This window comes from Dermacentor andersoni, chromosome 2 (assembly GCF_023375885.2).
Source record: "Dermacentor andersoni chromosome 2, qqDerAnde1_hic_scaffold, whole genome shotgun sequence".
NCBI lineage: Eukaryota > Metazoa > Arthropoda > Arachnida > Ixodida > Ixodidae > Dermacentor > Dermacentor andersoni.
In genome coordinates, this window is record NC_092815.1 from 178067862 (window position 1) to 178139950 (window position 72089).

Sequence of the window (72089 nt, forward strand, 5' to 3'; positions counted from 1 at the left end):
ATGTGTGTTTGAATTTCTCGTGCTAGAAATGTCTGACTCTTCGAATAATCGTGATCAAGGAGAAGTATTATGTGCCACAGATGATTTTCAAAAATTTCGGAAGACTTAAACATGACAGCCACGTGTATTTCCGGTCTCACCACATGCACTTTGGCCCTCTGTAATACGAACAATTAAATGCGTGACCGACAATGGAATCGAACGTCTGCATTCGTGCACAGAAACACAATGCTCTAACAACTAGGCCACGATTGCACATGCATGCGTTGCAGGTCATGTGCGTCATCTGCGAGTTTCTCGCTTTCTTTCCTCGTCACAGCTCGTGCTTAGAGACGCCGTCTCCGAAATGGGGCCACAATCCCCAGCGAGCGAGCAAGCGGGTGAGCGAAGCAACTTTACTAGGAATGCCTGCAGAACGATTAGCCTTCCCCTGTAAGACAGGCGTCACCGTGACTCGGCCATGACGTCTTCCCGGCGTGTGGCGGCTTTACACCGGCCGTGGCCGCACTACTCCCTTTGGTCGACCGCACCTGCCTTCTTTTGGGGTGGCAGCCTCCTTGCGGTTTCGCTCAATCGCTGCCTTTCAAGGGCCGCCGATATCTGCTGGACGGCCTGGGCTTGGACCTCTTGATCGTAGCACCTCGTTGCGGCCTCGAGCCGCGGCGGGATTGTTGTAATCGTTGCAGCTTCGTGCGGATTCTTGGCACAGTCCCAAAGGATGTGAGCTGCAGTGACTCTTTCCTTTCGGCACACACAACACAGGTCACTCACATAAACACAGGGACACACGCGCCTCATTATTATCGGGGTGAGTAACGACCCCGTCTGAAGTTATCGATATAGCACCGCTTCCTTCCGGGTCAAGCGTGGATGAGGGGGCGGCATAGTCCTTCTGTCTAGTCTGTACCACTTCAAAATTTCGTTGTAGGAGGTCATTCCCCAGTACTTTCGCCGTATGGCAGCTCACGCTACGTAGAAACTGCGCGACACTCTACACCCTCGAGGATCGGCACAGGTCGAACAGGTTTTAAGGTTTCATCGCTGGAGTGCAGATATCATTGTCGTTTTGCCATAAATCAAATCAAATAGTATGCAGGTACGTACAGTGACGTAACAACGCGCGTTTCTGTCGCTGACGCTCGCCGAGTACATATGCTGAACCGAAGATTCGGCATGTCGTAAGCTCGCGTCGAACGGCCCGAGTAGAAATCATGCCGTAGCCGTCACGCAATCGTCGACACCGCCGTCTCGCTGCTGGCGTCACATTCATGCTCGTGTCAGAGACACGGCTGTTTCTCTTACACAAACGCGTTGGTCCACGTGCTCGTACTTTGGGTTGGTGGTGGGTAGCCAATTACCGACAAAATGCTTTGCATGATGGGCATTTCCAGTGTCTGGCATCTGCTTCGTTTTTGAATGCTGGTGTTCCAAAGTTCCAAAAATAAACAATGGTTCAGGAGGGACGCTTTTGTGGAGTGCTCTGGACTAACTTGGACCACACGGGGTTCTCTAACGTGCACCCATAGGACGTAACGCCAGCGTTTCTGTATTCTGCCCCCATCGCAATGCGGCCGCCGCGGACAGGATCGAACCCGTGGCTTCGAACTCGGCGGTGCAACCTCACTGAGCTACCACAGTGGCTCATTCGCACGTTGCGGCAAGGAATTCGCCAAAGTTGCACGTCCTTATCACGGGCAAACGTGCAAAGAGTGGTTGGCAAAATACCCGAACAAGTGCGCATTGTGTAAAACATACCGGGATCCAAAGACACCGCGCCGAGTCTGCCGAGTGCTCAGTTACGTGACGGTGGGCTTTTGCGTACAAGCTACAGAGCGAAGACAGGAGACTTAACGTGTCACCAATTGCATATCCCGCTTGTTGGTTTAAAAGGTTCCTTGTTGTGCTGTTGTTTCTCGTGTTTTTACCAAGCGAATGCACGTCATCCATCGCCTATGTATAAAACTCAGCCCTTTTCGCCAATAAAATTCAGTTGAAAATTTGTGCTTGGGTGTTTTTCAAGCCTTCATTCTCTTGTTCGCAAAAATCTACCGTCATGGAATGTTACTAACCCGCCCAAGCCAGTCCAGTACCCTAGTAAGTCGCGTGTTGGTTGACCGATTTTTGGGGGCACGGGATGAAAAAGAGAGAGTTGATTTGCGTACGCTGACTGCGGGATATACAAATCCCTCCCAGTTTCATTGCCCCCTTTGTCTTTTCTCTCTCTCTCTCTCTCTTGCGATATTAAAAATGAAAATTTCATTGCGGCATATGTGGCGCCTGCATGCGCGGCTGGCCGCTATATGCAGCAATAAGTGCTGCCGCGACTGGCATTTGTACGTGTATTACACTATGGCTCACGTAGAGGGTAAGTAAATTAAGCGCCAGTTTCGGTCTACTTGTGAGTTACCTACAGCTTTTAAGTTTATTTATTTGTTTATTCCAAATATCTACCTCGCCCGTAGGTATTATTGCAGGGAGAAGGGGGTGAGGATACACTATTAAGTTAGTTGAGCTCTCTTAACTTTGTTATGGTTTTGATAACACAGAAAAGCGGGGTATTGTGCTATTTGTGAATATTCGTAATAAAGTATGCGTGCTAGCACTATCATATTAACGTAAATGTATCAATTCGATTAGGTTTTGTAAAACAATGTGTTACGTTTGAAACGCTGGTAACAAGCATCCACCAACATTTTCATTACACCCAATTTCAGCCATTTAAACGTATGGTACTCTGTGGAACCGATAAAAGATTTTGAAAATAGCTTCCGCGTAAACTATTTCTTTAGATAAGAATAGCACAAAACTATTATATATAGCCTTTTGTGATTATGCGTAAACATGTACCGGGTATGCATATAAGCACATTAAAAAGGGTCACTGCTTATCATAAGGGTATCTTTTTTCATTTTTTCGTTGCAGGGATCAGCAGTTGCCTTTAGCAATTGGACAAAGCAGTACGGTGATATAGTTGGGTGAGTCTGCCTTTTTCATACTCTTGGCGCATAATCGATGTTATACGGCCTCGCGTAAGACGCGCTAGTTTTCTCATCTGTTGACTGGTGGGGAGCCTCCCATATGTGGTAGACGTTGGGACAGGCTGACCGTCCTCCACGACTTGTTGAAATGCCGGGGAGCAAAAGTTGTACGAAAAAAGCACTTTCTTCTTACCCAACAGCAGATCCTTCCCCTCCGTTGAGCAGTGTGTTTTGGTGCAAAACAGTTTTTATTGCGATAGCAATTGTATGGACACTCGAAGCGCATTTCTGCCGTCGGCGTCGGCGTCGCCATGAGGTTCCGTATAAAGTCCAAGGGCGATAACAGCGTGGCCGCGCGCCCTGCGCAGTATCTGCGAGTGAAATCGTGTGAGGGGAGCCGACGATCGTGGCATAATCTCGCCCACGCGAAAGGGCCGATATCAAAGAGGAAACGCGCCGTCTTCATTCGCGTTCGAGGCTTCCAACGTGACGGGGGGGGGGGGGGGGGGCGCTGAGGGGGGGGGGGGAGGAGAGGGAGGGGGTGGCGTCCTTTCCGGCTGCGCGCGGCCGTATGATGAGAGCGATCTGCACCGGGGAAACAGTCAAGGTACGTCGCCAGCTCGTTGCTTTGGGCGTGCTCTCTGCCTTGGGAGCTCGCATTGCGTTGAAGTGATAAACACCACGAATGGCACTTCGCTCGCTCTTGCTGCCGCGTTTGCTCACGCCAGCGTTTTGACACCGAGTTTCCGCAGTCATGGAATGCACATGATGTGTTCACGCTTGCTGTGCTCGCAGACACCATGCTTATTTAGTTAGCAAACGAACGTTCACAATTGATACGACCGATAAAAGTAATACCCTTACTTCGTATGGTTGTCTGCTAATTTGCTGTCGCAATCGATGCTTCGCCTTTCGGGCGAAACGGCATGATTTTTTAAACTAAAGCAGTTCCATATTTCTTAAGTGATGTTATGTTACGTGTAATCAGGCCAAGAGATTCGTAGCAGATTCTCTTACCAGAAGCTGCTGCTCCAATAGTTGCTATTTGTAGGCGACCTGCCTACAGGTCAGTGCCTTTAGGGCTCCGATGAGGCAGTAGGTCTGCGGGTACTGACACCTTTTATGGTCATAGACTTCTGTGTATTTTAAAGCGTAACTATTTTATGCTTTATATAGCAACTGTTTTTTAGGCACATATACAGCTGTATGACGCCTACACTTCGGACTTCATTGTACCATTGAACAATATATCAGTTGCTCTGCGCTCTTTGGCCAGAACTGGCCCTCGCGCCATTAAACCCCACCTACCCATCATCGTCATGATGACACGCTCGTTGTATCAGACTGACAGTGTGTCGCAAATGTTGGCCAATACTTTCAAAAAATTCCAACGCTCAGATTCTTTAAGCATGTTCTCATATTACAGCTATGACCACTGCTTGGTCAATGTTGCGCGATGACGCCTACAAATGAAGGTGCAATGATTGCAAGAATGTCACCCACGAATCCTTATAGCAGTTTGTGAAACACTGGCAAAGGAAATAAACATATGTTGTTCTATTTATGCGGCACTCCGACGTGCTGGTCTGGCCTTCAAGATCGCAATGGCACTTATGATTACGGTATCCTCGATTCTGGCAAATCAGTTCTGCGGTAATCCATGAAGTGGAGGACGTTTTATGGAAGGAAACACTTTCATCCAACCAAAAGAAGCACTACACTGCAACCTAGAATTTTCTTCTGTACATCTTCAAGTTCCGCCATGTTGTCAAATTCTGGGATGTCGGTATTTTGAGCCAATCAGAGAGGTCGCAGCAGCCTTGTGGGCAAAAAAAGAACTGGGAATATGTTGAATGGGGCAGCATATGGCAGGCTTTGACGAAGTTCAGAATAATAGCGCTTGCACAAGTTACAAGGAAAGCTTCGCAGTTTAAGATTTTTACTGGTCCGTGGGGATGGAACGTGGGACAAAATCCTTTCAATAGCCGGCCATCTGAGCTGCGAAGCTTTCTTTATGAGAAGCCCGTACGGGTTGCCTTTTTGTCGGGGTACTCGAAAGTAAATGTCTCTTTATTACAGCGAAGCTGTTAGCCTCTCGGTCGACATTTCTCGTGACGTCGTCCGTGGGCATAAAAAAAAAGCCTCAGCAGCAGCAAAGAGACGCGAAAAGGGCATACATTCTTTAGCGTGACGCATACAGCATACAGAATAGCATTCGTTTCAATAAAGCGGAGCACAAAACAAGCATCCGAACCAATATAAGGGTTGATAAGGTGCTCCTGGTAACAATGCGAAGGACTCCCCGTAGACGTTTCCCGGTAACGATTGCTGTTGCGCAAGCTGCCACGGCGATGGCAGCTTGCGACGTGGGAGGAGACGTCACTAATATTTCGTATATAAAAGAACCAGCCTAGCAACTGATTTCACTTTAATGCAGCACCGCTATGGGTAGGCAACGCATAATCAGGACTCCCGAGGAGCAGCGTGAATATGAGGAGCGCCAGATGGAAAAGGAAATGGCAATATGACCAGTGGCGGCGTGCTGTAAAAATTCTCATTACTCCCATTACTATCCTTACTCTAAAGCAATAAAGCATTGCATACGCACCTCACCAGTTGTATTAATGGTTCTAAACAGCTTCGCTGTGTATCTACATTTGCAGGGCCGTAATGGCGAGCCAAATTATTTCATAAAAAATTTTTCACATTGCAGATTTCACCACAATTATTTCTACACCATGCGGGAATGTGAACTTTGGCAGATTAATATCAGTTTAGTATTTTACACGAACTTGCGTATAGAAGGTTGCTGAAACAGTGAAACCTTTAAAAAAAAGTCACAGGCATGCGCGGCACATGCAGTACATTCACAGCTTAAACTGGAAGAGCATCTCCATAGGAGCTCCATTACCGGCAGCATGCACTAGAGGGCCTTGGCGGCGAAGTCTCTTCGCGTTGTTCTCACGACAACGATCTGAACTGTCCGCCCGGCGTCGACGCCGAGCGGTAGTTTGTGATGCTCTCTGCAAAGCGGTCTTCTGAGCCCGACGTTGCCTGGCTGCAGGCGCGCGCGCACCTCTGAGATTCACTTCTTCAGCAGCGTTTCGTACCTTGTGAGGAATCGCAATAGCGTGTAACGAAGAGTAAACACAGGTATCCAGGCTAAGGGGCGCACATGTCACATCCCTTAGCACGTGGCACAATAAAATACTGTTGATGATGATGATGTTGATGAGGATTTATTGGCATCCCCTTTGAAATGGGAAGGAAGGAAGCAAAAAGTGGCGAAGGAAAGGCAGGGAGGTTAACCAGTTTAGCTTAACCGGTTTGCTACGCTACACATGGGAGCGGGATGGGCGGATGAAAGATGGGGAAGGGAGAGAGAGAGCACATATCACAGCACACACATCGTCCGTTAGAGTCCATCACTCTTGTGTGGTACGTGATATCACTGTCACAGCCGCTCGTCCAATCCCGTCTCTTTCAAAAACCGAAGTAGTCCCTTCGTCGCCTTCAGCTGCGATGTCTTCGGTTGGCGGCATGTGAAAATCGTTTCGAGGTACAATGGTCTAGTGTCAAGGTGCGCTAGAACGGATGCCAGGGACTGTCGCTGAACATTATATTCAGGACAGTCGCACAGAATGTGTTCCAGCGTCTCCTAGCAAAGACAGGCGTTGCAGAGAGCGTTGTCGACCATTCCAATGCGAAATGAGTAAGATTTCGTGAAAGCCACCCCTAGCCATAAGCGATAAAGCAGAGTGGTCTCTCTTTGGCGGAGTCCGGTTGGCATACAGAGATGCATCAAAGAGGGCAGGTGGTATTGACGGTTGCTCCGGTTGGTCGGGCTGTTTGGTGTGCACCATAGAGAGAGCGTGATCTCCTGTGTAAGCACTCGAAGTCTGCTAGCTGCGTCGGATCGTGAAAGTCGTATAGCCTCTTGTGTGTCTTCAAAAGCTACCCGAGCGGCATTATCGGCGTCTTCGTTACCTATGACGCCGCAGTGACTTGTCAGCCTCTGAACCGTCACGTAGTGTCCTTTCTCCTGTGATGTATGCAGTAGGCATCTAATATCGAATACGAGCTGTTCGAATGGCCCGCGACGCAGAGCTGATAGCACATATTGTAGGGCTGCCTTTGAGTCGCTGAAGATTGACCATTCTCGAGGTGGCTCCCGATTGATGAAACAAAGTGCAGCGCGAAGAGCAGCAAGTTCCGCAGATGTCGATGTTGTTGGGTGGTCAGTCCTAAAGCTGATGGTAATAGCTCTTGCTGGGACAACCACAGCACCGGACGAACACTGGATGTTTGTGGAGCCATCATTATAAATATGTACACTGTCCGCGTACCTCTCGTGCAGAAGAAGCAGAGACAGTTGTTGCAGCACAGCGACGACAGCTCAGACTTTTTCCCGATTCCTGGTACACTGAGATGGACTGTGGGGCTGATAAGACATCAAGGGGGGATCGATGGTTTAGATGCAGCGGTGAAGTCGGAGGGAAGTTTGTCGTTGTACTTGACGATAGTTTTAGAGAATGATGCTTGGTGCCTGCCTGAAGGTAGTGTTGCAAGGTGGTGATAGGGGGCACGTGCAAGATGTCTGATGTGCGTTCTCAGGGCTTCCACCGTAATGTGAGTTCGCATTGGATGGTCCCGAGCAATCGCAATAGTTGCCTCTGTTGACGTGCATCTCGGCAAACCAAGGCAAACTGTGAGTGCTTGAGCTTGTGCTGCATGCAGAACACGAATATTTGTCTTGCAGGTGTTGTTTAGTACAGGTAGACTATATCTTAAAAGAAACCGAGAAAGAGAGCTCTGTAGAGTTTCAGCATTGCGTTTACTGACATCCCCCACGTCTTTCCTGTCAAATATTTAAACAACTGGGAAGTTGCTGTCAGGCGCCGTTTCATGTAGGCCACGTGCGGGCTCCAACAGAAGTCTCGGTCAACAATTACGCCAGGAAATCTGTGGGTTCTGACATAGGAAATGGTCCGCCCATTGATTGAGATGACATAAGGCATCATCGGTTTGCGAGTAAATGCCACTAGTGCGCATTTTTCTGGTGATATGCTGAGACCTTGTTTACACAAGTAGCTCGCTGTCAAAGTTGCCGCTCTTTGAAGCCGCGCACGTATCTGAGGACGTGTGATTGCCGAAGTCCAAACACAGATGTCGTCAGCGTATATTGAAATTGTGATGGTAGTTGTCAAGTATTCAGCAAGTCCGACAAGAACGAGGTTGAATAGCGTCGGGCTGAGAGCACCGCCTTGAGAAATGCCCCGGCTGGTGTAGCGTCGCGTAGTTGGGCCATCGTCAGTTAACACGTGGAATGATCTTGCAGATAGGTAACTTGCAATCCACAAAAAGACTCGACCACCTAGGCCAACCGTCGCAAGAGCGTCGAGAATGGCCTCATGTAATACGTTATCGTATGCCCCTTTCACATCTAAGAATAAAGCTGCACATAGACGCTTACGGGACCTTTCGTGCTGGACATATGAAACAAGATCAACTACATTGTCGATGGAAGAGCGGTCACGTCGGAAACGTTTGAAATGGGGCGTTAACAAATGGTCGCCTAGTCTGCTTGAGTTAACCAGGTCCAGTCACACGCAGCATGCAACTGCTACACGCAACTTCTATATGTCGGGACACCTGGTGGAATACAACGCACTTGCAATAGAAAGTTTGCGCGTATTGAAGGTACGCGGCTCAAATGTCCCATCGGGGGACGAATGGCCCGATACGATGCTAATGTCGGTGATGATGATGATGATTCATTGGCAGTCCCTTTGGAACGATGCCATGATTCACCAAACAGTCACCTAGACTACTTGATTTAATCAGGTCTGCTATACATGTTTTTCGTTCTAGCATTTTTTGTAAAAATCTCATTAATCTTCTTTTTTCTTATAACATCTCTAGCTACCTTATGCCGCTACCTTTGCAAGTGCTACATGGTGCGGCATCTGGTGCAATAATATGCTACGGCATATTCTTGCACCAGGTGTGCACCTATTCGTGTTATGCGGCGCACGTGTCACAACGAGTGTCTCGTCGCGCGCGAGGACCCGCATATATATAGGGCATGTTTCCGCTGCAAGCTAGCAAGTCCTGGTCTTGCTTAGTGTAGAGTGGTGGGCTCTCGCGCAGTGCGCCCTGTTTTAATCCCGGCGGGAACTTGGGATTCTTTTTGTCATTCTCGGCTATATCTGCGGCGGACACCGGCGGCCGCAGACAACATCGCCAACCGAAGCGGCTATTGGAATAAGCCCATAAAGCTTGCGCTGTAAAAGAGCAGAGCATGAGGTAAGTTGTTGTTAAGTGCCAAACTTCCACAAATACTTTATTATCTTCATCAAGGTAGAGACAAGTTCTCTTCTTTTGAATATATGAAGAAAAGTCATCTTTCGGAAAGTTTCACATGGACCCGAGGGTATTCTGTTAAAGTCCACTCTCACATGACTGTGAAGTGTTGCACTGTATTTTGGTTAGTCGGTTTCACTTGTGTGGCACGAAAACGCTTCGAAGTATGCAGAGAACCTGGTGAGGCGTACGTTTGCGCATGCGATGAGGAACACAAACAAACAAACAAACAAACAAACAATAAACCGCCGGCTGCTTATACTGTGATGGCTGTGGTGTCACGACAGCTGCAAGCGCGTGCGTTACGCTACCTTTTACGCTCTCATTTGTCTAAATGACGTTTCTATCCTTCGCGATTTCTCACCCACTGCGATGCGATCGCGTAAGCTCCACCTCACCTCGAGTACTCTGTTAAATACCTCCAAAGTGGATGAAGTGTGCCTATAATGCCATGAAGAAAAGCCTGACCGATGGTGGGATTGAGCCTCTGTCCTCCAGCACAGCAGCCCATCGCACGCTTCTCTCGTGCCACAGCCACTCTTTTGAAATGTTTGGCTAGTGCGCCACGTGGCAATTTCTCGCATTCTTCCATCGTGACAGCTAGAGCGTTGAGTCACTGTGTTAGACTGGACTGCTTTAGGAATCGACCCAGATATTATAGCGTAAGTTGTTATGGGCTCATTCAAATAGCCGTTTCGATTGAGCGATAGCGCCCGCCGCGAATGATAGAAATAGCCAGTTTCCGCCATGATCGAACCCGGGTGTGCAGCGCAGGAATTAGCGGCACTTCCACTGGGCCTCGCCAGAACGTGCTAGCTTGTAGCCTAAAAATGCCCGATACATGCATCCTAGGACGCGATGAGACCGGCGATGTGAAATGCCCGCCGCGAGTAGCGTCAGTATGTGCACGCTTTGCATTGCAGTTGCATATCATTGCACCAGGTGGTCCACCATGTAGCAGTTGCACAGGTAGCGGCTCAAGGTAGATAGTCTGGACGAAAAAGAAAATTAAGATGATGCATAAAAAATCCTACAATGAAAAACAAGCATGTCATACGTAATTAAATCAAGCAGGTTAGGTAACTGTTTGTCGCCATCGCGTTTTAAAGCAGATGCCAATGAAGCATCATCATCATCATCATTAATGGCGTCGTGCGACTGGTCACGCAATGGGAGATGTGCGTCGCGTGGCGTCGATACGTGCACACTTCGCGTTACAGTTGCATATTATTACACCAGGTGGTACGTCACTTTGTAGTTTATAGGTAGCGGTACAAGGTAGATAGAGAAGGTTTGACAAAGGAAAAGAAGATTAAGGGGCTATATACAAAAATGCTGGAATGAAAAGCATGTATAGCATACCTGAATAAATCAAGTAGGCCAGGTGTCTGTTTGCCACTGCCCCGTTTCAAAGGGGATGCCAATAAATCCTCATCATCATCATTAGTACGATATCGTGCCACTTGTCACAACTTGACATACACGCCATGCGGCATCGATATCTGCAAATTTCGCATTGCAGTTGCGTTGTGTTCCACTAAGTATCCTCACATGCAGCAGTTGCATCTAGCTGTTGCAATTTTCATGTAGCCGGACTTGATCAACTCAAGCACGTTAGGTGACTATTTGTCACCGCCTGGTTTCAAAGGGGATGCAAATAAATGAGGATGATCATCATCATCAACAACGACAGCATCGTATTGTGCCACGGGTCAAGGGATGCGACATGTGCGTCGCGTAGCCTCGATAACTGTTTTTACTCTTCGGCACACGTTATGGCGCCTCCTCGAAAGGCACGAATCCGCAGGTGCCTGCTGCCGAAAATGGAGCTCCTATGGAGGCGGTCCTGCAGCTAACATTGTGACTCGGTTGTGTGTACCGCGCGGACCTGTGAGTATTTTTTTAGAGTGTCCTGCCTTTGGGGTCGGCCCGCATTTTTCGTCTTTCGGACACTCGGAAAATGTGTGAGGTCCGCCTATAATGCTATCCCATTAAAATACCACACTGCAGCAATTTTTCTTGCACTGTATTTACTATCTTTTGTTATGCTGCGAGAGCAGCAGGCTCACCCCTGCGAACCGCCATCTCCTGCTAAACTTGTTCTTTCGCAGTATGGTCAGAACGAAGCCCGCATGTGAACACAAAAAAAAAAAAAAAAACGATCGGTCAAGGCATGCGGCATACGTCCCTACCATTTTTGAGAAGATGGAAAGCTCCCGCTTTCTCAAATAATAAGTAATAGGCTACCTGTCAACATGGATGCAAATGCACTCGTCGGCTTTCGACACAAGCATGCGGATTTTCTTGTTTTGAAACGCAATTGAGAGCACGGCAATCCAGACCCAATTTTCATATTGCGTCGGCTCTCATCAGAGGCAGTGAGATAGAATCACGTAATTGAAACTTCCTTAGTGGTTTCTGAGCATGTTCTACAAGTTTTCAAGTAGGACTTATGCCCCTGAACGATAATTTTGGAAATCTCACAATTAAACGTGAATAATTAGCTGACTAATCCCACATAAAGATTGTCTCCGTAACTCAAGACAACTAACAACACTGAACTGTTGGTCTCACTCGTTTAACACGTAACACTCCTTATTTAATGTTTGATTATATTACGTGGAACACGTGGCCTAACTTTGCTTTTTCTTCTTTTACTTTTTTGACAATTTAGGTTCTTCAATGGAGCGGCGCCTTTTCTCCTGGTTAAAGATGTTGACCTGTTAAAGAAAGTTCTAATCGAAGACTTCCAGGTGTTCCCTGATCGAGGGGTTCGTAGAATTTTGGTTTCATTCATTTATTTTTGAACGGTAACATTTTGTTTTACCGCGATTACACTAAGCGCTATCAAGCTTCACTGATTGGGTGATGTTGCAAATGTGAAGGGAAAGATTGTTTGATTGGTTTTACTTGATATAAAATGAAGTGGCAGGGTAAGGTAACCTTTACTTATATTAAAGAGCCGAGATGTCGTCCTGGCGAGCACTCCTTTCAGCTGTCTACTGTAGTGAAAGGGAATGAACGAACGTGTTCCTGGTTGCAGTTTGTGGTAGCCTTACAAAAGTTGCCGGCAATCGCTTCGCGCGAGCGCTCACTATCAAACGTGACACGGTCTAAAATCCGTCACGTCGCGTGTGGTAATGTAACAGCACCCGGTAACACAAGGAAAGTTCACAGAGGGCGCAATAGATGGCGCACCATTCTCTCTACAATGATTCGCACCCCCCCCCCCCCCCCCGGCTCACGATTCATACTCTAACCCCATATACCGGAAGCACTTGAGGAGGAGCCGAAGCAGCGCTCTTCTAAATATCAATTGACCTCGCGGAAACACAGTGTCACCTAGACAACGCAACGCATGATGAGTTGCGATAGGCACAAAGGAACACGGCTCTCATTCTTATTCTGCTCACAGTATTTTTTGTTACTTGTGTTTTGATGTTTACAGTATCAGACAATACCGTGTGTCCCAGCTAACGTTAGCCTAGCTGTTCAACGAAAAAGAGAGATCTAAGAAAGACAGTGCAAGATGCAATTATAGGATCTGCGACGTTCGGTTGCCAGAGTTTTAACAACCCAACACTGTATAGCTATGGTCTTAAAATCATACTTTGCACCATGTTCTTTAAATCTGTTTTTATCGTTGAACAGCTTGGCTAACGTTAGTTGGGATACACTATACTATACACTTAAACCCTAGTGGAGGGTGTGTCACATTCATACCAGGCGGTAAGGCGGGAGATTAAAGACGGCAATAGCGAAGAGAGCGTGAGAAGGAAAGCGGAGGAGGAAGTGCAGTTGAACCATGAGACGGAAAGCAGAGGACGAGTACATGGCGAAAGCGCTTGAAGGAAAGCGTCGTACCGAGCAAGACGGGCTTTACAGCGACGATGGCTACGAGATGGCGCCTGGGTAGCATGCGCGGTCTGTATGAAAAAAAAAGCGCTGCATGAGCGGAGGTCTGTCTGCTGCGGCTACTGGGAATCGCGCCCAAGCCGCAACCACGCGCTGCCGCTTCTGATTTCCCACCCCCATCGCCCCTTCTAAAAGCAAAAAAATGAAATGCCGTGAGAGTGCGCGTTCTTGTGACGAATATGCCTCCGAAAGCACATTTACGCCAGCAAATAAGTAAAATGCGAGTAGAAATTGGACTACACTTCAGCGCGCTGGAATGAAACAAGTGTAAGATATTATTGCGGTTTCATCGAGCGATGCTCAAGAGACGAGCCGCCGCGAGAACGACGACGAAGTGGGTCTGTGCCCTTGGCGCGAGCGAGTGTCGGCCTGGTCATTAATGAAATTGCAGACTCTCTAGCCAAGGCATCGATAAGTGGCCCGATTCTTCCTTGCTGCCCTTTGACTGCTTATGTTACTGCAGCTAGATTTTGCAGGAGTATCATTATACAGTCCGTATCAGGCTCCGCAATTACTAACTCTGAGGATTACGGACATCTCCTGCACCCTTGGAACAGAGATTTTTGCCGAACACGGAAAATTGAAGTGTCCATCACGAAGCTGCGCTGCCGTATACCTGCATTGAACTTCTACCTCCACAGGTCTGGTCTGGTCCCCTCACCATTATGCTCATTCTGTGGCGAAGCGGAGACAATCGACCATTTCTTGTTGTCTTGCAGACGGTTTTCTATTATAAGAAAACGACTACTCGAAATGCCGCTTCGCTCTATTGGTCTAACTTTATCAGTGCCTGTGATCCTATCTTTTGGAGCCTCCATTGTTGGGTTCAGCCACAGAAATGTTTGCTTGGCGATCCAAAATTACCTAATTGAAACCAATCGTTTTCCATGTTAGATTGATCGTTCTCCCTCCCTACCATAGCTTTCTTTTATTTCTTATCTATTATTAATTATTATTGTAATTATTATTATTATTTTCTTATACCCGGTTTTCATCTGATTATCTATTTTTTTTTCTCCAGACACAAAACGTTTACTTTTAAGCTCACACGCCCAAATTGTTAACTCCCTTGTTTCATTATTATTTTTAGGCACTTAATTAAACCGCCCGATTCTTGGCCAATCCCCCACTGTGGGTATGTGCCACGACCACATAGGACAACAACAACAACAACAACGTCGGCCTGGTGGTCTGGCTGCAGTGTAAACAGCCTGTATGTAGCCTCTTTCATCTGTGTCTTTCCACACGTAACACTCTGGTGAAGATCAGCGATCCCCATCCTCACCACGGAACTCCGGATTGGTCGGTACATCGAGCTTGTCACCATGCCTCCCGGTGACGAGACCGCCTCTGCAACGGCTTCGGCTTGTCCGACTGCTCCAATCATCACGGTTGCCAAACATCGCGACCCTGGTGTGTTCTCTAGCCTCCGAGATGGAGGCGCCCTCTGAAACAACAATGATCGTGGACAATCACATGCGCGTTCAAGTTCAGGGAACAGAGATATCACCCAAGGAATACCACAGCGACGCCGGATGGACGCTCGCGGGGTAACGCATGTCGAGGCTGCGCCAGCGGACCCGCGCCAGCGGCAAGCCCGATGGACCCGGCGGGAGTCAAACAAGCACGAGGTCAAAATTCTACAAGAACGTCAGAGCCTCGGCCATCAAGGCAGCACGCATGCCAGCCATGCCACTAGAAGAAACCAAGATAGTTGTCAGACCCAGAGGGGGACTGGACATCGTCAAGACCGGCACCACCACCGTCGCTGCGGCCAAGATCACGAGCGAGGAAAGCGCCGCGGACACCATCTACCCCAACCCACAACAGAACATCATGGTCGTAAGTACACCGAACGAAGACAACGCGGCAAGGTACGCTAAAATCCAGGAAATATCTATTCAAGGCAAACCCTACGAGGTCAGCGCATATCGCACGGCACCTCACGACACCGTGAAGGGCGTCATCAGAGGCATCCCCATCGACGCGAGCGCCGAAGAGCTAGATAGAAAGATCGTCAACGAGAGGAACCCGCTAGCAGTGGCCTCAAAAAGGATTGGAAGCACGACCACTGCGATTGTGGTGTTCCAGGGGCCCAAGGTACCGAACTTTGTCCGATACGGAGTCACCCTGATACCGTGCCGCCTCTACAAGAAACAGATCGACGTCTGCCAGCAGTGCGACCGAGTGGGACACCGCAAGGACGTGTGCCCGACCCCCACAATCAAGACGTGCCTGGCCTGCGGACTCGCGAACCCTACAGAAGACCATCGCTGTACCCCAAAATGTCAGTTGTGCGGAGGCGAACACCCGACCGGAGACCGAACGTGCAAGGCGAAATACAAGATCCCCTACGTAGTGCGCAAGCGACAATGAGAGCGCCGACAGGCCGAACGCCAGCTGCTGTCGGAGAGCGATTTCCCGCCACTCGACAAGCCGCCAGCTGCGCGAAACTCAAGGACCCCATCGGAAAACCGCGCGCCCAAATCCAGAGACAGCAGTTGCTGCAAGAGAAGCCTCAGCAGGGAAACGTCACCATCACGTGAGCGAGTGAGCTGGGTCGACGCAGTGAAAGGAAACAACATAAGGAACGCGCAGAAAATCACCGAAACCACGAAGAAAGAAGATATTAATAAGGTCCGGGAGGCAAATGAGCTCCTAAGACAAGAAAACGCGGCGTTGCGAGCGACCATCAACAACCTCACGAAAGAGATCACCGAGATCCGTCAGTTGCTGCTATGCAACAACGAGCCTCTACAGAGACCCACGCCAAGTACAAGCAAGACCGAGGAAACGACAACGAACATCCAGGAGAAAGCCATAGAGGAACCGGCACCGAAGAAGCGAGCCATCGAGGCCACGCGCACGCAAACAGAAAACGATCGCATCGACAGCCTCGAAGCGAAATTCGAAGCGACATTCAGCAAACTCGAACAGCTAATCACGACAAACATCGTAGCAGTGACAGCACTGAAACAAACAATGGAGACCTACCAAGCCGAGAACACGAACAGATTCGCCTTCATCGAAAGGACCCTACAGCCGATGGTAAGCCACCCGACGTTTGCGCCCCTCTTCGCGCATCATCCACCCAACCAGGGAGCTCCGTACACGCCAACGCAATCATGGCCGCCAACGCAACACCAGCAGCAGCAAGTGTAACCGCGTGGCAGTGGAACTGTCGCGGCTTCGCAAGGAAGAAGGCAGTCATCCAACAGCACATCGCACATGCCGCGCGCAAACCAGACGTTATACTACTACAAGAAACACTCACCGACGCACCGTCCTTCCCCGGCTGCAGAGTGCACAAGGGACCGCCCGACGGCAGAGGCCTGTGCACCCTGGTCAGGAAGGGACTCACGTTCGTCGAACACGAGCTGCACAGCAATATCAAGATCGAGCACACGCTCACCGAAATCATCCCGGGCAAGAAGAAAAAAGGAAGCATATTTCTGCTCAACGTCTACAGCAACCCATCGCAGAGAAAACAGAGATTCAAGACATTACTGCACAGAGCCAGCACCGCAGCGGGCCGCAACACGTTGATCGCATGCGGAGACTTCAACGCGATGAACCCTGCCTGGGGCTACAACAAGTACACAGCAAAGGGCCGCGACCTGTACCAAGACGCCACGGAACTCGACTTCACCCCCATCACGGACCCGACACATCCGACGAGAATTGGTAACTCCGTGTCCCGGGACACCACTCCGGACCTCACGTTCGTCAAGAATGACATCCGGGGCGCGATCACCTGGAGCAACACGGGGACCGACCTAGGTAGCGACCACACCATCGTTGAAATCTGCATACCGGATCACAACGACACCAGCATCAGAACACACATATGGATAGACTGGGATGCATTTCGAGACGCCAGAAGCCAGAAGAGCGACGGTGACGACGAGGTGAAAGACATCGACTCGTGGACGGCCGAAATCACCAAGAGCGTACGCGACGCGACTAAAGAGATTGAAACAGGCGCGGAGATCGACAAAGTAGACAGCCGGCTTGCGCATCTCATCGAAGCCAAACAGTCGATACTCAATCGCTGGAAGAAACAACGTCTTAACCGCAGACTGAGAAAGAAGGTGGCGGAGCTGAACCGAGCGATCGAGGATCACTGCCGCGCTCTCTGCACGCAACAGAGGAACGAGATCTGCAACGCGGCAGACGGGCAGATGCACAGCGGGAAGACGTGGAACCTGCTGCGGCACCTGCTCGACGAAACCAAGACCAAGTCACACCAAAGGGACAGACCCGCCAGGCTCATGCATCAGGCGGTCTCAGCACACGGCGTCAACGAAGTCACCAGGCGCATTAACGACAAATACCTGCCGACTACACCTACCGAACAGCACGCGCCGTACAGCGGCCTGCCTAACGCGAAGCTCGATCGTGACATCGACGTCGAGGAGGTACGCGCGGCCCTGCACGACCTCAACAGCCGGTCGGCAGCCGGCCCGGACCTCGTCACGAACAAGGCTCTCAAGAACCTCGATGACGGCTCGATTGAAAAGCTCGCAAAATACTACAACAAGTGCTGGAGAGCGGGCGCGCTGCCAAAGCTGTGGAAGACAGCCAAGACCATCCTGATTCCCAAGTCGGGGAAGCCGCCGGACACGGATAACATCCGGCCCATCTCGCTCACGTCCTGCGTGGGCAAGGTGCTGGAGCACGTCCTGCTCAACAGGTGGCAAGACTACCTGGAACGAGAAGGGCTGTACCCGGCCACTTGGATCGGCTTCAGACAGCACCTCAGCACGCAGGACGCGATGCTGCAGCTCAAATACCAAATCATTGATGATGGCGGCAGCACCCGCGACAACAAAGCGATCCTAGGGCTGGACCTGCAGAGCGCCTTCGATAAGGTGAAACACTCGGCGATTCTGTCCCAAGTCTCCAAGCTCAACATGGGCGAAAGATCCTACAACTATATCAAGGACTTCCTCACGGACAGGACCGTCGAGCTACGAGCAGGAAACCTACAGACTCAAGAGAAGAAGCTCGGGAGCACCGGCACACCGCAGGGATCGGTCATTTCGCCGATGCTGTTCAACCTGGTAATGATCGGAGTGGCCAAAAAGCTCGGGCACATCGAAGACGTCAGGCACACCATCTACGCGGACGATATCACGCTATGGGTGACCGGTGGCAGCGACGCCCACATCGAGGGTGCGCTGCAAGCCGCTGTCGACGCAATAGAAGACCAGCTGGAAGGCACCGGACTGAGATGTTCGCCGAGCAAATCGGAGCTTCTCATACTCCCACCTACCAAAAACAGCAGAAGCAAGACCAGACAACGCGAAAACAAAATCAGAATCGTCACCAAATCCGGCAACGTGATCCCTGAGGTGGGCAAAATTAGGATCCTAGGCATGGTCATCGAAAAGCACGGAAGAAACGGCGAAACTATCACCCGTCTCAGGGCAAAAGCAGCCAACGCGATTCGACTCCTAAAACGAGTCACTTCACGAAAGGCTGGCATGAGAGAGGAGAGCCTACTTAGGATCGTCCAATCCTTCGTCATCAGCCACGTCGCGTACGTTGCAGCCTACCACAGATGGCTGCAACACGAACGAAACAAAATCAACGGGCTCATCAGAAGAGCGTACAAGACGGCGCTGGGCCTGTTCGAGTCCACGAGCACGAACCGCTTGTTACAACTCGGATAACACAATACGCTCGAAGAAATAGCCGAAGCGCAACGGACTTCTCAACTGGAGCGGCTGTCCATGACCAAAGCCGGGAGGAAGATACTGGACGATCTGGGAATTAGGCGCTCAAACGAGGTGGAGATGAAGCTCCCCGTCCTCGAAGAGGTCCGACGCCAGACCAGAATCGACCCCATACCGAAGAACATGAATCCCGAGTTCAACAAGGGAAGAAGAGCGGCGAGGGCCAAGGCTCTCATTGACCAGCATGCCAACGACGAACACGCGCGGTACGTGGGCGCGGCCGAATACCAACGGAACGCCTTCGCAGCGGTCGTCATAGAGGCGTCAACCGGCGCCGCGAGGACGGCAGCGAGCGTGAGAAGCGCCGGAGCGGAACAAGCGGAGGAGGTAGCCATCGCCCTGGCCATCGCCGACGCAGACTGCCACACGGTGCTGAGCGACTCAAGACAGGCGGTACGAAACTTCGCCAAAGGCCAAATCTGCAGGGAGGCTGAGAGCGTACTGCGAGCGGTCAAACTGAAGGAACGAAAAGTACGACTCAAGTGGTTCCCGGCGCACGCGGGCAACGCATCGGGACGCAGTGAGAACCATAATGAGACGGCACACGCCGCGGCGCGAGCGCTAACCAACCGCGCCCCGGCGACAGACCGTCCGACGTGGTTCGGAACCAAGGACCGCATGACAGATTACAGTGAAATCACGAAGGCCTACCGCCTGGCTCGCAGGACTCTCCCACCCCCGCACCCGAGACTGAGTCGAGCGGAGGCGGTAGTATTGAGACAGTTCCAGACCGGATCGCTACCGAGCCCGAAACTGATGAACCGTATGTACCCCGAGACATATCCGACAGATATGTGCAGAGTCTGCCGGAGGGAGACTGCAGACTACACGCACGTCTTGTGGGACTGCGTCAAATATCCAGAAGATTCAAAATCAAGAACACTCCCACCGCGGCTCGAGGCAGCCGCGAAGAGCTATGACCGAGACGATCAGCTCTGGGCCGTCCAGCAGGTCCTCGAGGCGCTCGAAAGGCAGGGACCCAGCGAGCCGGCAACGGCGAGCGGAGACCCGCGCCGAGTAACGGCGACTTCGAGGATGACGTAGGCCCTCGTCGGGGCGCGCGCGCGCCCAACTGCAGGCATAAATAAAGTCGTCTCCAATCCAATCCAATCTGGCCTGGAGGGAGAGTACGTTGACGAATGGATAAAGCTCTATGAACACGCCAGTGCTAATAACAGGTGGGACCCAACGATCATGCTCGCCAATGTCATCTTTTATCTCGGCGGCACCCCACGCGTGTGGCACCAAACGCATGACGACGAGGTAAACAGTTGGGACAGTTTCAAAGAAAAGCTCAGGAAACTGTTCGGCGACGCTATTGGGCGCAAAGGTCCCGCGAGAAAGGCTCTTGCATCTCGCGTTCACACATCTACAGAGCCGTACGTTTCATACATCCTCGACGTCTTGGCTCTCTGCCGCAAAGCTGACGATACTATGTCTGAAGCAGATAAAGTGCCGCATGTGCTAAAAGGCATCGCCGACGATGCTTTTAATTTGCTTGTTTTCGGCCACGTCTCGACTATCGACGCCATCATCAAAGAATGCCGTCGGCTTGAACAAGCTAAGAGCTGCCGTATCACACATCACATGACGCGGCTACCCAACACTGCTGCTACGTCGACATGTGAGGGTCGATCGCGTCAGACCACCCTCTGTGGCGACGTAACCCGTATTGTTCGCCGCGAGCTCGAGGCCGCCTGTTTGCGAGCTTTCTCCGCGACGCCTCCCGATCTACCAGCAGCCACAATTGCGATGATTCAGGCCGTCGTCAGACAGGAATTTGAGAACATGGGTCTCAACTCCGTGTGTTTATCGTCTCCACCCACGGTTCCCCAGTTCTCTAGCAGCCCTCCTCGCCCCCGGCAGTCCTTCTCTGCCACATCTCGACGCAACCCGTCCGGATGGCGTACCCCTGATGACAGGCCGATCTGCTTCCACTGCTGTCGCATCGGCCACGTCGCTCGTCACTGCCGCAACCGATGGCCACCATCTCCTGGGACGTACGCCGCCGCTTATTCCCGCACCTTTGGACCTTCCGTTCCCTATACCACCCACCATGAATCCACTGCCGCTGATGCTCCTGCTCCGAACCTTCGCTACAGCCGCTCGCCCTCACCTCGACGCCATCAGTCTCGTTCGCCCCAACTACGTCGCTTCTCTCCGTCGCCTATCGCCTCCCGGATCCAGCCGGAAAACTAGGCACTGCAACTTCTGGAGGTGAAGCTGCGTTGTCTACCCTGCCCTCAAATCCTCTGCTCACGTTACACACGAACCAAAACCTTCTTGACGTTGACGGCCATCCTGTCACGGCACTCTTCGATACAGGGGCACATCTTTCTATTATGAGTGCTGCCTTCCGACGACCACTGAACAAGCTTTTCACCCCAGCGTCGGCACGCGTCGTCCGCGTTGCAGACGGCGCTATTATGCCTATCATCGGCATGTGTACGGCACGTGTTAGCATCGCCGGCCACCACAGTCCTGTCCTCTTCACCGTGATTGCTCATTGCCCCCACGACCTCAATCTCGGCCTAAATTTTCTCTCCGCGCATTCTGCTCTTATTGACTGCTCTGCCAGTACCCTTCGCCTTGAGTTGCCGATTCTCGCAGAACCTTCTGACGCACCCCAGTGACGCCTACGCCCCACCGGCTTTATTAGCCTGCCACCAAAATCAATAGCCTATATTGAACTGTTGTCTTCCCCACCAGTCCCTGATGGCGAGTACCTCGTCACTCCTCTGCCCGACATTCCACTACAGTGTGACGTTACCTTGCCTCACAGTATACTTACTATTACTGCGAACCGCACTTTCATGCCTATCTTTAACTTTGGATTGGCAAAGCGAATTCTACCACAAGGTATTTGCCTTGCCAACGTTGATTGTCTCGGCGACCATCACGTGGCAACTTTATCGACCAATGCTTCTAGCGAGCTTAGCAGGCCCATCGTGCCAGCCTCGGCCGCCGATCGCAAGATACAGAAAATGGTTGCGACGGACCTGTCTTCTTCGCAGGCTGAAGACCTTTGCCAAGCATTATCGTCCTACAGAGATATTTTTGACTTCGATGATCGCCCTTTAGGTCACACGCTCGCGGTCAAGCAGCGGATTCTTACTGGCGATGCTACTCCTATTCGCCGACGACCGTATCGAGTTTCTGCGTCGGAACGCCAAGTAATTCAAAGTGAAGTGAACAAAATGCTAGACAAAAACATCATTGAGCCTTCTTCGAGTCCCTGGGCGTCACCTGTAGTGTTGGTTAAGAAGAAGGATGACACGTGGCGCTGCTGTGTAGACTACCGTCATCTGAACAGCATTACTAAGAAGGACGTCCACCCGCTCCCACGTATAGACGGCGCCCTTGACTGCCTCCACGGTTCCAGCTATTTCTCTTCTATTGTTCTTCGTTCTGGATACTGGCAGATTGCTGTTGACGATATGGACAGAGAAAAAAACCGCGTTCATCACACCTAATGGCCTATACATATTTAAAGTAACGCCGTTTGGATTATGCAACGCCCCTGCCACTTTTGAGCGTATGATGAACTCCTTGCTCCGAGGTTTCAAATGGTCCACATTTCTCTGCTACCTCGACGACGGCATCGTCTTCTCACCTACGTTCGACACCTTGAGCGTCTAACAGCTATACTTGATGTATTTCGAAAGGCGAAGCTGCAACTTAACTCGTCCAAATGTTGTTTCGGCCGCCGCCATATTACTGTTCTGGCACACCTCGTTGACGCTTGCGGAGTACAGCCTGATCCCGACAAAACTCGCGCTGTCCGAGACTTTCCGGTTCCGAAGACAGGCGCAGACGTTCGAAGTTTTGTAGGGCTATGCTCGTACTTTCGTCGTTTTGTTCCAGATTTTGCGACATTTGCTAGACCCCTCACTAGTCTTTTGAAGAAAGGCGTACAATTCTCGTGGGCTACTGCAGAAGCCGCCGCCTTCTCTCGTCTCGTTACTCTTCTCTCCTCACCACCCATTCTCGCCCACTTCGACCCTGATGCCCCTACAGAATTGCGTACAGATGCCAGTGGTCATGGCGTAGCTGCCGTCTTAGCCCAGCGTCAGCGTGACCAGGATCGCGTTATTGCTTATGCGAACCGCCTGCTCACAATATCGGAGCGCAACTATTCCATTACGGAACGAGGCTGCCTTGCTGTAGTCTGGGCGGTTGTGAAGTTCCGTCCTTACCTTTACGGTCGCCTTTTTTCCGTAGTCACTGACCATCATGCTCTCTGCTGGCTCTCAGATCCTACAGGCCGGCTTGGTCGACGGGCTTTGAGGCTACAAGGATTTTCATATTCCGTGGTGTACAAGTCTGGCCGCCTGCACCAAGACGCTGACAGCTTGTCGCGTTACCCTGTTGACGACCCTGACTCCTGCAATATTACCAGTGGTGCTTGCGTATTTTCTGTGTTGCAGCTGCTTCATTTCGCCGACGAGCAACGTCGTGACGCCTACATCAGAGCACTCATCGACCATTTTGAACACTCTCAGGCCAACGCCACTCTACGCCTCTTCGTCCTCCGCGACGGTAGTCTGTACCGTCGTAACTCATCCACACGGCTCTGAGTTTCTATTTGTCATACCTATACACCTCCGCTCAATTGTTGTAGAAGAGCTTCACGACACACCAAAGGCAGGAGACCTCGGCATATCTCGAACCTATGACTGTGTACGTCGCCGTTTTTTTCTGGCCGGGCCTTGCCGTTCCGTACGACGTTACGTCGCCGCTTGTGAACTTTGCCAATGACGCAAGAAGCGTTCCCAGCTCTCCGCTGGTTACCTGCAGCCGCTCGGCGTCCCTGCCGAGCCCTTCCATCGTGTCGGCTTAGACCTTCTCGGCCCTTTTCCGGAATCTACATCAGGAAACAAGTGGGTTGTCGCGGCGGACTACGCGACCCGCTCCGCCGTAACCCGCGCTCTTCCGACCAGTTGCGCAACTGATATTGCGGACTTCGTCATGCATGATATCATTTTCATTCATGGTGCTCCGCGTCAATTGCTAACAGACAGTGGCCGTACGTCCTTAGCCAAAGTCATTGACATCATGCGTGCCTGCTCAATACAGCATAAATTTACCACCTCCTACCACCCTCAAACGAACGGCCTCACTGAGCGTTTGAACCGCACCCTTACAGACATGCTATCCAAATACGTTTCAGACGACCACCGTGACTGGGACCAGGCTCTACCTTACATTACCTTTGCGTACAACTCTTCCCGTCTTGAAACTGCTGGCTTTTCGCCTTTTTACCTCTTGCATGACCGTGAACCGACGCTACCACTGGACACTGTGCTTTCGTCCACCACAGCTTCAACTAGCGCTTATGCCCGTGATGCTATCGCCCATGCTGACCATGCTCGCCAACTTGCGCGCGTCGTCTACAAGTCTCTCAAGGCAAACAAAAGCAACGCTACGACCTCCGTCACCGTGATGTCCATTTTGTGACCCGCACCCTCGTGTTGCTTTGGTCGCCATCGCGTAAAGGTTGCCTTTGTGAAAAACTGCTTTCCTGATACACTGGCCCATATCGCGTGCTTCGCCAAATGACCGATGCCACCTACGAAATCGTTCTAGCCACGCCCACTACGTCCTGTGCTATGACAACCAGTGACATTGTCCACGTCGCCCGACTCAAACCCTACAACTCTCCACGCGCCTTCGATATTTAACAGCACCGTGAAGGCGATTTTGCCGCCTGGGGCTAGTATTACGGTATCATCGAGCGATGCTCAAGGGAAGAGCCGCTGCGAGAACGACGACGAAGTCGGTCTCTGCCCTTGGCGCGAGCGAGCGTCGGCCTGGTGGTCTGGCTCCAGTGTAAATAGATTGTATATAGCCTCTTTCATCTGTGTCTTTCCACATGTAACAATATCATCTACTTCCGGTAGCTCCTTCATAGGTCTGTGTTAGTACGTATTCCTCTGTTCTACCTCCACACTTCACCAACGCGTCCTTTTTTTCATCCTGAATTAAGTCATGGTTCCATTATACATACCACCGCTTGCTATTACAGCGCTTGCAAACTCATTAAAAGCACATGTAGCAGGTCATCACATCCACACCAAGTTCACTCGAAATTCTCGGGCTATTCTGTATCCTCGCTTACCACGGAGTCGTGTTTCGTTTTAAGGCTGCTTCTCTTTTAAGAAAACTTGTTGCTCAAGCTTGTTGCTTGTTGCTGTTCATGACTCAAGGGAGAAAGGTACGGCGCAAAGTAGACGAGGATGAAGTGGGACACAAGCGGTGTATGCGATGTATACGAGGTCAGCGCGCGTATACGGTATACGCGCGCTCACCTCAAGAGTGCCCCGGGTGACGCCAAACTTCACCCTCACTCTCATGCGGGGCCACATCACGCTTGATAAATTTCAAGTGCGCCGCCTTGTTGCTCTGGTGCTGACGGTTGCGACCGTGCATCGCAGGTAGTCCAGCGCATGGCGCTGTCGTGCACTAGAGGGCGGCGGCAGGACATCAAACCGCGGCACTGAGAAGGAACGAGGACCCGTTCTGATTGTTGTTTTGCTTATATTCAACTTACCTTTCATATTAGGGCAGGTCGCCGGTGCTCACCGCTGCTCAATTTTGGTCAACATTGCGGCGCAAGTAGCTGCCACGGCGGCTACGGTGACGCGAGCTTTTTCACGATGGCGCGTATAGGCGGACGGATCCCGAAGATAGTGCAATGCCGGGCCGGCCCGCGGCGGAGCTGCAGTTTGCCATTAAGGGGCCCACATACACAGCTTCGCTTGTCATCCTTCTTCACAGTGTGGAAGGGCACTGAGCTTTTTGTTTCAGGCATTTCATCATCTTCTTAAACGGAGCTTTTCTTTGAGCTTTATCACTTACAGTGCATAATGGGCAGCCGACTCCTTCGCCAATGGCTCTTTCCTGGTCTTGCTCGCACGCATCATCATCATCATCATCATCATCATCATCATCATCATCATCATTATCATCATTTATTATTCCCTTAAGGGCTGCATGTGGGGTATTACATAAAGGGGGCAAAACAATAATACGAACATAGAAGTAATGGTCATGTACAAAGCAACAAAAAGAAACAACTGAAAAGACACTGAAAAAGAAACACACAGCTTTTTGCATAATTAGTTGCAAATATGGGTGGGTAGTAACTCTCGAAATTTCAAAGGGTTTCGCTCTACAACAACGGATTCCGGAAGGGAGTTCCATTGTTCTATTGCAACGGGAAGGAAGGATTTGTTGAAAGCGTTTGTGGAATCATGAAGGCGTTGGATACATACAGAGTTGAATAGATGATGTGATGAGCGGACGGGTGGAAATAAAAGCAAGGAACGAAGGTCAGGAAAGTTATTGTGCAATTTATGGAATAGGCATAGTTGCGAAATTATACGTACTTATACTAAAAGGGGTACACAAATAGATAACTTCAAGTTAGTAATGCTGAAGGTGTTACGATATTGTAACGATTTTGAGTAGCTTCTAAAGTGTCAATCAAGTACTTGTGATGTGGATTCCAAATTGTAGACGCATATTCTAATTTGTTACAGATGAAAATTTCATATGCTAGTTTAAGAATCGACGAAGGAGACAAGGATAGGGATCTTTTAATATAGTTAAGGGACCTTGAGGCATCAGCTGTTATTTGTAGAACGTGGTTCAACCAATTTAGTTTGTAAGTGATGATAACGCCAATGCAGCGGTAACACACGACCTCAGATAAATTCACAGGGCCTAAAGAGTATGGAAATTTGGATATACAGCATTTAGGTGATACATGCATTAACTAGCATTTGGAGACATTTAGTTCCGTCATGCAGCGTGAGCACCAATTGTCAATATAATTTAGGTCATCTTGCAGACTGGATTGGTCAATGTTAGTAGTGGTCAGTGCTAGTAGTAGTAGTGACACGACGGTAAATAGCACAGTCATCGCTGAATAGACGTATTGTAGATGATGTGTCTGTTGGGAGGTCGTTAATGTTTATTAGAAAAAGGAGTGGGCCGAGGACGGATCCCTGTGGTACACCCGATATTACTTCGGTAGTATCTGAACAGCGACCGCCAACACAGGCGAACTGGAGGCGATCTGTCAGGAAGCAGATGATCCATGATAGGATTAGTGGGTCGAGGTGAAGGCATGAAATTTTAGACACTTGTCGATGATGAGGGACGCGATCGAAAGCCTTTGAAAAATCTAAGTAAATTACGCCAGTCTGAAATGAAGAATCTAAGTTTAGGTGGAGATCTGTGGTGAATTCAAAAAGTTGTGTTTCGCATGATAAGCCCGGACGAAAGCCATGTCGTTTGCTAAAGAAAAAAGAACTTCTGTCGAGGTGGGACGCTATATGGGAATATATGTTATGTTCTAAAAGTTTACAGGCAATAAATGTAAGTGAGATCGGGCGATAATTGGATGGGTCGGAACGCTTACCAGATTTAAAGACAGGTGTTACTTTGCTTACTTTCCAGTCTTTGGGCATAGTACCCTCGCTTATAGACTGGGTAAAAATGATTTGTGATATCTGGCTAAAAATGACGTTAGTGGCTTTTAGTATCTTCACCGGTATGTTGTCAGGTCTAGGGGAGCTATATATTTTAAGTTTATTGATTAGGCTCGCGATACCTTCAGCATTTACATCAATGGGAGGCATTTCAGTGCCGCCAAATCTTGGTAAAACAGGAATGTTGGTGGAAGATTCAGAAGAGAAGAGGGAAGAGAAGTATGAATCTAAGACGTCAGAACGCTTTTCAACTGGAACATGGGACCCATCAGGATTAGTTATGGTAATGTTATGCGATTGATTTCTACTTGGTGCGGGTATTTTCAAAAACTTTTTCGGGTTTAAACGCATGATATTGAGAAGATCCTGATGGTAAATTTTTTTCTTAGACAGTTTCAGAAGGCTCTTGTACTCGCGCAGGCAGGTGAAATATTTCTTCAATTTCGAGGCAGAACCACATTTTTTTGCCACTCTGAAAAGGCGCCTTTTCTTTTGTGCTAGTTTCTTTAGTTGGTTTATGTACCAAGGCTTTCCCATGACACCACGAATTCAAACAAGGGGAACGTAATTATTGATCAAGCTGAGTAGCTTTTGCTTATACAACAGCCAGTTCCCGTCAACATACCTTCTGAAAGCAGTTTCTTTTAGGTATTCAAGAAAAATGTTTTGTTCACTGTTAACTTTGGAAAAGTCAGGTTTATTGTAGTCCCGTATTAATTTTATTGAACGTTGTTTGATTGTAACAGTGATATTCAAATTGAAAAGGACAATACTGTGACCGCTCAGCCCTCTGACACATGCTAACGACTGAATGTATTCGGGTTGAGAAGTGAGGACCAGGTCAAGGGTGTTTGAGCCACGTGTAGAAAAGTTTACTGTTTGTGTAAGGTTGAAGTTTAAGGCTAAATCAAGGAAATCTTTTGACTGGCGAGATGATGCTGTTAGATTGTCCCAGTTGATATCCGGAAAGTTAAAATCACCACAAATAATATAGTTAGCACGTGGTAATTGAGAGGTTGCATTTAAAATCACCGTGTTAAGTTCGTCGATAAAGGAAAGATCACAATCGAGTGGGCTATAACAAGATATGGGTATGCATGTGCATGTCGGCATAGATATGTGCACACACACAATTTCGTGAGTACAATTGTTCGGGAGCTGGTAACAAAGAATGCTGTTTTTCGTGAAGAGAAGAACGCCACCACCCCTTCGTTCCTTCCTATCGCGTCTGAAAACAGTGTAGGGGGAATCTGCATGCAGTAGCTCAGTGCTATCTATGTCAGGGGTTAACCAAGACTCAGTGAAAATGGCCATGTCTGTACTATCTTCGACGAGAAGGGCTTCAACGGTGTCCTTTTTTGACATGTAACTGCGAACACTAGCCAGTATAACAGATAGTATGCGATTGCGTGATGCGTCAACAGGGTTTAGTAGCGGCTGGGAAGGAAAGGAGAGTGCTGGGCAAGCCTCCAGTGATGGCTAGGATTTAACTTGTAAAGTTGAGTCGGATTGCACGACATAAAAAAACTGTCTTTCATCCATCTGAAGCTTATCGAAGCGCATCTTGAAAGTGGAGGCGTTGTTTTGTTTCGCGTAGGCGTACAACTTTTTCCTTGCAAGCCGGATGCGCGATGAAAAATCTTCCCAGATAGCAATTGGCGAACCTTTAAGCTTAGGCCCGCAGACAGAATGCTACACTTATCCTTGAACCACGCAAGCTTGGCCATAATTGGTCGGTATTTACCGGCCTGGAAACGGCCAAGCCTGTGTGCGCGTTCTATGTCATTTTTGCTGATGGCAGTTTGAAGTTTATCTGCATACAGTGAAATAACACGCGACTCTGATTGCTCCTAAGTTTCATCACGCGCCTCCTGAACACCGAAAAAAAGTAAGTTGTCCTGGCGAAGGGGGTTTTCCGAGTCATCGCATTTCTGTATGAGGTTGTTTAATTGTGAAGTAAGTTTAATTATTTCAGGGTTGTCACTGCATACAGGTATCGAGTGACTTGATTTATGAGCATCTACAATTTTCTCAAGGGCGTTGAGACGGGTGGATAGACGACCGACCTGGTTTGGAATGGTGGCCTGTGTAGCACGAATTAGAGCGAGCTGAGACAGAACGGTGTTCTGAGAGGTTTCTAAACGAGATAGAACGCTAGCAATGGATTCAAGGGATACCGGAGAGGGAGTGTCATTAACAGGACCGGGGTTAACTTTAATGTCCCCAGAAAGGGATAGTAAAAGAAAATTCAGGTGAGCATTCATACATAACGAACATAACGAGTGGCACAAGATTTTCCGAGTTGCATCAAATGTGTCAGAGGGGCACGACACCGCGATAAACATTCGGTGACTAGAACGTACACATCTTGCACAAGGTAGGTAACCAACCTGGGCAAACAAAGTCGGCGTCATGACCACGCTCGGTGCGGTGGCGTGCCCCAAGTGGTTCCAAGGCGGAGGCTGCTTAAGTAGAAGTGGCGAGTCTCCCGCGCATGAAGTTGCGCGCTGGGGCCAGGCGGAAAGCACGGTTGGGGCTAGAAGTGGCGGGCTTGAGGCTGAATTGGTTTGTTCGTCCGAAGGCATGCCACATCTCTGACCATGGCTACAAGTTGTGTACAACTTGAGGCAGGTTGATGACTGTATTTTGGGCCGCTTCCCAAAATCTGTTGAACGTCACTCGAGGCGGTGCACCTCCGCGGATGGTTACAGAAGACGTCGTTGCAGCTTCCCGACCTCGCGATAGAAGACCGAAATGTCCTCGTTGCCATAGGAGTTCCATGCTGTGCACTGCAATCCTTTAAGATTATCTCAGGCTTCCTCTGTGGGTTGGATTGTTGGTCAACTACAGCTACATTGTTAGGTCTGTACATTCTGATGATAACTGGCTTACGAGCGGCTTTTAGCTCCTACCACAGTTGCTAGTTTATTTTTTACAGCGAAGCTGTTTATGGCTAGGTTCTGGCGGAACTGGTATCCGTGGACATGGACCAACAATTTTTCATGTGGGCCGAACCCGAAGATAGTGCAATGCTGGGCCGACCCGCGGCGCAGGTGAAGCAGGCGATAAAGGCCGGGGAATATGGAGTGTTTCTACGGCGGCAAGTCTGCAATTTTCGCCCGACGCCGCTCATTAGACGCCCGGCATCGGGAAAAAACGCCCGCGGTGGCCGCCGACCAGGACCCGCCAGATATTTAACGCGTGCCGTCGGACGCTGCCGGAAGCGGCCAGCAAGGACAGCCAATCATGGCTTACTGGCCAACACCTCCGTCACTTCCGTCTTCCTCACCGGCACATGTTTTTCGTGCGCACGCTTCTGGTGTGCAGGTTTGGCACTTTGTGATAGCGACATGGCCATGCCTTCAAAGGCAGCTCGCGTGGAATTTAACGATAATCTTATCTGCGCGGTACAGAAACGTCCCATATTATGGGGTAGTGAAAGGGTCGATTATAAAGATTATAAAGACGGAGACACGTATGTACGTCAATCTTTTCAATTGCGCACAGCCTGGCCATACCGCTTACTTCCAACGCATTCTCTGCGCTTAATAGGCACAAGATATACTGATACATTATTAAAAGCAACTGAATGGGCTTTAGACAAAGGTTTAGGGTTTTTATTTTGTATTTCGTTGTTGTAAAAAAGTGCAAAGGTCTATAAACTTTATTTGCGCATTTCATGTTGACTAAAGCAGTTTTGCCTTGTCTGGCCACACTGAGGCGGCACCCGCAGCTTATTCGCTCCAAGTATCCCCAGCAAGCGGAAATTGGGCGTCACGCCGCCGCGGCGTTTTCTGCTGTGCGAAATTCGTCTAGAAGAACGCTCCATGTATCCCGGCCTTGGCCCACATACACAGCTCGGCTGGTCATCCCTATTCACAGAGTGGAAGGGCAATGAGTTTTGCTGTGATCACTTCGCACTTCCGATTCATGTAAAACGTCGCGTAGTTTCTGGCGAATAAACATTTGGTAGTTCACGCCTGTATATGCAGTTTGTGTCTCACATCGTGCTCGTCTGCTTAGGGCCGTACCTTTTGGCCGTACCTTTTGGCCGTTTTGTTCGGCATGCACACGACAGAGAAAATCTTGTGAAAACTGCAGGAATATTTAGAGCGCAGCTCTTAGGGGCCCGTTCCTGTGTTGAGCAAGGACGTGCCGTACCGTCCCTCTGTAGCGGAGCGCGGTGCGGGATGAAAGATGGCGAGAGCGAAGAAAGCGGGTGGAGGAAAGCGGAGGGGAAGGGTGCAGTGGAAGTATCGGGGGTTCCAGCAAGTACGGACGTGAGCACGTGTACTAAAATGAACTGACAGGACAACGCTGCACAACGCCACTGGACAATATCGTTCCTTTTACTTGTGCTCGTTCGTGTCCGTACTTGGTGGATACCGCGATGCGTACGCCATGCCACCAACTGGCCAAGCAAACCACACTACTAAACTGCAGCGGAAGCATGAAAAGGAAAGCGGAGGGTGAGAGTATGGCCAAAGTGTAAGGTGGAAAACGGAGTGGCCACACGAGACGTGCTTCACGGCGGCGACCAGGCATGCGGCGAGCGCGTCCACCGATACCGTATATGGAATTAAAGTGGTGGCGTGGGCTTCTGACCCAATGCGCATGCGCTATTTCACCTGCGCCGCCGCCGCCAGAGAGCGCGCCAGCCACGCGTTCCCATGTTCACGCTTTCTTCTGCACCATGAGCGACGCGACCGGTGGAAATGCTTCTACAGCTGCTGCTAAATGACCTGCCCGAGCTCAGCGCTGTCGCCGATAGGACCCTGCAGTTCAGAATCGAATTCTTTGCTACAAAATATCGCGAATTCAGAACGCCTAGACAGGTGCGCTTAAAGTTCCCATTAGGAAGTCTCGTTCGTGAAATCGCTACAACGTACATGTTGACGGAATTGTTCTGCGGAAACCCGCAAGGTAGAGAGAAGTAATTAAAGAAGGGAAAATCAGACATCCACCCGTTCGTAGCAATTGCTACAAAGGAAACCCGTACGGGTTCCACGAAAGAAAAGCCTCACAGTTGAAGGAAAATTCGTCCTGGGCGGGGACTCGAACCCGGGACCACCGCCCTTCCGGGGCAGCCGCTCTACCATCTGAGCTAACCAGGCGGCTAGCAGATGGCAGGGCGAAGTCGCATTTGTCGACAACACGAAGTAAAGACAAAAGTTTGACGTAATAGTTCTACGGAAACCCGCAAGATGGAGAGAAGTAATTTATTAAGGGAAAATAAGACATCCACCCATTCGTAGCAATTGCTACAAAGTTACAGTTGTTACGTGCCATCTACGGAGAGTTCAGCCGTAAGAATTTTTCAAATTGGTAGAAATATTCGACTTCGCCCTGCAATCTGCTAGCCGGCTGGTTAGCTCAGATGGTAGAGCGGCTGCCCCGGAATGGCGGTGGTCCCGGGTTCGAGTCCCGGACCAGGACGAATTTTTCTTCAACTCTCAGGCTTTTCTTTCGAGGAACCCGTACAGGTTTCCTTTGTAGCAATTGCTACGAACGGGTCGATGTCTGATTTTCTCTTGTTTAACCTACACGTTGTGGCGTTCGCGGGCGTTTTAGGGATAACTGTACTTTTGCTCCGCCATATTTCCACATATGGTCCTGCCAGAGAATGTAGGTGAAAAGGGTCGTCGAGTTGTTCCCATCACGCAAAGCCTGAAGTCTATACCGCGTTTCCAAGTCAGTTTGGACCAAGATTAAGAAATAAATAACTGAGAGCTCTAAAGAAATTGTACCGACTGCATAGTAGCGGCAGTCGTGTGTAATTAGAGCCAGTATTTGTTTCATCACGCAGTATAATTAAATAATTGCTTTTAGTTAGCGATATCTTTAGTTATTGCTTGAATGGCAAATATGTCCATTACAATGTGGTAAGGCACCTTTAATAACCTCCACATCAAGGCTTTATTTCGTGCTGAAGTGTGCCTTGTTTCTTTTTCTGCAAAAAAAAAAAAAAGCCCGAGAAATATGCGACATATGACATAGATCCGCGCTCGCTCGCCGCTTATCAAGCGCCTCCAAGCAGCGTTTGAGAGATACACGGCTGCATTCGTTTATCATCGCATCATACAAGGCTTCGTCATGTAGGATATGGCTCAAGAGGTTACGCGACCTAACTAACATGGTGCGATAAGCGTCAGCATCTGTAGACGCAAGAACGTTGGGCTCGATAATGACACACTCGGAATATCTTTAACCTTCGCGTATCATGAAACAAACCTACAAAATGAATTCAACCAATGTCAAAAAGAAAAAAACTGCGCAACAGAGCACGAAAAAATAAAGAAGGCAGCTCTGGGAAGAACTGAAAAGAGCTGCTCAGGAGTTGATTTCAATAAAGAGTAAACCAAAAGCACGTAAGGCATATCAAAGGCCCAGAAAGAAACATATAAAGGTGCAACTGGTTTAGCCATTTACCCTGTTCGCATTTTGGATGTTTCGCGCTTTAGTTTTTCCTTGGAAAAACCAACGAGGCAAAGCTGAGCACGAAACGAATGCTTGACAGGGAGGTTAGTTTAGGTTCCTTATAACTTTATAATTGATATGTTTGCGATTCAAGCAATAACTAAAAATTTCACTAACTAAAAGCGATGAATTAATTAATACTTCGTGATGAAAAAAATACTGACTGTAAATACACACACGACTATGGCTACTATGCAGTTTGTACGATTTCTCTAGAGCTCTTGGGTGTCCTACTCTGTCGCCTCAGGATAGGGCACTCACTTGCTAACCACAATTTTCTGTTTACTGGAAATGAACCGCCAACCTGTGGCCGATGTGGCGAGAGGCTGATCGTCCTCCACGTCCTCTTGGAGTGTCGCAAAGCAGAATCTGAAAGGAACATTTTCCTCTTGCGTATCGTTATTGCGTCCCTCTCCACCCAGCTATGTTTCTTGGTAAAGAACCGATTTTTAACACCAATGCAGTCCTAAATTATTTAAATGGTGCTGTCCTACACGTTATCAGCCCAATAAATTCGTAGCGCATCCTCTTTCCAGAGGATGCCGCTGTGATAGTTGATTTGTATAGCGCATACCTCCGGGCACTTGCGTCTCAAGGGCTCTAACGAGGCAGTGGTGCTCTAGTTCATTTCAGCATCTAACATATTTTTTATTTCGTGTCATTATTTCCAATGCACCTTAATGTTCATAGTACACGTCATTTGCCATCGCCATAATCTTATTACACGTACATTTTACGCACTTTACAGCGACTATTTTTAGGTCCATTTACAGCCACGTCACATCCACTTCATAGAACCCATCACTCCACCGCGAAATCACTAACACTTGCGTGGCGCTCTTTGGCCATACCTGGCCCTTGCGCCAATAAAATCCACACATTCATCCAGAGCACTTCGGTTTTTTTTAAACCTTGGCCCAAGTTAACTGGGACACCTGGCATAGCCCGGCCAAGGGCCTTATTCGCATATATAGGATGGGAGGTTCAAGTGTGCAGCGGGTGTTCTTGGTTGGCGAGTGGGCTTTCACGTGCGTGCATGAAACAGTCGCCGAGGAGGTAGCGCGCATTTCGCCGGCTGAACCACCTGCTGCCCGACTCCCAAAGCGCGCGTTTCGCATAGGGAAACTAGCCATACGTACCACACAAAGCAGGCCGCTTTTTCGGAACAAACGGCAGTAGACACAAAGCAAGCGCTAAGACTATCAGACTTTTATTGATTTTTTATACTTTCTTTTGTCCCAAATAATGTGAGTGCTCATAGATACTGCACTTACAATGCAGTACTGGTCAGTCTTTCCAGCTGATCGTTATTTTTTTGTTGTTGTTGTCGCTGAAGAGAGCAGTTACTACGTGAAAAAAAAGGCACCGCTATATTAAAGCATCTGTGCCTGTTCGCAGAACCTCATGGGCGTCTTGCCTGCACCCGTAAATCCGGAAGCGCTGGTGTTCGTGGCACCTGCCCACCGCTGGAAATCCCTGAGAGGAGCAATCAGTCCAGCATTCACGACGAGCAAGCTGACGCAGGTACGTGTCTTAACAATGGCAATTTCCGCGCCCCTGTGTTTTTTCTTTAAAGCGTCGTTTTTATTTGTGAACCTTGCTATGTTTCGTGACCGTGAGCGCTGCGGCCTGGCTATTCCCTGGCCGAATGGGTGAGCCCTTCACAGCTGAGCGCGTATCGCTCGGTTCCTTGCCTCACCACCAGATGGCACTCACCTCCGCCCATCCGAAGGAAGCTTACCAGCAAATGTGCGACCGGTATAATAAGTAGCATGTCAACAAAGAACGTCAAACGAGAAGTCAAAGAGGCTGAGACAATATTATGGGTGGCGGTAATGGAAAAGAAACCTGCGATGAGTAACGATGCATGATGACAAAACGAAATCAGGAAAGAAACATCTTATGATAAATCAAATCAAAGCTCTGCTTTTTGAAGCGAGATCAGGATGCCTTAGAACCCGCACTTATAAAGCGAGGTACACCTAGGAAGGAGAAGTATGTTCTCCCTGCGGTAAAGCTAAGGAAACGGCGCAACATACTAGTAGAATGCGGATATATCTGCCCAGCTGTCGGTTTGGCTCCCCTGCACGGTGTAAGAATATTATGCGCCGTGCTCCTCTGGCCGCATTGAAGCCCTTTTATACAGCGATAGCAGGGGGAAAGTAAACATGTACGCAATGGAGATTAACAAGTGGCGATTGGAAGTTCGGTGGCAGAAAAGTTGGGAGACCACAAACAACAGAGGCGTACAAAAGCAAAGTTCCTATTAGTGGTTCATGAAGCTTGATGCTGGAAATTCTTTTATTTTTTTTCTTTGTATTTATAAAGATAGGCAGGTCATAAGGCAAAATAAGAACAAGGGCTTGGTGGCGCAAAGGCCACTTCTCAAAGGTGACGATCATAGATAGCATCCATCCAACCGCGGCCGTACGGGGAATTAATGAAAAAGAACCGGAAAGCTAGCCTTCACGCATGCGCGGATGTACGGTTATGAGGAAGTAAGCGCTGCCTCTGAAACCATGAAAAAAAAACCCATGGAAACCATGTAAACACTGCCTCTGAAACCATGCGTTCAAGGCGTCCGTCGTACTTGGTAGTACTGCCTAGGTGGCTCGATATAATTTGCGTGCACCCGCATCCGCGCTTGTGCGCGTCTGCATGTGTGTGTGCACGCATTTCTTTGCGCGCCTGTGTGTATGCGCGCGTGTACTCGTGTTTCGTCTCTTTATGCACTCACAGATTCGAACTCGTTGAATCTGTAGCATTTGTCTTAATTGCGAAGCATTCTTTGCCCCATTCTAGGCACTTTGCAGTATCTAGGGGTTCCTGTATCGCCTCCGTTCGGGCGTCTTTGATAAAGGGAAATGTGTGACCGATGCTTGGATCGAATCTCCGTCTTAGTGCACGGCAGCCCGGGGGGGGGGGGGGGGGGGGGATAGGGGGGGTTGAAGCCTACTGAAACACTGGCCTAATGGTTAGAACGTGGGGCCACGGTTTGGGTATATGCCACAATTTCACGCATAATTCTCCCATGTCAGAACCAACTAGCTCGTTGGGGAATATGGGCGCGTGCGTCAGGTGCTTGTTACTGTCATTGTTCCCTTGGCACAGATAGCGTTGCGAGACGTTGATTTAACTGCACAGCGCTCGGGATCGGTCCACATTATCCAGTCCTTTCTATGTTGCTCCTAACGTTACGTAAGAGCTGTGTCATATTACAGAGTTCTAGCTAGTGCGCAAACGCGTTAACCTTCACGGTACGCCGGGTTACCGGAGACCTGGAATGCAGCAATAACGCTCGCCGCGACATCTTGTGACGCTTTGTCCAACCACAACGCGTTAGTCGCGTTTTCTAGTTACCCGAGTGCTCTCGCCGCATAAAAATAAAGACCCTTCCAGGTGCCATACAAGAGTCAATAACCCTTCCGAACCACCTCTGAACATTGCGGAGGCGTGGCAATGCGTGCATCGATTTCACCACTTGGCAAACCCCGAACCACCCAAATAGAGATGCCTCCACACGAAGATACCAAGGCTCGATGCTGTCCTTCTACACTCCGACGGATGCCGACTAGCAATGCTGTCGCCGGCAAAAGCTGCCCTCCTGAGTCACCTCGGGGAGCCGGCGAGCCAAGTGGTCACCTACGTAGCGAACGTCCACGGCGTTCATCCCAGCTTGGGACAATGCACCGTTTTCTGTGGAGGTGCCCTTCTCTTGCCGATGCCAGGGACGTGGCCACCTGGACACTGCGAGCAGTGTGCCTTCTATACTATTGCAGTGGGTCTCTCTATCCCTCAAACATCGAGAACGGGAACGCTTTGCTGCACTGCCAGTCTTTTCTGCCGTACTTGCATGCCTTGCGCAGAGGGACGAGGCTCTGTTCCTCGCGCCTCTTGGACTTCGCCCGCTGTTGTCACGGAGGAGGACGTATATGAATATCCACAGTAGTGTTCCCCGCGGGAAGGCATATACCCACTCAAGGTGGGGGGGGGGGGGGGGGGGTGGAGTATTAACAAAAAAAGTATATATGTCAACAATTACGCCGCTGTCGATACTTTGCACCAGCAGCTCAGCGAAAAAATCCCCCGTAGTAGTGACGGTGAAGAAAACAGCAGAACTATGAATGACGAAGCGAGCGTTTTATGAGGCGAACCAGCGCCCCCAAAAACAGGCTACACCAAAGAAATGGTGACAGCGGCGAACAGAGTCGGTGATCGCCGAAAATCTTATCTGCCGGTCAAGCACGTCGGCTTTTATACACGAGTCATCGAAGGTTCCAGAGTACTTCGGGGGTGCCCGCGTGTCTTCCCAAAAGTTATACACAATTCGCGTCGCACATGCAAGCAGATTGCGCAAGCTGCGATGAGAACAGAACCATCAATAACATTAGAGAAACTTCAGATACATGGGGGCGCGTCCCGCGCAGCGCGATAACATTCCTTAGACGATGAAAAGCTTTGACCCATGAAAGATAGGGAAGTCCACGTGTCAATATGTTTTGCTCTTAAGGAATACATTGAATCTCGTAGAATGCCCGAGCGCCCCTGTAACACGTTGATCTGAAAAATAAAGGCAAAGCATCATGGAACAAATTAATTTACATAAACCCTAAACTAGAACTTTCGATTTCAGTTAAACAAACTTCAGAAGTCCAGCAATAAGTATATGGTATATTTTATACAGAATACAAGCGACCGCGGAAACGAACATGAGTGCTTTGATTCCTGGGCCACGTTGTGATAACGAAGGGGTTGCGTTTAGCGTGGTGTCCAGAAAGCACGTTAAAAAAAGCGTTCCCGTTCGCAGGCATGTACTCAATATCTTAATCTTACACAGATAAAGAAAAGAACAGGTAAGAGATAAACGTATCTTTCTTTGTTGAATAAGCTTAATGAAAGCTCTCTTGTGCAAATAAAGAAGCCTACAAGAACTGCGTAATTTGCGAATAAACATATTAAAATTTTATGTACCTAATCTCAGGCGTTCAAGGTCTTTGAAACCTCCAGCGAGGAACTGGCGGACATAGTCGGAAAGCAGAGCGCTGCCGACAGATCAGTGGACGCAATGCTGCTGTTGCGGCGATACGCCTTGGACACGATTCTCAAGGCCAGCTTCGGCATCGACATGGGCGTGCAGAAAGCCGAACCAGGTGGATTTTGGGATAAGCTCATCCTTAGAAGTTCCCGACTGTTGGATTCACTCGGGCTGCAAGGAATCACACTAATAGCAAGTACGACAAAAGGTTTAATATCTATATATATCTATATATATATATATATATATATATATATATATATATATATATATATATATTAGTGTATACAAACCCGCTATGAAAAATCACACACTTGTACGCTGAATTCACGAGTAGAGAATTCTCATCACGCCTGCCACTGAACTGCTTTTAAGTCAGTGCCCGGAATTTAACACTCTATAGCTTCCGAAAGTGGGTTTTGATTTTGCTGCAAAAAATTCCGATAATTCGTCGACTTGTATCTCCAACGAATAAATCTGTAGTACTGCCTATATGCAACATTAAGTCGCTATACAAGTGCCAGAAAGTGACCTTTTGTCTTCTTTTTGTAAATATAGCCATTTTGATGGCACTTTCGTTATCATGGTCTAGCCATCTCACGAAGCGGCTATCACCTAAATTAGCATACACTAATTTCTTCAAACATTCTTGTTTTTCGTACCTTTTTAAAACGATCTTTTCAAAATAGAATGCCCCCAAAACTTTCTCTTGAATGCATTTGACTATGTTCAAGAGTCGTAGCAAATAAGTGACGTAGTAGTAAAAAAAAAAAATGAACCTCACATCTGTATGCACATTACGCCGGATATCCTGCTTTGCGTTATTCAGATTGTCTGCCAGAACTTCAGCCCCTTTTTGTGCTGATGGCGACAGTTACTGCATGGTGCACGGATAAGTTCGTCGCTTTAGTCAAGGACCTGGTGGAACCAGTCATTGAGCGGCGCCGGGAGAAGAACTCGGTGAGAGCGCCCTTTATTTCATTGGATTCTTCGTCAGTTTTTGTAGCTGAATGTTTGCCAGCGAATTAGAATGTTGGCTGCTCTGAAGCCCGTAGTTACAGATTGGGGGTGGTCGGCTGCACCCTAATATATTTACGGGGTAGCACTCAAAACGTCACAGTATTGCCCGAAAGGCGAGCCAGCGTTTGCGATGGCAAATGAGTAGATAGCTATATGACGTAAGGATAGTAGTTCTATAGGCCGCGTAAACTTGCAAACATTCGCTTACTATATAAATTATCAAGCGTGGTATGAGTGCCAACCGGCAAACATGAACACATTACACTCGATGGCCGCGAGCACTCGCTGTCGAAACGCTGGCGTGAGGAAGCGCGGCAGCAGCAGCGAGCGAAGTGATCTTTATGCTGTGTATCTCTTCCATGCCAACTGCGCGGCGAGAACGCAGCACGCACAAGCGTATGAGCCGCCACCGAGCTTCTAAGAGAAGGCACGTGCGGCCGCGCAATGCAAAGTTGCTGCCAGAGTATAACGCCGCCCCCTGTCTTTCCGGCAACATTGATGCCTTCAGGTAGCGTATGTGGGTTTACTGACCAGTTGCCTTCACCCAAAAAGATCACGTACCCATGACACCTGCGGCAGAAAAGGATGTTCCACATCCACCGCCAAGGTTTGCGAGTGGTGGCGCTGGCTAACACTCCCAACGTTACCTGTAGTAGTAAAAACATAAAATACCCAAGAAAGTGCATGGGGAAACGGCGCCGCGGTGGCTCAATTGGTTAGAGTATCGCGCGCGTAATTCGAAGACGGGATTGTTCCCAACCTGCGGCAAGTTATTTTTTCATCCACTTTCGTTGCCGTTAATTTATCATTTCTTTAATTCAATTAGTAAGTACAAGTAATTTCCCCTATATTGTCCTTCGCGTTTTTGTTTGTTGGCTTCTCGTGATATGATTAATAAAAATTGTGCCCTTTAGTTAACCCCCTTTCTTATCGTTCAATAAATATGCGAGTGTGACATAGCTGTACAGAACCCAGTTAACGTTGTCAGCCGTCGCTAGAAGGAAGTCGGACTACTGTTTGTGTTTAGCCTACTTGCATAATTACATATTATTATTCGACCAACTTCTCAAATAGTACGTTCAGTGCCAAAATTGGCACAGAAAAGTGTACGCCACACACACACACACACACACACACACACACACACACACACACACACGCACACACACACTGTAGTTGGACTTGCTCAATGTGACGGCAAACAACATTGCCTTGGTTCTGTCCCGCTGCGTGGCATTTACATATTTTCAAATTTTGGCAGAAGTTGCCTGCGACACCTATATTCACTAGCTTGTAAAGCAGGGTTTTTACAAGCTGGTTAAAATTTAGCAAACGGTGATAGCTCAAAAATCGTCATCGTCTTTTCAGCACCAGACTTATAGGTGTGTTGTGGCGATGAGGACAGGATCATGTCCGTCAGGGTTCAAGTTACGGCTCTGTAGAATGCCGTCTTTGATGAAAGAGAATACTGAGGAGAGACCAAAGAACCGAGGCGTCAGTTGGTGAACGTTGCAGGCGGTCAATGAGTGAATTAAGCGAAATGTCGCGGTGGTATATTCCTCGACGATGTGAGTGAAGACAAATACGATATTGTAAAGCGTGCCCCAGCTAACGTTAGCCAAGCTGTTCAACGAAAAATGAAAAACATTCAAAACACACCATGCCAGACACGACACAAGATATGGACTTGAAGTCGGGGGTTCGACGGAAGCCCGTCTGGTCGGGATGAAGCATGAAGCAATAAAACCACGGACTCCGACCAAAAGAAGTACTAAAAAAGGAATAAATCTAAATACGTTTGGCTTCCCTACGGAAGCCTTGTTCACAATGGGATGAAGGAAAGTTCACGGAAGCTTATGTATAACGTGACGTAAGGAGCGCGTGTATGACGGGGGGAGGGTTCCCTCATCTCGATTGAGCGTGTGACGTGTTTTTTGTATCTCCAGTGATTCCAGATACAGCTGTGATTTCAGGTTTCTTTCTTGGCCGATAACTCACAAAAGATCGGTTGCTGCCTCCCTGCTCTACCGTGCGAACCGCATTCGCACCACAGCGGGAAATCGTTCCACAGACTTGGACCACGGGCAACGAGATCTCTCGGCAAGCGGCTATCCCACGTCTTTTTTTAGCACTGTGGAACGCCGCCTGTTCAATTCAGTCCGTCCGGCTAATCCCCGACCAAGAAATCGTGCTGCCATACTCAATGTTCAAGGGATAAGCGAAGCCTTGTCTCGCATTCTGCGCAGTTATGACGTTGAGGTGGCGCACGTGTCCGTGTGTAAGCTGAGGCAAGCACTCGTTGGCGCTAAGGACAGGCTTTTGAGAGAATCGTTTCCCGGCGTAGTCTATAAGATACCCTGCGCAGATTTCGACTAAGCATACATCGGTGAATCTGGCAACTTCAAACAGCGACTGAGGCAGCATCAGCAAGATGTCGATAAGAAAAGTACAGTTTCGAATGCCCTTGCCGAGCACACGGATGCAACGGGCCACAACATTGACTGGGATAGCTCGAGAGTTATCGGCCAAGAAAGGGACCTGAAATCGCGGCTGTATCTGGAATCTCTGGAGACACAAAAAACACGTCACACGCTCAATCGAAATGAGGGAACCCTCCCCCCGTCATACACGCGCTGCTAACGTCACGTTCTGAAGTATAGATAAGCTTCTGTGAATTTTCCCTCATCCCATTGTGAACAAGGCTTCCGTAGGGAAGCCGAACCGTATTTGAGATGTAATCTTTCTTTAGTACTGCTTTTGTTCGGTGTCCGACGTTTTATTGCTTCAAGGTATGGACCTCTGACGACCGAACACAGTAGATCCTGTAGTTGCAACTGGCACCATGTTTCTTAATATATTTTTTTTTGTTGAACTGCTTGGCTAACGTTAGCTGCGACACACGGTATATCGTAACTAGCATTAATTCCGACCAATGAGATCAACAGCTGAACCTGTGTAAATTTTCACACAGACGATTAATGCAGATTTACGTGATAAGAAAATCGTGATGATATACTTAGTAGTAAAGAACTCCTTCTGTACTGTTATTAGCAGCTCTTTCGTGATGGAAGTACTGAGATTTCTGGAGGCGTAAAATTTATAACGTCATGCAAGTTATCGTTAAAATGACCAACAACGTGCAGCTTTAATGACTCCGTTACATCATCTGGGACAGTGCTTCCTTCCATGCAATTGGTTTGCTCAAGGTTTTACGTATTCAATCTATCTTGTGCCCATTGAGGGGTTATGCCTTTTCTACCACCTTTAAGCGTTATGAAGTTGGTATGTATGCAGGCGGCACATTATTACGATTTTTTATCGACAGTATTACGTATCTAGACACTTTTCTGAATGTGGAACTGAACACCTGCGTTTTCTCATTGTTTGTAAAAAACTTGATCCCGTGTAGTGTGCTTGCCACTTTGATCAGAAACAGTTGAACGACTAAAATTTGTGCGCAAGATTGCAAAATAGGTGTTTGCGTTGAGCAGTTCAAGTTAAGTATTTGAGGTGTACGTTCGGCTATCACGTTTTACTGCAAGTGCCTAAATGATTAGGCACACATTTTACACTCATACTTACCACTTCAGTTACTGCATAGTGTTCATGAAACAAACCATACAAAACACATAGGAAGATAAAAGACAATGTTAATAACTGAACTTCCTGCTGTATGCACAAAAAAATGTGCCGCAAAAATTGTGTATTAAACAGCGTTTTTCGGTAAAAAAGGATGATGACCTTCGTTTACCATTCATATACGTTAGGTTACACGCGCAGTATTTATCAAGTGTTAGGAACATCTCAATTTACTATGAACAGCACCAGTAAGAAGGATGCATTCTGTGAATGTTAGCTAGTATTTGTGTATTATTAACTAGTATTTTATGGATACTCCAAGCGAATTTTCGCTGTCGCCACCGTCGTGATGTTCCATATATAATTGCTCATATGTTTGTTATATACGATGTCATGCTGTTTTACACGCGGTACATGTTGGCTATATTGCCACACCATTTCACACTAAAGTTGCTAATACCAGGACCTACGTTGCTGAGAAAGTTATTCGTCAGAATTTTGAGAATGGGAGCCCAGAAAAAAAATGTGATGAAAAGAACACCGATAGTGCATACCTTATTTCTTAAATGTTCTCAGACATGAATACTAAACGTGCGAAATAATAAGAGAGCTGTAACTTGAAAATTATGTATTTTTATTGGCGCTGCAACGTACTACCTCTCGGATCGGCCAAGGAAAGAAGTTTGAAACATACCCGATGAGGAAAAGTGGCTGTAAAGACGCAATGAAAGACATTCGCTTTAATTAATAAACATAAATGAAATTGTTTCATGGCACGATTCTAAGAGAGGACCCCTGGCGTAACAGCTCGTTTTTACTCAATACTTTTACTTAAGTCCAAGAAAACACGGTGGCAGAGGAAAGGAACACCAGACAGGAGGAGCGCTCACTCAGAACTAAAGTTTCTTTTCATGAAAACCAAGCACTTTCATCTGCCGGCACTGATCAATCGCGCTCCAATCCTTCCTAGATGTTTAAAATAGTTACGAAATTCAGTCGCGACACGACTATGCGCATAAAAACACAAACAACCTAATGCTCCAAGAGCGTAAGACATAGAAGCAAGCTCTGAATGAGGCCCTTAACACGTGTGCACTGATAACGTGGTGTTAGCAGTGAAAAATGCTTCGTCGAGATGTGTTATGTCTCTTGTGTGAACGTTAGTGGAGGGCTGGCTGACACACGTGGAACCGTTTTTTTTTTTGTGAATGTGGAAAACCTCTACAACCTCCCTAGTTTTCCTGTCTTGCTGCCGAAAGGGGAAAATTGTGTCGCGTAGAACGGGCTTAGATCCGCATTGTCGGCAGTGCATGGCAAGACGCGAACGTGGTGACCCTTTTAGGGAGCTGTCGTTCTCTCTGAGTCTAATGTTTAGGCAGCGGCCTCTCTGTCCGATGTATTTATGTCCACATAAAAAAAAAGGAATGAGCTGCACAACATTGCATGCACAAGTAACGAAGTTTGTGTTGTTTCTCTTGGTGCATTGAGCTTGTTTTGTTTTCTCCTTCCTGCGCATGCGCTCTTGAAGTGCTGGTCAAATAGCGCCTAACTTATTCTGAGCAGTTAAAACAACATCAAGAGTATGTCGGACGCCAAGTTTTTTAGGCATTGCGAAAGCCGGTGAATATAGGGCACCTACCGCATAGTTATTTCTTCTCTCAACCCTTTGGTGCACACTCCACTCCTACCTTGATGGCCTTGAGGCACTTCAAGCTGGCTGTTGTAATAAAAGCCTCAGGGTAACCAGCTCCCCTAAGTTTTTTGACCTGACCTTCCATACTCTGTTTTACTAGATCTTGGCAAGATTTAGTCACCGCCGAGTGGACGCAGGAAAAAGCGATCTCATTCTTTACAAGTTTCGAATGGCGCGAACGAAAGCTTAGGAGGGCTTTAACAGAACGGGGTATGGATTTCCAGCACACACGTGATCCCGCAAGCACAAGTTGGAGGTCTAGAAACTGCATCTTATTATATTCTGGGGTCTCAGACCAAAAGTTTAAACCCAGCCCTTGCTCTTTGAATACACTGAGTCCTTCTACCACATATTGGATGACGTTGATCCCATTCACAGGGATTAAGTAGTCATTTACGTACCTCACGACATTGTGAGCGAAACCATCCAAGTTCCTCCCTATGGCTGCGTCCGCCATCAAACTCGCCCACATTTCAGCTCCTATAGACATATGGCGCGTAGGGCTTTTTCTGGTAACATTTTAGTTTTACACTTAAAAGAGTTTGTATGTTTCTTTCTCGTTTCATTATAAATAAAAAAATTAATGCAGCAGCTCCAGCCATAGCTACTGGACCAGAATTTTTCTGTTTCGAATGACTTCCACAACGCAGTAAGGGCGGGTGTTCTGACAGGGATCACCAGAACAGATGTGTGTGCATGCATGTTCTGACGTTCGGAATTGTTGGAGAATTTTGTTGTTATTGCAGTCTGCATATATTCTTTGGTATGCTGCTTGGGAACATTGAATGTTTCGTATGTCTCTAGCAAGCAGTTTGAGTTGTCGAATCTCAGAAGCTACTACGACGCAGAACGAGTACCACGAAACAAGATACCTGTCATTCAGTGCCAAAATAAAATTCTGCCAAAGCGTAGCAGTTCAGTGCGAATATTGGACAGTAGTACAAAGAATTTGGCGCATGCATCTCGATCACTAGAACTGAAAAGGATGGAGGCGCACCGTTAAGCTCACGCAGGACAGTGCCACACTTCTAAGTTTAGCGCTTTTTGAGTTGTTAGCCATATCGCAATTATTCTCTGTTTGCAACTTGATGCACGTGTATCTGGGATACGCTAGGCCACCCTTAATTTTATATTTATTTTCTTTCAGAGCAAGGCATGTGACATCCTACAGGTTCTCCTTAAGAGTGAAGGCGTGGATTCCGCTACAGGTATGTTTTCTAAATCTATGTAAACCGTGGATGTTTTGATTGCATTTGTAAGTTCTTTATACCTTATGTATACTATCTTTTATGTTCCCCTTAATAGCCATGCTTTGAGTGTGCGGTATATAGATCCATCTACAATTTTCGTTTCATGGCGAGAATAACTCAACCACATTCGGAACAGTTCTGTAGGAACGTGACGGAAGTGTATGTGGTGGCTGAGTAAGATAAAAAGCAACTAACGTCGAGCGTAACCTTGAAAAATAAATATAACAATTCAGTAATTACTGTTTCTTTTCACAACACGACAAATTGTCTTAGCTGAATATGTTCACCAGACTGGAACTGTCGTGACGAAAAATATGTTTGCTACCTTGGTCACCTAAATGTTGTCTTTAGCGTTTATATTAAACTTACCATACCAAACAATTCCCTACAGGCACACCTCGGCTAAACCGCGATATCTCCGTGAATATGTCGCAAAATTACTAAAGATGTACCAAGATAAATATCACGACTGATACATTTATTGTAAATTGCCTTGTGAGGTAACCAGCAGCTTTTCACTTGCCGCGGTTGCTTAGTGGCTGTGGTGTTAAGCTGCTAAGCACGAGGCGGCGGGATCGAGTGCTGGCCACGGCGGCCGCGTTTCGACGGGGGCGAAATGCGAAAACACCAGTGCACTCATATTTAGGCGCATGTTAAAGAACTGCAGGTGGTACAAATTTCCGGAGTCGCTCGCTACGGCGCGCCTCATAATCAGATCGTGGTTTTGGCACGTACAACACCATAAATTATTCAAGCCGCTTTTCGTATTTTCGCACTGGCTATCTGACGATAAGGAAATGTTATAGGCAATCTAAACCACCGGGTATGGTGGGATAAAGTTTTTTTATTGTGATAACAATTATATGAACACTTCAGGCGCATTTCTACCGTCGACGTCAGCGCCGCCGTTAGGCTCCGTATAATGTCCAAGGGCGATAAAATCGTCGCCGCGCGCCGTAAGCTGTATGTGCGAGTGAAAGCATGCGAGGGTGAGCCACCGAACGCGGCTCAACCACTAGCTCAACCTCGCGTGCGCGAGCGAGGGAGGCTGGGCGGAAGGGCACGTTCTCATTTCGCGCGCGAGGCACGGAGGCGCGGCGAGGTGGGGTGGGGAGTTCTTCTCCGCCGGCTGCTGCTTATGGCCGCGGGCCTAATCTTCAAGGCGTTATGCGATGTTTGCAGAGTGCGCGTAGTGCCTATGGCTTCGTATGCGCTCTGCTCTGGACGTTTCGTTCACGTTGAAGCGAGAGATGCGCGAAGGTCAACTGGCTTGCTGCTGATGCCGCGCTTACTCACTCCGGCATTTTGACAGCTTGTTTCCGTGGTCATCGGGTGAGATGTGCTCACCTTTGCTTGTGCGCGCGTGACACTATGCTTATCAGTGTACTTGGTATGCCTATGTTTGCAACTTTATACGGCCAATAAAACTAATCATCTTACTTAGTATAGCTGTCCACCAATTTCCTATCGCAATCGATGCTTCGTCTTTCGGAGGAAACTGCGACTTTCTATTTTTGCAAGTACGCAGGAACGGGTGAACGTGGAGCCTTATTGTTGCGTTCTTCTCTATTGCTTGGCGTTCGGGGCCTCCTTGAGGCCTTAAGTGGATTACTGAATGAAAACCGTGACTTCGGTCGTAAGCTCTAGAAGCATGAGCGAAATGTATTACTGGAATTAATAATAAGACATTGTAAGTGATGATTGCGACCAATTTATTGTCACTAATTTTCCTCGAGTGCTCTAAAGAAATCCAACTGTTTCTGAAAACCTAAATGAAACCTTTTTGTACAATTACGTGCTTTCAGTTCGAAAAAACTTATTCCTATTATATTTCTTCGATAATATTTCCTTCTTGTTCGGCAAATTTTTCAGGAGCCTTTCTGATGATTTAGGATTACTTAAAGAAGGCCATCCCCGCGTGCTCCCAAATGTAGCTGGTCACTCCCGTGCTTGCACAAAATGCGTAAGCCTTTGTGCTCCCTCATAGACTTCTTTGCACTGGATACATTGTAATCCGATACTTGCAACTGTCTCTTGAACCTTCCATTAAACAAATTCTGGCAGAACCACCAAAGAACATCGCCAAAGTCAGCGATAAATATTTCCGATTACCTTGTGGCGTCTCTCGTTCGGCGTTTCTTGTGTGGAGATGGTGAGGCCTGGTGCTCACCATCCTCAGCGCTCTCCTCTTCCTGTGTGCATAACATCATCGCCTGTGCCGACCAGTCACGTGGTTTGCTTTTTTCTTGCTTCTCTGCGCACGTTCCTTTACTCTCCTCCTCCGCACTTGTGCTTCCCTCTCAGCTTCTTCACACGCCCTCGCTCTTTTTACCACCAGCGTGTTAGATCGCCGTCCGCCAACCATGCACACCTGAGTGAGTAACTAAAGAAACATATTACTTGGATACAACATATATTTTGTTGCCGTATGGTAGCGGCAGCTCCTTGTTCTAAAATGATTATTGTAGTTTTCATACAAGTTGCACAGCGAACTAAAGATAAATACAACAATACAAGGTGTTGCTTAGTCAGTGCATGGGTGTTTAGCTGTTTAGGCTCAAAAAATATTTTGAATTCTTCAGTTATTCAGACTTTCATTTATTTAACGACATTGAAAAGTTTTCCTGCTTTAACGGCTTTAAAACAACATTCATTCAACATGGCGCATTTTCGCACTTTCCTAGCTTGGCCTTGGTAAATATTTTCTCGTGTAATAGAAATCCTGGCATCCTGGTTTTTTTCTTTTTCTTCTTTTTCAGGGAATCAAGTTCATAGCCGCCTATCTAGAGCCGAGATCATGATCAATGCGTGCGTTTTAGTCTCTGCCGGGTAAGTCACTTTTCATTGCTATAGCAATTACATGTACACTTCAAGCGAATTTTCGCGTGGTCGTCGACGTCGCAGGGCTCCCCATATATTTAGGTATAAGTCTGCTACATGCTTATCCATGTCGTATACATGCAAGTTATATTGCTACGCTGTTCAATAGTGAAAGTTGCGCATACAAGGTCTTACGGCCTTGACTAAATCATTCCTCAGAAATTTGTGATTGGCAGTCAACAAATCACTGCCATGGAACAAAATTATTCAAACGTGCGAGCGGAGTTAGGATGAACAGGAGAGCGAAGCTGGGCTGCCTCGCGTGCGGCTCTGTACCCTGCTTTCGTTGAGCGATGCTTGCGCATTCTTCAGCATATAAGTAAACGCGATCCAGCGTCACAATTGTGGTGGAAGATGCAGGGTAAGCCAGATAATACCTAGTGCTACCCGAGGGCAACGACGGAAGCGTAAAGTACGAGCTTCGCCGCAGCCATCGACTTGCAGGCTTGGCAACACTACCTCAATAAATGAGCTCGAATGGAAACACCCAGCAAGCGTCCGCGAGGGCGTCTCCTTTCCACTACAGGACCCCGCGGACCTTCACAGGAAAACCAGGCGACGGCGTGGATGAGTGGCTCAGTCACGATCAACGGGGAGTTAATCCAACAGTTGGAATGCCGCTAGCCAGTTGTCTAACGTCGGGTGGTTCCTTGATATTGTGGAGGAAATTAAGAAATGCTTTGGAGACCCAGCAACGAAGAAGAAACGTGCGGAGCAGATGTCGCAGAGAGCTCAAGTCACCGGGGAGACTTGCAGAACGTGCATTGAAAAGATGCTGATGTTTTGCAAGTCGGCGGATTACCTACATGGTGGAAGAAGATAAGGTGGGCCATATTCTCAAAGGTAATGCCGAGTGTTTATCCCTTCATCAGCAAGGAGACTCCGGAATCACTATCGAACCTTCGAGGCCCTTACAAGAAGTCGCACCACTTCGAAGTTTGTACGTCTGGCCAACGTCACGATGTTCGCCACTCTCTGCCATGGTTCACTACCTGCGGACCTCTCCTCCACCATTGGTCTCCTTGTACGCGAGGAACTACGTCGACATGTTTCTTTTCCTGTGCAAGCTAGAGGCACGCAGTGGGATATACCATCCACAACTACTAATGCCGCAAATTTCGAGGAGCGCAGCTACTGCAACCGCAGGCCTCCTCTAAGGGCTCCACTACCAATGGCCTCTAACATCGAGCCGCCTTATGCGCCCGTGACGGTTACAGCTACAACAGCCAACCGTCTCCTTTCGTTCCAGAGTGGGAATAGTGTACCCAGCACACTCACAATACCACGACTTTTCGTATGCCGCGTGAACGCCCCGTGTACTGGAAATGTGGTGTTCGCGGACACATAGCCCGGCACTGCCCTACATGACGTCTTCCACGTATGACATTTTCCCAGCGACGTGCGGCATTCCCACGGCGCAGCCTACTGGCGTTTGGATCCTGCTGCCCAGCAGCCGCTACACAGACATAACAACCATAGGGACTCTCCCGCCTCTGTGCGAAGCCTGACACCGCCTACTACGTGCCAGGGACGGTCACCATCTCCATTGCCCCGCCCGCGGCTTTCATCTCCGCCACCGAAACTAGCCTGCGCGGCCGATACAGGTGAGGACACTGGACGTACCGCATTGCACACAAGTATGTTTCCACCAGTTTCGATGCTTCAAAACAAGCTTCATGTGCTTGTTGACGATATTCGCACAATGACTTTGATAGACACCGGAGCAACAGTTTCTGTAATGAGCTTGGTTTTCAAGGAAGGAGTTCGCTGTAAAGTTATGTTTTATTGAGACAAACATACTACCTTTCGAGCATGACAAAGAAAGACGTACACTGACAAAGTAAAACTCACAGCTTCGCTGTAAAAGGACGGGTCATATAGGATCTGCGTTGACTATCGACGTCTCAATTCTATAACCAAGAAGGACGTCTACCCACTTCCTCGCATCGATGACATTATCGGTTGTCTACATTCGGAGTCTTATTTTTCCTCGGTAGACTTGCGATTCGGGTACTGGCAAATTTCTGTGCATCCGACTGACAAAAAAATAAGAGAGATTTTGTAACGCCAGACGGTTTGTTTAAATTTTATGTAATGCCGTTCGGTTTGTGCGAAGCCCCCGCAACGTTTGAGAGATATAGGGACACAGATTTGTGGGGCCTCAAATGGGAAATCTCTTTATGTTACCTGAACGTTGTGGTGATCCTTGGTCGAAAATTCGAGGAACCTAACAATCGCCTTGATCTTGTTCTTACCTGTTCACACAAAACTGCACTGACATTTAACTCCAAAAAATGTCGTTTTGGAGATGGAGAAATACTGGTTCTGGGACACGTCGAGGACAAAAATGGCGTTACACTGGAACCGCAAAATGTCGCCGCTGTCAGCGACTTCAAGAAGCCTAAATCTCTCCGGGACCTACGAGGTCTTCTGGGCCTATGCTCATACTTCCGCCGCTTTATTCCAAGTTTTGCTGATAGGGCATAGCTGCTGACTGACTTGCTGCAAAAAAATGTGCCTCTCCACTGGACACTGGATTGTGCCTCTGCATTTACGCAGCTAAAGTTCATGCTGACATTGGGGCCGGTGCTGCGCCCCTTTGATTCTTCTGCTCCTACAAAAATTCACACGAATGCCAGCGGAATCGGCCTCCGCGCAGTGCTCGTGTGACTCCATGACAACGCTGAACCCGTGTTTGCCTATGAGAGCCGTTCATGGAGCAAGGCAGAGCGCAACTACACAGTGACAGAACAGGAGTGCCTGGCAGTCGTTTTCGCCGTTCACAAGTTTTGTCCATACGTCTACGGCCTTCGTTTCTCAGTCATCACCGACTATCAATAATCTTGTTCGTTAGTGGGCCCACGTTACCCCTCTGGCCGACTTGCGCGATGGGCCCTGAGCTTACAAGAGTTTGACTTTGTAGTACGCTACACAAGCGGCAACCGCCTCGCAGACGTTGACTGCTTATCGCGCCTACCTCTACCCACGACTGAGGACGACGTTTATAACTTCGATCAGTATATCGACGCTGTCGATGCCCTATTCCCTGATCTTTGACATTCTGGAAAGCTCAACATGCAGACCGTGGCTTAGATCCTCTGTTCGCCTCTGCGAAGGAGCACGCCAACTCAAATTGTTTTGTAGTCCACAAGGATATTATAAAAACTGCAAAACAATATTGGTGCTCTAACGTCGAAGTGATTTTAGGGAAGCGGCTCTCTACCGGCAGCGTAGTGGTGTTTTCGCGATGCCATTACAGGCCCTACGCGGCGTGTTAAAGCTTTTAAGGGTGCCAAAAATTTTGCTGCACCCGCTTATGCCGCGTCCGCGTTAGTGGACTCGCGCGTGGTTAAAACACCGTTCAAGAAGTTCAAGCTCAATGCTAAAACCTTGCTATTGCAGTCAGTGCTTCGCCCTTGGGCGAAACTGCCATTTTTAAATGAATTATACCGCCGAAACATTACTGCATAATTTGCAGCCAGCTGCACCACCTCTGTAAGCTAACTGCTGAAATCTCAGTTGTTGTCTACAATGTAAGCTAACTTCTGAAATCTCAATTGCTTGTGTACAACACAATATATGTAGCTGCACAATGGATTCGTTCATTTAGAAAAGTCCTCTGTATAGCTCTCTGTAGACCTACATACGTTAACATATGGAACTGTGCCCGATTGCCCGATGGTCAAATAACTTTGCTATCAGATATATGGAGCGTGCATTTGGCCCAACAAGATTACTTGTCTTTGATACATTACTATATATACGGAGAAGCGATATGTTGTGCGTACACGCGTGTAAGCGGCTGTACACAAACCTAATATAAATTTCTCTCAGATTCGTAAGATTAAAAATATCCAAGCACAATGCCCACAAATCCGTTACTCTGCGCGAATTTCTAATGTTTTACGAACTGCTTGTGCTAGAGCACCTGAAACGGACGAGCTTGATGTCTCAGTTAGGCAACTTACGTCGACTTGTTACGATGTTTACGAATGTTTCGCGAAAAGTCCTTCTTACAAATACATGGTATATTTCAGAGCGATGCATAAGCACAATCCATCAGTTTTCTACGTTTCAGATTTCTCAATAGGTAAAGTTTCTAGAATAGTGGTAACGCCTGTTGTTGAGAGATTGCGTGGCAAGCATCACGTGTCAGCTTTTTTATCTTGCAATTTTTAACAAGTTTTGCAACAAAATGATGGCCTTTTTCAAAACATTACTCCCAACAATCACTAGGTTTTAATTCCTTTTTCTTTTCATAAGACAAACGTTATTCCAGTCAATGCACTGGATGCGGAAAAAATATTTCTCCTTTCTCATGTATTTAGATAAGACCTCCCGAGCTAAAGCTTCCTCTTAACTGCAAATTTCAGGTTAGACAGCACGGTTCACACAGTTGTCTCTGCTCTGTACTCCGTGGCCACGCATATGGACATCCAAGAAAAATTGAGGAAAGAAATTCACGACATACTGAAGGCGGAGGTAACCTGGATGGTCGTTCTCTTCCAAGATTTGCGCATTCATCTCCATGATTTGTATTCTTGCAGGGCCAGCTCACCTATCACGCTGTCGGACGAATGAAATACCTCGGCATGGTGGTCAAGGAATCGATGCGCCTGTATTCTCAAAACGTTGGGTAAACGAAACATTCACCCTGGCTTGATAAGCAACTCTGACGCGTGAACTAGCTTGTGGTGGACGTTTTACCCGCTACCTAAGTAAATGAATCTTGTACGACATTTTAAGTGCACCTCCTTTACTTAACCTTAAAACTAGGTTTATGATTAAATATGGGGCTGAAAACAAATAACAACCCGGCACTGCACATCATGATTTCATGTAGAAGGTGCGCACCGCAAATTAGATGAAGAGAAACTCAGAGTTGCTGCTCAATGGCTACGCAGTTGTAAGTTTTGAGTTGATGGATTGTTTGGATTGAATGGATGGATTCGAGTGATGATGGCTTCGAGTTGATGAGTCACTTATTGATTCATTTCATAATACTGGGAATTTCGCTAACTTCAGTGGCAGGATTCTCCTGTCCGCAAATTTCGATTGTCGAATTATGAATCAGAAATGGCACCTGGGCAAATGAGGAAATGGAATAAATCCCACTCACACATAATAGCAAGTACGAAGCTCATGAGGGCAGATTGTATGCATGGGAACATTTCAAATCATGTTAAATGCGGAACAAAGTAATAGTTTTGATTAGCCTTTTGAAGGTTAGTCTAGTAATTACCAGTGATTGAAAGACGTTGCCAATGCTTTTTGCATCTTCGCAAATAAGCATACGTTCAAACTCAGTCGTCACTGCAAGATACCGCGTAAATGGTACAGCGTATAGCTTGACATGGACATGCACAAGTGTTTCTTGTATGTTGGTTGTCATTTTTTTCTCGCATCAATTGGCTCTCATGAACAAAGCAAAAATGCTTCCATACCATAGATTCTACGGCACACGAAAGAAATTAAGTCTATCGATAAATACTGCGTTGTGATTCGCAGATTTGCCCATTAGCGTAATTAGTTGCGTTAGAACGAACACCCAAGTTTTAACTTACACCTCTTTGGTGCTGTGTGAATTAAACTTTCCTTTTCTATATATATGCTGTTAGTTGTCTTTCTAATTCATTTTCTTGCATACAGGTTTGTTGCAAGACGTGCAGTTTCCGACTACTCGTACAAAGACCTTTTAATACCAAAAGGTGTGAGCATAGTAGCTGCTGCGAGCTGCCTCAACGTAGACCCTGATATATGGAACGACCCAACTGTGTTTGACCCCGAGAGGTAAAGAAATATGGGAGTGCTGGCACAGCACTAAAGGTGCCATTTAAAAAAAGGCCTACAGTTCTTGAAAGTAGCATCATGATGTCTACTCTCTGTTATGAAAGAAAATTATCAGACACCAAACATGTTGCGTCTTTTGAGTCAGTAGTAACGCGCCCATTTTATGGAATGTATTTATGGCATAAATTTGGAAGGTTTTGTGTCAGCATGCGTCCTCGTGTATACGCGAGTTATTTTTATTTTTATCTCAATTTCTTCCCTCCTTGTTATCCGTCATCATATATTATTATGATAATAGATGCATGATGTAGCATGCCAAGCTTGAATGTATACGCTTAACCTCGTCTGTTAAATAAAAATTTTATCTCTTGACATCCCCTTGCATGTTCAACTTAAACAATCGCTGCTAAAAAAACTCAAAAGCCCTAAAATCAAACTTGACAAACAGAACATACAATCTTTATTGTTTCTCTTGCTTTATTTTTTTTGGGACATACATATCATCCCGACAAATCTTTCTCTTTTTTTTTTTTGCGTAACGACTGAAATTCTTCTATCGCACTACGTTGTCCTGTCATATTACGATAAAGGCCATTCTGTAACGACAGAAACTCCTGTCATAAACCTGTCTTCGTCTTTTTATGACAAAGCTAGCTGTTTCGTGACATTTTTTTGTTGTTCTTTTCGGAGACTCCCCAAAAACCTTTTTTTCAAATGGTGCATTCTGCGGGATAGGATGCAAGGCTTTCAAATACCTCTGATCTTACTTATGTGATAGCGGACGTTCTTGTTAATCAATGACGCCGCTTTCTAGTCAACCTCAGCAACGGTCTCCACTGTCAAAAAGCAGCGCCGCTATAATGTTCTAAATCATGAATGCTAATGAAATGCGTCGTATAATCAATTCCATGATTTCATATTTCAAAGTTTCGAATAGCAAAAAAATATTAAAGGCCTTCGGGGACGAAAAACCACTCGAAAACACGCTTTCTACTGGAAAACTGCGGCCTCAGATATTCAGGCAAGACAACGTAGGTGGTTCGTGAAGCCTACTCTATGACATTTGTGCACTTGAAATGGCTATTTACACAATGGTTTAGTTTGAAATAATTATACTTGGTGTTTCATTGGTTCGTGACATCTTTTCTGAAGCCTCTAATGTGCCACATGTCTGATGACGAGCAGCCTTCTCCCAAAAATTAAAGAGGGGCAAAGACGCAAAGGTTGCACCGAAATCTCCACGTCAACAGGCGTCATTCACCGAGAGCACAATAGATGGCGGCACCATTACCATGGCATCCGCCTCTCCTCCTTCGAAAGAACAACGCAATTAAGAAAAGCTTCATCTGAGCACGTAGTATGTGCGAAGCGGCGATTTATAAGCAAACATGCTTACGTCAACAGCATGCACTGTGCGTGAGTGAGTGAGTGAAACAACTTTATTTGGCCCAGAATAGACGCGAAAAAACTCAACGTCACCTGACTAGGCCCACTCGGGGATCACCAGGTGAAACCTGACGGCCCTCTCGCGGGCCCTCTGTACTGCCAGAATTTGAGAGGTCTGGTCCTGGGCCTTAATGAGATTCATCATTTCCTCTTGCGTGAAAGGGGGCACTGTGCGTAAAAACTATCTGAACTGGCGAGCACCCTCCATTCGTCCTTTCAATCGTAATTGTACTTAGTCGTAAATAACTGCTTCTTTTGTCCGTCTTTCTTTAATAAATTAATTGAGAGATATTCTAGACTCAGACGTCGGCTGACCATCACAGGTTTTGGGCTTCAGTACTCCGAGGCATAAATCGCGAACATTTCCGGAAATATTGCGTAAATAAAATCGTTCGTGGGATTTACTATTCAAATGAAGTACAACCTTCGTTATAGTTTCACAGTGGAGGGTTCAGTCATAGCGCGGTAGTAAGGGCCTTAAGTAGTGTTCAGATTACAATGCGATGTGAGTGGGTGTCGCATTCATTGTCTTATGCGAGTCAGTGGTCAGTGGTACGCCTCGCATTGGGCGCTCACGGCAAGACTAGAAATGAAGCTGTGCAGATTGATATGGGCGCAAGAAGTTTTGAAGTGAGGTAAGCTGACAGTAAAATTGATTATGAAGAACGACTGAGGAATATGGAAAAAAGTAAATGGGCTGGGAGGGTGTTGAGGCATTTGTGCAGGAAAAACATTGATTCACAGTGGAGGAAAAGAACTAGGAAGCTTACCAGCAAGTATGCGGCATGTAGAGTGGGCAAGACAACAATGAACGTCAAGTGGAAAGTCGGAGAGGCTGAAATAATCTCATGGGTGGCGGCAATGGAAAAAAAAAACCTACCATGTGTAACTACTTCAGAGGAAAAAACGAAATAAGGAAAGAAACAATTTATGATAACTCGAAGAGAAGCTCATTAGTTTTCGAAGAGAGATCAGGATGCCTTAGAAGACCCACCTATAAAGCGAGACATAACAAGCAAGAAGATGTGCTTGCTGCGGTAAAGCTAGGGAAACGATGGAGGATGTTTTAGAATGTGAAGATATCTGCCAAGTGGTCGATTTGGCACCACTGGCCTCCTTGAAGCCCTTGAGTTCCCTGAGAGCAGGGTGAAAGTAAACCCATTCGCAAAAGAGACTAGTAAGAGGCGATTGGACGTTTGGTGGAAGAAAAGTAGGGAAACGATAAAAAATGAGACGTACAGAAACAAAGTTCCCAATAGGGGGAGAGAAGATTTCGTTATGGGAATTCATTCTGTCTTTTTTGTATTTTTATTTCCTTTTTGATCTATGTAGGACATTAGGCCGTATAATAGCAAGAGCTTGGTGGCGCAAACCCTCGCCCCGTTCCACAGGGGACGCTCATAACTTTCATCCATCCATCGTAAACATTCGCCCTCGAACGTTTTGTTAGACACAAACATTGGGTTCCTCGTGAATGATTCAGCTTTCTTTTTTTCTTTAATAACAGATTTAGCGATGAGAACAAAATTGGCATCAACCCTGCTTCTTACCTGCCTTTCGGATGCGGTCCACGTAACTGTGTAGGCCACAGGTTCGCCATGCTGAACGTCAAAACTGTTATTGCCACGTTACTTTCAAGATACCGTGTACGTATGGACGAAGAGCGTCACAAGGTAAGCTGGCGTATACTTCGCATTAAGTCATGAGCATTTCAATCAGGTTCTCAGTTTCGCCAGAAGTCAGAACCAGTAAGAAAGATGCGCACTGTTACATTATACGGAGCTGGCGAGATTCGCACGAGGAAGGAAGGAAAAGAAAAACTGAGCAGGGGCGATCCAGAGACTAACCTCGATCACACATACCCTATATACTGTAGTTTACGCGGGCCAAAGCAGGGTAAGCAGGATGTTCAAGCAAATATTCTCGAGATGGCAGTAGGGAGTAAAACTAGGCGATTTCGTTGACGTTCATTATATAACGGGAGCTTAAATGCGACGGTGACATAGACAATCTTCAATTTCCGTATCTCATGAAAAGTTGTTTGGTTGCGATATCAGCCTTCTTGAAATGTTTGGTCAATATAAGGGGGCGTACGAAGATGAACATAGTTCTATATATTTTCAGATTGCAATAAACTGTCATTGTTAGTTTAGCGCTTGTGCTGTGTTTGTATTCTTTGTGTCACCGTACCATTAGCGCTGCGGCTATAATGAATCTCTAGATTCAATGGCACCGAGCTACACGATTCAAGGCCTTGTAAAGCTCGATAACGAAATCGTCAGTTTGAACGGTACAGTTTGAAGGGTACCCATGAGAGCAGACTTAGTACACCTGAGATGTCTTCAAGAGTCCTTTGAGGGCTTGCGACGCTTTACTTCACTTTACTTAAGTGCGCTTTTTTGCTACCGTCCAACAGCGACGGTTTCTAAAAACTCGTAGCTTTAACCAACACCTTCACGATGTGGCTGCAGAATATCTTGTTTGCATTGATGATATTTACGGTCGTCCTCACTTTATACTCAATTGCAGTTTGCTCTAACGGCTCTGCGTAATTCGTGAGAACGCACCTATAAAAAAAAAACCCGGAGATCAAATAAATGTACGGTTTATATAAAGCCAGTGCATCTATTGATCAAAACGCACCTGGTTTTAATGCGTATGAATTTGTGCTGCAGTTATTGTTATCTAATTAGCATGCTTTTACACTTATACAGAACATCACTTGTAGGAATTGTGACTTCTGCACAACCGACAATAAACTGTTTTTAGACATGCTGTCGCTATATATAGAAGAATCACCATGCTGAAACAATAGAGCAATAATATCAGCTGCTGTTGATGATGTTGAGCGCTTCCTTTTCTGTTTTCTGCAGGAAGGTCTGGAGTTCAGGAGCAATTTCATCACCTCATGCCTTCCGCGCTCCGTGTGGTTCCAGTTTGAGGACGTTTAACCATTGCTTTCTCTTACCCAACAACTGCACCGCCGCCACTGGGCTTTATAAGCTAATAAACATTAGCTTGTTGCATAAACAAAGTGTTGCATAAACATTACTTAACGATTTGCTGTGTCTTATTACTGGCAGCCTACTAGGGTACTCTACATATGTAGACCACTGCTAGTCACATGTAGCACAGGCACTCAACTTACCTCTTCGTCAGCTCTTTCCATTCACTTCCACATATTTACAAATTGGGGTGAGCTTCTCACCTCCAAACGTTTGTGTAGCACAGGCGCCCCATGGTACGTGAGAAGGTAGCAAGCAGCTGACCAATAAACGGACCAATGCTGTCGAACTTGCGGGATTCGTCGGTGAGAAATGAGCAGAAGAATAAACAAAAGTGAGAGGCCATATTTTTAATGGGGAAGGGGGTGGCGGGAGGGCGGTGTCCTCCTGTCAACCAATATGTTCCCGTGGTAGCTTCATGAATGCACCGGGTATGTGCCGCTCTTCAACAAACCTCGAGCTTGCACGCAGATTGGGTCACTGTGAGACGCGGTACTGGATACGTACCGCTGTTCAAAGAAACCCTTTGACGCGGACACGGAGCACTGGGTATGTGATGTTCTAAAATGAACCTTTTTGATGCCGCTCTTTCATGAACGTCTTTGATGCCAACTCGGATAACTAAGTACGTATAACTGGAAATCTGCCGCTCTACAGCGACGAAGAAGATCCCTGGAATTTTCGCGATGATGAGCGGAATTGTACCAACGCCACAAGCATTCGTCAAGAACAACAACCCGACGGATTAGCAGGCTGCACAACAAATGCACCGGGTATGTGCCCTTCTTCAACGAACTTCTCGCCAACTTGAGTCACTGAAAACGTGCAACTGCGTGTGCGGCAAGCGAAGTAACAATTCTCAACGTTCGCAGGCACCGGCGCGCCACGCTTCTCGTCTCGGAGGCCAAGCGCAGTGCCAATCAATGGCGCAGCGCGTCCATAAAGAAGCTACAGGAGCCCGGTTGCCGAGTGTGGTTGCGGTTGCGTTTCTCAGCGTTCGCACGCACCAGCGAGCCACGTATTTCGGAGGCCAGGCGCAGGCCTCGCGGAGGCAGCGCTAGATTGGGCGGAGTGTTCTTAAGGAAGCGAGGAAGAGGAGTCTCGTAGCAGGTACATGCTTAATGCATAGCTCGTTTAGACAGTGGCAATACGTTGTGTCGCTAATTGGTTTCAATTATAAGGTGTTACCGTGAACAGTTATCGTGAGATGGGTTTGCCGCAATTTCTTCGGCTCCGGCCAGCCAGCTGAAACTGTGGGGCCTATAACGTAAAGCTATTCGAAACAGCTACTGTTTCATTTCTGCAATCACCGCTCCACGATTGGTCAAAACTTTTTCGTGCCGCACCTACCTCGCCTATGTGTCACGCAGCGTCTCAAAAAGCGCGAAAATAACCCCATCTCACGGAATGTATACACATTGATAAGCATGATTAGATCAAACAGAAGCAAAATAGTCACCGCTAATTTTAAACCTTTTTTGCCATTAGCCCCCGCTATTGGTAAAACGTTTTCAGGCTGCGGCCACTTAGCCTGTCTGTCGAAAGAAATCGCAACGCTGAGAAAATTCACCACGTCAAAGTGATGTGTACACATCATCATCATCATCATCATCATCATCATCATCATCCTATTTTATGTCCACTGCAGGAGAAAGCATCACCCTGTGATTTCCAATTACCCCTCTCCTGTGCCAGCCGATTCCAGCCTAGCGCCTAATTTGATCACTCCACCTAGGCTTCTGCCGTCCTCGACTCCGTTTCCCTTCTCTTGGCACCAATTCCGTAACCCTAATGGTCCACCGGTTATCTAACCTACGCATTATATGACCTAGGCAGCTCCATTTATTTCTCTTAATGTGAATTAGAATATCGGCTATTTCGGTTTCCTTTCTGATCCACCCGCTCTCTTACTGTGTCTTAATGTTATGTCTAACACTCTTCGTTCCATCGCTCTTTGCGCGGGCCCTAACTTATTTTCGAGCTTCTTTGTCAGTCTCCAAGTTTGTGCGCCATATGTCAGCACCAGTAGAACGCATTGATTGCACACCTTTCTTTTTAATGATAATGGTAAGCTTCCAGTCAGGATCTGACAATGTCGGCCGAATGGGCTCCAACCCATTTTTATTTTCTAAATACTGTAAGTCATGGTCCCTGGGAGTAATTGCACTAGGTAAACGTAGTCCTTCACAGAGTCTAGAGGCTGACTGGCAATCCTGAACTCTTGTTCCCTTGCGCGGCTTTTGATCAGTATCTTTGTCTTCTGCATATTAATCTTCAATCCCTCTCTTATACCCTCTCTCTCAAGGTCCTCAATCATTTGTTGTAACTCGTCCCCATTGTCTGAAATGAACAATGTCATTTGCAAATCGAAGGTTGCTGAAATATTGGCCACTGATCCTTACCCCTAAGCCTTCCCAGTTTAACAGCTTGACCACTTCTTCCAAGCACGCAGTGAATAGCATTGGGGAGTGTCTCCTTGTCTGAGCGCTTTCTTTATAGGTATCTTTCTACATTTCTTGTAGAGAATTAAGGTAGCTGTGGAATCTCTGTAGATACTTTCTAAGATATTTATGTAAGCGTCCTGTACTCCTTGCTGATATAATGCCTCTATGACTGCTGATATCTCGAATGAATCAAATGCCTTTTCGTAATCTATGAATGTCATATAGAGAGGCTGATTGTACTCTGCGGATTTCATGATTACCTGACTAATGACATGAATATGATGCATTGTAGAGTGTCACTTCCTGAAACCTGCCTGTTCCCTTGGTTGACTAAAGTCCAGTGTTGCTCTTTTTCTATTGGAGGTTATCTTGGTGAATATTTTATATCATATTGAAAGTAAGCTAATGGGCCTATAATTTTTCAATTGTTTAACGTCTCCCTTTTGGAAAACATTAAATGTACAAATAATGTACACATTAAAGATTCTTTCCTTTTATTATTAAAAATTATTAAAATTTATATATTATTATTATTTTTTTATTAATGTGTACAAATAATGTACACATTAAAGATTCTTTTTTTTTGTATTAAAGATTCAATAATCTGCCGAACGAATAATGTACTACCTCGCTCCGAAAGGAATAAAAGAAGTCTGCCTGACGATCACTCAAATACAGGCTACTCAGAGCTGCCTGGAAGAATGAATTTATTTGCGTATAATTAACAATATTGCGTGGCAATACCACGTTGTCGGGCTCTTTACGTACGCTTAAGAGATCGCACTGCCCGCACTTCCTCGCTGTGGATCCGTTTTAGCAGCAGTTTTGAGGTTCCATTGCATGACGGGCGCAATTTTCTACCAGCCAACGCAAGCTAAGCAAGGGGAAGCAGGCCAATCGCAGGCGCCGACACTACCCTGCTCATCTGGTTATCTACTTTAACTGCGCTAGCTGCGCCTCGCCAAAATCCTCTCCGCTGCTTCGTACTCCTCTCATCTTGTAACCTACTTAGAAAAGAAATACTTCTTAAAATAGTTAATGGAATTTGTTTTGAAAGCAAACAAAAGGGGGAGATCTCGTATAAACGAGGAGAGCGTTTGTCATTTTGGTGCAAAACAACGTTGCGGATCACCGCCCGAATGTAACGTGAATTTACGTCTGGAGACTGGAATGAAGACAGATTGAAATAGCTTACCTTTATAGGCCCCTGTGTGTCCCTCGCGATTTGTGCACCTTCTTGTCGTTGTCATGCGGTGAGATTTCCTTGCTAGTTTTCTTGCCATTTGAAACATTACTTGAAGAAAAAACAGTGGTATCACAAAGTGTACATAAAATGTGAAAGTGAATATTGGTACGAAATATGTTCATTATCTAGACAAATTGTGAAAAATCTTATTGCACGTGATGAAGCTGAATACCATAAACTTCTTCAAGAGAACTTCAGAAAGAACCGAACTCCTCTTGAGCTATTGTGCGGAATGAAACTAAAGATAAGGTCAATGCCTCTGTGCTGACGATGCGCGATAATATTTGTTTCGAACCGCAATATGTATGCCAAACTTTCGCTGACCACTTTAGTCATTCCTATCTGCGCACTGACAGCAAAACCAATGTTATCACCTTTGATGAGAGCACTGACTGCTTAGTGTATGAAAGTGTCGATGAACGTGAGGGTTTATCGGCGATACAGAAGCTTAAGCCAAAACTTTTAACAGGCGTCGACGAAATTCCCGGCTTCATAATCAAAGGATGCGCTGACAACTGTAGTACTGCTTTGAGGTATTCGTTCAACTCATTTTTGCGCACTGGTTTTCTTCGTTGCCGTTGATAAGTGTCAGTAGTTGTTCCTGTATTTAAATCCGGAAATGCTTCTGGTGTGAATAACTTTCGACCAGTGTCATTTATTTGTTGTTTTGCAAAAGTTTTTGTAATGGTAATATGCGAACGCATGAGTTCATATTTTAAATAAAAAATCTCGTCTTTGCAATACGGCTTTTTGAAAGAACGATTCGTTCAATCAAATTTATGGGCCTTTCTTGGATACAGTAGGCCTCAAATGTTTAATTGCAGTCAAGTAGACACAATCTACAGTGACATGACTAAGGCTTTCGACACGGTTTCACGTGAGGTACTTCTAAGAAGATTGAAAAATACGGACTTTGTCCCATGTACTCCAAATGGCTCAAAAGCTACCTCGGCAGCCGCCGAACTCTCGTCAGATTTTCTGGCTGTGTCCGACGAATTTATATCATCATCGGGAGTGCCTCAAGGTTCCTACCTTGGGCCGTTGTTGTTTGTAGTTTTTATCAATTATTTGCCGCTGTATGTTATGAAAACGAGCGTTTTGTTCTTTGCAGAGCGTTTAACATTATTCTGTAAGATTGAAAATTCAGACGAATATTGCGGTTTCCAAGCTGACAGGGGCAACGTCGAGAAATGGTGCTTGATGAATAGGCTTAAATTAAACATTAGAAAAACTTGTTCTGTCTCTTACTTTCTTAGAAAACACGCCACACTACATTCAATTATACTCTTCTTCGCGGAAAAATATATCGTGCTAGACCTTGATGCTATTGCTCATTCAAAGCTCGATTTCCGCTTGCATGTATATTCAATTGTATTCCGCGCAATTAGAGATATTGGTATTATTTATAGGTTAACAAGACCAGTTCATTGGTTCGATTGTTGGTGCATTATTTACTGTGCTCTTTTGGGACCACGCCTCGAGTTCGCGTCAGTAGCTTGGAATGACGTCTCCGTTAGCTAATGAAATCGAAGCGCAAATGTTTAGTGTACATTCGTACACATACTGTATGATAGGTATATTGGTCGCTGTCGTATCTATAGCTATGATTCTATCCTAACAGACCTTAGTATTTCTACTCTTCAGGACAGGCGACTTGTGCATGACAAGCAGTTGAAATTGAAATTGAAATTGATTTTATTCATTATAGATTACAGGTTATAAAAACAAATAATATACAGAAGGAGGTCCCATAGTCAATGACTGTATCGGGACCTCCTGTTATTTATAAATATGCGCTTTCTAAAGCAACCAATTGAACTACATTAAAATCATATATAAGCAACATGGAAGAAAGTAAGTACTGGAGAATGCAAAACAAGATTACGAGTTAGTTACAAGAAAACTAACGAAGGAAATTATACAATTGCAAGGAGCAAATGCAGTAAAACCAAATGAGCTAAATGACTTGAACAGTAACGGAAATTTTACCCAAACATGCAATACAAAAAAAAGAATTTCAAATATACATGACCATAAATGCAACAGTAGAAACAACAACAACAAAACAACTTCGAAATACACATGACTATTAATAAAAAAGAAAGGTATCAGAACAGCGGAATATTTGAAGTAATAAGGGTGAAGAAAAAGAGAAAAAGAAAGAAAAGAAAAACTAAGTTAATATTAAATATATTTCTGTTAGAAGAAAATTCTTCAGATGTTTTTTAAATACGGATGTTGAACGCGAAGTTTTGACGCAAAGTGGTATGGAATTCCAAAATGGAAAGGCAGCAAAATGAACTGATTGTTTGCCATAGTTGGTGCGCACCTCAGGTAAAATTAGATTATTGTGCAAAGCAAACCTAGTGACATTAGTGTTTATCAGGCAGGTTTTAGGAATTATACATGCAGGAACTTCATTATTCAATAACTTAAAAATAAATATACCCAGATTATACATCACAGTTTTTTTGACAGACAGAATGTTATTACGGTGTAGCAATGGGAGAGCGCTAGTATTATAGGGACTAGAGGTGACTATTCTAATTGCTTGCTTTTGCAAAGTTTGAAGTGAACTGAGGTGAGTATTGTATGTATTTCCCCAACATATTAACGAGTAGTTAATGTGTGAGTGTATAAAAGCGTAATATAGCGACACAAGTGTAGAACAGTTAAAAAATTGGCGGGCTCTAATTATAGTTCCTCCATAAAATTGTGCGTGAGTCCATTGGTAGTGATTAGTTATTGACGTCACTACAATTTCGTGTGCATAATGCAAAAGTCGCCAAATGTTGTGATACATTTTATCCTGAGATGCGTGCCATTCGTGCCATGACTTGTTTGCAGATCACCTATAATTAGATTATCGTTTTATTGTTTATACTGCCTTTGTGATTTTCCTTTTTCTGTAAGGTGTCTGGTTCATGTCATGGTGTTTGTATGTGACCTAGTGCGCGCTCGTATTGGCCAATGTCTGTTCAGGTACACTCAAATTAAGATATCTATCTATCTATCTATCTATCTATCTATCTATCTATCTATCTATCTATCTATCTATCTATCTATCTATCTATCTATCTATCTATCTATCTATCTATCTATCTATCTATCTATCTATCTATCTATCTGGCCTCCTCGCCGTCTTCGAGCTGCTCGTTCGTTTAGCCTCACCGACGTCGACAACAGCACGTTCACCGACTCCGCGTACGCATAGCAGCTCTCGAACTCGCCCGTCTGGTCGGGTCCAAAACCTCGTCGGAGCATCGCAGCTGCGTAAGTACAGATTGATGAGGCGTATATGACGTACCTTGACGTGAGCAGCCCGTCGACGCGACGATGGCGCGACGTAGTGCCCGGCGGTCGGGTGGCCAAGCTTATCTGCACCTCGGTACCGGCCGTCCTCTGCTGCATCCTGGCATCAAGACAGGTACTGGAGAAGCTGCCCGTACTCCGAGAAGCCGACGCCATCGTTACACTAGACTCTATCAACGAAATGAAGACCGTGCTCATTCTAAGGGTGCCCGTTGAAGAGAGCGAACTGGGAACATGGCCTTCGCCATCCCTGGTTCCGAATGATAACGCGTCGAGACGAAAAGACGCGGTTAGGTCGAAAGAAGGTGCTACTGACATCAGCGGAGCGTCCGAACAGCGCCATGCAACTCCGACCTTCCGCCGTTACCACCTCGTCCCGCTACCGAGAAAGGTGATGATCAAGACTGTTTTTTTTTTTCAGCGCTGCTGACAATGGTATCGGCGTCCGTGGGACATCGCAGATGCCAGAGAAGCACCTGAGCATCACGACCGCAGTACCATCGTCACCTCCAGGCGAGCCTGCAGCTCATATTTAGCCTGCTGCGCTTGAGTTCCAATTCGTTGATAACGGGTCGCGCCATCTGAACATTATCTACCATCACCACAGGCAGCCGCGATTGCATGGCTCAACGGGAAAATATCGGCAACGACACGACGCACTTTTTACGTCGTCTACATCAACAAGACTGCTAAAAAGCTAAAATTATGCCTGGAAAGCAAGAAAAAACGAATTCTGCGCAAATTTGAAAGATTTGAAAATTCCAATAATTCACTAAGTAGAATGGTTACATGGAAATTTACACCTTGAAATTTTCCGGCTGTACTCTTTCTTCAAAAGGGCATCAACTACTTACGTTCAAACTGCTTGTGATTTCATAGTTTCAGCACCCAATAACTACGGCCATATTTCGGGTGTCTGTCTATACTTTCTCTGTGGACGAAAGCTTTTGTTTCTATGACGCTGATACGAAGTGGCAGCCACATCAACTGTCTTACCGACCGAGAAAGGAAACTCACACGTGTTCCTCAGCCAAAGACGAACTTAAAGGACCATATGACGCAGATTTTCGAGATTGATTATGCATTAAATGTTAAAACGTACGCACCCTACACAAAGCTCGCGAAATTTGAGCGTATTTGGTGCGATACGAAAATTGTATTTGAATTGCTCTATGTAGCAATTGTTCCATACAGTCATCTGGTAACACTAACTGGTGGTAAAATGAAATTGCACATGTAGTGTTTCACACTGTTGTAGCCAGGAGGGAAGAGCGAGACGGCCAGACGAGGAGTCACAACCACACGTTTATAGTCTCTCAGACGTGTTTTACCTAAAGATGAAGAAGCACACGCTTCGAGACCGCCGACCAAACCTCGTCACGGGAAATTATCGCTCCCTGCTTTCACTAGATGGCGGCATCTACAACATCTCCCCAATAGAGCAAGCGAAGTGCGCTGCAGAAGGCAGTTTCACGCACTTTGCACTTCTGTTATACATGTGGGAAGCGTCCTGGCAACCTGAAAGAGGATCTGCATTACCTTCACAGATACTGGCACTTTCTACGTTGGTGTTAGCAGGGGGATACTGAACTAGATGGGTCTTGCTCCTGCGTACAGCACCAGTGTCGGTGTTAACCCAGTATTACCGAGGCCCATCGGCTGTGACTTGTCCTGTCGCTTTGCGTTTGAGGTCTGTCAACCAGACACCGTCTCCGTAGAAAAGCTCCGGCAAGTCGCGGACTCCATGACGTCTGTCGAAGTCTTTCTTTTGACGCTTCCAGTATTGTTATTCGAAGTTCTGAAGGTTTTCTTGATCCGTCAGTTGGGGTCTCAGTTTGGTCGAACTATGGTGAACCTCGGTTCTTAGCCGACGACCCATGAGTTGTTCCGCAGGGCTATGCACATTCTTTAAAGGAGTGGAGCTTTAAACTAAACGCGTCAATTAAGGGTCTTTCGTGTTTCTCATGGAAGTTTTGATGGTTTTTACCGAAGCCTCAGAAAGTCCGTTACTCTGAGGATAGTGAGGGCTAGATGTAATGTGCTGGAAACTTGAGCGAAGAGTGAAAGCTCAGTTGACGAAAACTGCGGGCCATTGTAGGAAACCACTTCCCGAGGAATTTCATTACATGGCGTGCAAAAAAGGACTTCCAGTGGTTGACTACAGCCGCGGACGTAAATTTCTCCAGCGGAGCCAGTTCAGGGTATTTTAAATAATCTGTAGCTATCAACCACCGCTGGCTCTTATAGGGAAACAAGTCTATTGCAATGCGTTGTCAGGGTCTTTCTGGAAATTCGGAGCTTATCAGGGGAATTTTCCTATTAACTCTTATTTCGACTCATTGCTGACATTTCTTCACCAGGAACGTCACCAGGCACGTCATCTTTCATATTGGGACACCAGGTATAATATCTGGCTCGAGCAAGCGTCTTTTTTATGCCGAAATGTCCTTCTTGTAAGAGTCGCAGGACTTCCCTTTGACAAGTAGCTGGAACGACAACTCGAGCAGCACAGAGGACTAATTCGTTCTCCAGAGTGAGCTGGTGTCGATGCTCGTAGAAGGGCTTTATGTCCACTGGCGAATTTTGCCTGGTCGGCCATTCGTTGTTACTCAACCGGCGAAGTTGTACAAAAAGAGGGTCTGTTTCTTGAGATGCCTTTAACAATTCAAGGTTGTGTTCCTTTATGTGAATAGAGGTTTTCAAACAGCATACAAAAGCTTCCACATTTTCTTTGAGCTCTGGGTCCTCTGTTTTTCGTAGAGGCGCTCTGGAAACGAGAGTGTGCAGCTAGAAGGTCTGCCTGGAACGTATGTAATCTCGCACTGGTATCGCATTAGTCTGATATTTAGCGCCTGCAATCTAGGCGTCAGGTCGTCAAGGCTCTTAGAAGTGAAGATGGGAATCAACGGTTTGTGATACGTCTACAGCTTGAACAGCTTGCCGATGAGGTAAACGTTGAACTTGTCACATACCCAGACTAAAGCAAGAGCCTCTTTCTCAATTTTAGGCTAACGCTTTTCGTCCTCTGACAATAATCTTTACGCATTAACGATTACAGAACACATACCATTCGTTTGCTTCTGCCTGATTAATGCCCCAAGTCCGAAGGATGAGGCATCGGCAGTGACGACTGTTTCTCTCGCTGAATCGTAACCTCCAAGGACAGGGAGAAACGAAAGCACCGACTTCCATCAGTTGAACGCCTGCTGTTGTGGAGCATCCCAAACGAACTCTTCCTTCTTTAACAGCAGGAAAGCAAATGGTTGCAGGACTTCAGAGAGATTGGGAACGAATCTGGCGAGGTATGCTGCCATGCCGAGAATTCTCTGCAGCTTGGTCGGCTCTCCATTTTTAAAATGGCTTCAACCTCCTTTTAGTCGGGTCGCATTCCGTCTCGGTCTAGCCATTGTATAAGGAACATAAGAGACTAGACTATAAACAAGCATTTGTTTTCATTCAATGACAGTCCAGCCTTGAAGAGTAGCTGAAGCACATTTGTGAGTGTCTCATTGTGCTCATGCTCGTTCGAACGCAAGATCAGGATGTCGTCTATATGTGACAGACAACCCTGTTGATTCCTCGTAAAATGGATGATATTTGTTTCTGGAAGTGTTCAGAAGGAGATGGCATTCCAAACGGCAACTGGTTGAAGTAGAATCTCCCAAAAGGTGAGATGAACGTGGTGAGTTTTTTAGAATCTCCTCAAAGCGGAATTTGCAAAAATCCAGGGTTAGCGTCCAGTTTGCAGAACACTTTGGCCCCGTGAAGAAGTCCGACAGTGTGCTGCACGGATGGAACAGGATGCCATTCTCTCAGAACGTGGCGGTTCAGTTCTTTAAAATCCACACAGATCCTCACGTCTCCTTGAGGGCGTTGGGATGAATAACATTTGTGCACACCACTCAGTCGGCTCATCAACGGGTGATACGGCGCCCATTTTCCGCATTCTTTCTAGTTTCAATTTTGTCTTTCCGTATCAACAAATCGGGATGCGCCTGGGAGAGCTGAATGCGAGAGTTTTCGCTCCTGCTCGCAGCTTAATCCGGTGTTCCTTGTGTACCTTGCCGGGTCCTTGGAACAACACCGGAAATTATTCTTTCGAGTTCACTTTCTGAGCAATCGTATTTACAGACGTCAACATCCTGGGTTCTTTGGTTGCTGGCTTCCCTAGCAACGGAGTGCGTGCCTCATCTAGGACGTATACATCCTGAGTTGTCGTACGGTAGCCGTAGGTGAGATCGACTTGTGCCACTGCTGCGGCTGTAAGAAGCTTCCCATCTGGACCATGTAGTTGCCGAGGAGTAGCTGAGAGAAAAGGTATGTTGTTGAGTGTCTGGAATGCCTGCTTTGGGAGGACGGTCTCGTCGGCGCCAGTGTCAATTTAGAAGTTTACTGGCTGGCCTTGAACCAAGTCTGCTGCCTCCCACGTTCTAGCATCCGACGTCTTGATTGCCCCGAGGAATCCTGCTGTTGATTGTTGGGTTTCAAGACAATTGAGGCTCCTCAATATGGATACGGAGGCCTAATGACCCTTTTTTCGGCAGTTCCTGCAGACTTCCGAGCGTGCAGGGCAGAGAGTGCGAGGGTGACGCTCTCGACCACACCAACGGCAAGTTTTGTGTAAGCAGTTTTTACCGGAGGATGAAGATAGCTTGTTTACGCCCTGTGAATAGCTGCCGCTCTTGTCCTGTTTCGACGGATGCCCTCTGGGAACCGGACGCAACTTTGTTCACAGATGTTCTCGGCTTGTTGTTAACGGACGCTCTCAACCTGGCAGACGAACCCAACAGGCTTTCGAAGTGTGAGGTCTGCGTCGAGCTGTAACCAGGCGGATAACTCCTAATCTTTTATGCCAACTACCAGGCGATCGCGCACGGACTCTTCTCGAAGAAAGCCGAACTCGCAATCTTTCGAAAGTGTGTGAAGCGCAGTGACAAAGTCTTCGGCCGATTCACCCTCTTGCTGTACTCTGTGGTGGAATCTGGCCCGTTCAAACATTATATTGCGTCCCTGGTTAAAGTATTTGTCGAACTGCTCCACAACTGCGTCGTATTTCTTGGAGCTCTCTTAAGAGAGAGCAAAGAGGTGCCGCACATTTACTCGGCTTGCTCGCCCATGATGTAGAATAGCGCGTCTACTTGATGTTCCTTGGACTTCACGCACAACCTTGAGGAGGTTCGGAAACATTCAAATCTTTGTTTCCACTTCGGCTACTCATTTGGTGACGAAAAGATGAAGACGTCCGGCAGTTGAATTACGAACGGCGTCATGGTCTCCGACGTTAGGTGGTCGTGCTGCTTGAGTTCCCAGATGGGCTAATAGGAATCAGCTCACCGGCGTTTTCTTGCAGGTGTCGTCCTTCCCACGGAGGATGACTACGAGCCGATATCCGCTGGTAGCACCTGTTCTTCTGACACCATGTT

General features: G+C 47.1%; 2 protein-coding genes across 2 annotated transcripts; both read left to right on the forward strand.

Moving 5' to 3' along the window:
- The first annotated feature begins 16350 nt into the window (after nt 1-16350).
- LOC140215978 (uncharacterized) lies at nt 16351-20076 on the forward strand. Its single transcript, XM_072286289.1, is given in 1 exon segment — nt 16351-20076. A coding segment is annotated over 1 exon segment (3657 nt). The 5' UTR covers nt 16351-16381; the 3' UTR covers nt 20039-20076.
- An 18874-nt stretch (nt 20077-38950) lies between these two features.
- Nucleotides 38951-59665, forward strand: LOC126540392 (cytochrome P450 3A24-like). Its single transcript, XM_072286290.1, has 9 exons — nt 38951-39197; nt 39831-39961; nt 46441-46501; nt 49303-49372; nt 53797-53905; nt 53971-54059; nt 55073-55213; nt 58167-58332; nt 59533-59665. The coding sequence occupies exons 1-9, from the start codon at nt 39032-39034 to the stop codon at nt 59608-59610; spliced, it is 1011 nt and encodes a 336-aa protein (XP_072142391.1). The 5' UTR covers nt 38951-39031; the 3' UTR covers nt 59611-59665.
- Nucleotides 59666-72089: the final 12424 nt, after the last annotated feature.

What these genes read in the sequence shown, in the direction of transcription:
- LOC126540392 (XM_072286290.1), top strand. Translation starts at nt 39,032, where the DNA reads ATGCTGCTGTTGCGGCGATACGCCTTGGACACGATTCTCAAGGCCAGC. An exon ending in AGGAATCACACTAATAGCAA is followed by an intron (nt 39,198 to 39,830) that starts GTACGACAAAAG and finishes TGCGTTATTCAG; the next exon opens with ATTGTCTGCCAGAACTTCAG. An exon ending in ACGACATACTGAAGGCGGAG is followed by an intron (nt 53,906 to 53,970) that starts GTAACCTGGATG and finishes GTATTCTTGCAG; the next exon opens with GGCCAGCTCACCTATCACGC.